The sequence below is a fragment of the Cupressus sempervirens genome, chromosome 6 (assembly GCF_028749045.1).
Source record: "Cupressus sempervirens isolate cs-2001-9-10 chromosome 6, ASM2874904v1, whole genome shotgun sequence".
Lineage (NCBI taxonomy): Eukaryota > Viridiplantae > Streptophyta > Pinopsida > Cupressales > Cupressaceae > Cupressus > Cupressus sempervirens.
Window position 1 is genome coordinate 455,456,353 of NC_143123.1, and position 72,089 is coordinate 455,528,441.

A 72,089-nucleotide genomic window follows, 5' to 3' on the forward strand; every position below is an offset into this window, starting at 1 on the left:
GGCCAAGAAGATCCACCTTTGTACTCTGACCTGTCTGATAGTTTCCACAGAAGATAAGACACCTATTGATACCTTCTGAGAAAGTGGGCCCATGATGTCAACTATGCCACATGTCACTGAAGCGTTATGTTGCTATGGGTATATATCGTGCAACTTCCCATAGTGTGATAACACCTACCATAGATGTTCCTTATCTAGCAACAAGCAAGATGAGTCTATTTTTTCATTGTATCAACCAATAAGAATTGGCCACGCACCAATAGTCTGACAAATCTTTGTTTGTGGTCCGTTGAGGGAAGTAGGACCCACACCTGCCTGATGTCGTTATAGTATCATTTTCGACTGGGTGCTATGTCGCTAACAATGACAAGCATGGATTTTTTGATAGCGCCCATCGTGGATGGAACAAAACTCAGCATCGGATAAACAACAGGGAGGGGAGGACCCACCTGACATGCGGCAGAAGGGCACTATGTTGCTAATCCAAAATGATGTGCAACTTTCAATAGTGACATAGTGCCAATCGTTGGTCTATCTCGATCCAACGACGAGGAACTTGCAGGCCTGCGGAGACAAATCATAACGTTTGATCATCTAATTTTTTCAATATTCTGGGATGTTTAAAAATAATATTAAACTGGAGAGGTGACCGTTGGGTGGGGTTTTGATTTGAATTCAAGTTTTGGTAGGGGCGCAAAAATAAACAACAGTAACATAAAGGAAGGCAGGAATAGTAGACAAAGAAAAGAAGACAGGGATAGAAAAAGATAGGAAGCCATATGGTCTTTCCCCCCTAAGGACTAGCATAAAGCCAACTTTGACGAGGCAGCTAAGGGGAAACTTGACCTGGCTAGTAGCGAAGGCATCATCAGAAATAGTGTAGGTGGGGGAATTGTGGTTGTTTCTTTCCCTCTTGGTCACCAGACAAATCACTTTGTAGAAGCCAGCGTAGCCAGACTCATTGTCAAGCTAGCTCTAGCCTTTAGGATCAAGCACCTCTGGCTAGAGGGGGACTCTTTAAACATCATCAACTACATCAAAGGCCATACCACGCCTTCTTGGATGATTGCTATCATCATCGAGGACCTCAAATCCAACTTGGGCAAGTTCAAAAAGACTTTTGTCAGCCATGTTTACCACGAGGCCAACTTGGTTGGTAACTAGATCACTAATGATGCGGTCACCAAAAATTCAAAGATGACATGGACAAATGGCGATGACATCCCGCCAGCGGCGATTGAGTTAATTTGGTAGGATCGAATCCAAGGTACTAATATAATCCCCTTTTAATTATGAAAGGATACATCATATTGTGCATCAAGAGGGGATTAATTAAAATTCATGTGGAGCTCTTTACAATTCATAAAAGAAACTATGGATGGATGCTTCGAGGGCTGGCTTGAACAAAACCATTAAAATTGTAAAAAAGTTTTCATTTTTAGCATCTCAAAGAAGACTGTGCTCTACAAAACTAATATTAGAATAGGGTTTGTTGAGCCAAAGGAATCCATGGTTAGGGAAAGGAATAGAAGAGAGCCTTTGAGGGAATCAAAAAATTGCAAGGAGAAGGAGAAGGTTTGGCACAAGCTCGAAAAAGGTGGTATTACCAAGTTTCTTGAGAAGCTCCACAGTTTTGATGCAGGGGTTACCAAGGTTATGGTGGACACATGGAAAAATGGGACAGTCAAAATTGATGGTGTCACTCACCAAATCACTAAGGATGTGATCGCATAGGTGACAAAAATCTCTCAGGAGGGAATAAAATTCTATAAAGACAAAAAGATGTTAGCCAATGTAGTCAACAAATTTTTCAAGGATGACGCTGAAAGAAAAAAACTTTTCAAGGCCAAAACTTATTAAAAGATGGAATCCATAAAAAAATTGTGGAGGTATATTCTCAAGGTCATTATTGAATATATTACCCTTGATTCCAAGTTTGATAGGATTAGAACGCACAATTTTGTTTGTTAAATCACTTTAGGCATGGAGTCAAAATTTTGGTTCCTTTCTATCTTTTTACTTCCATGTCTAAGGGAATAGAGGGTTTCAAGAGAAAACCCGCTGCTAATCCTACCCTCCATGAAGGCCTTCTCCTCCTAGTTTATGAGTTTTAAAAACTCAAACTAGGGGAAAACCCATTGGTGACCAAGGCTATGCTTTTGAGGATACCATCAGTTCAGATTCTTGGGACATTCAATGTGTTAAATCTAAGGATGAGAAAAACTCCACCAAAGCCATCCCAACTGCTCACATTTCGCGTATTGCCAATAGAAAGAGCCCCAAAAGTCTTCCTCTCATTCCTCCAAAGCTAGAGCCTCATGTGGAGAAGGAGGACAGTGAGGAAGAAGAGGAGAATGACACTGACTCTAAGGATGAAGACAAGGAGAAGGGGCAAGATAATGTGAAGGAAGTGGAGAAGGGGAGGGAAGGTGATAAGGAGGAGCTGGCCCTTAATGTTTCCCCAGGAAATCCTAGGAAAAGAAAAGTTGACCAGGCCCTACTTCAAGAAGACACTAATGCCAAGATTTTTTGAGTCTCCTAGCCCTGTCCTACCCATTTCCTTGCCTGAGGAGATGATTGAAATTATGGTGGAAAAAGGCAAGGAGGTGATAAAGAAGAATAGAAGAAGGGCATGGAGGAATTTCAACATGGTAACTGCTAGGCTGGGAATTATTCGTGAGCTAATGAACACACAGGTGATGGAGGACATTGACAACATAACTCACTATGACGAGCTTATCAACCCTGCTCTGGTTGTCTTATCTGATAGTGCTCAAGAAACTGGCTTCAACATCCTGAACAATGTGAAGAATAGCATGATAGATAATTTTCAATGTATCAAATAGTTGTTTAGAGAAATTGAGGAAATTAAGGAAAGGAAAAATCAAGAAAGCAACCAAAATATTCGCAGCAACTAGGTGAACACTAGAAAAAGGACTGGTCAGGATGGTAGCCAGAAGAATCGTAGCATCCAAGGTATCAATTCCAACCAAGAGGATAGATTATACCTAGTTGAACAAAAAGTCTAAAGGATTGAATCCATCCACCAAATTTTGACAAAACAAATGATGGACACTTTGCATACCCTAAATGAGAACATTGTCAATCTCGAGGATTCTTTGATGAGAGCTGGCCTTGGTGGCGACACGACGGAGAAGACCAATCTGGACATTGGCCAGGTTGAGGATGTTCTAAAGGACTCCAAGGACCAAGTGGAGACCCAAAACAAGGAAAAAAAAGCTACATAAACTCTATAGGACCTGGACAAGGAGAATCATTAGTTTGCTTTCTCTTTTTGTTTTTGTTCTAGGGTAGGTTGCTAGCTTTTGCCTCTTGGCCTTGGGCCTGATGTTTGATTTTTGGCTTTCCATAGTAGTTTCTTGTTAGATGGACTTTGTTAAATATTTATATTTTAGATATGTTGTAAAACTTTTAGGTTTCAGGATCCTTGTAAAACTTGTTTTACTTAATCAAAAACAAAAATAATAATAAAGTAATCAAAGCTTTGACTAATTACCTATAAAAAAAATGTGATCTACATCAAGTAGAATATGTTTAGAAATAATTAGAATCTTTTGGAATATATTTAGTGTTGAGAAAATATAGTTTGACTAGTTGACAAGTGTTATTTGACCAAGTTTTGCTAATATTAACCAAGAATTTGATGAGTTGACTTGATTCATTTTATGAGAAACAAAATTTTCCAACTTCTATTGAATATTTCTATCTTGTTTGATTATCTTTGACTAGATTTGACCATAGTTTGACCAAGGTTTTCCCAATCATTCTACCTTGGTTTAATTTTTTGACTTCCTATTTTACTTTTGAAACATTCTTGTATCATTTTACATCTATTTTGTACCTTTAGGGGCTCATTATGCCCTTAGTCAACACTTGTTTAACTAGAGTTGATTTTTCTTATTCAGGATTGACATTTTCCAAAATTTCACTTTGTTGAGTGTTTAGTGCCATGTGATTTTGATTTTGATCCTAACATAGCCTTTTGCAATTGATTCTGCATTTCTAACCCACTTATATTAATAGGTCATCAAACCCTAAAGCTATAGAAAAGGGTCTTGGAAAAAATAAAAGATCATTTCCTTTTTCTTTCTTACTTATCCATTTTAGAGCTCCTTTCTTAGTTAACATAGTCATGCTATGGAGAACCGTAAATTTTTACTTGGAAGCTGACACTTTATCCTCCTTTGGTGAGTACTTGATAATGATTCCTTTCATGTTTTTTGTTCATGTTTTCATGTCTTTTTTCATCAAAGGGTATGAGTAGGATCATGGTCCACAAAACTATGGCCTTAAGTGGCAATAAAAAAATAGCAAATCAGGGTCATGTTAACTTGAAAGGTAATTTTAAATTAGTTATGGGTTTCATATCAAAATTTTGTAAGAAAAGAATATATAGGAAATTGAATGTAATTTCTAAACTACTAGGCCTTATCTACAGAAAAAAAAAATTTGATTTGTCAAAATTTTGGATTTTAATGTAGCACTACGTAACTTTCAAGGCTAAAATAAAAAGTAGGTGTATGTTTGACCACCTTAATCAAAATCAAATGATAATATTTTTTAGTATAATTCTAGATTTTTTTTTAAAATTAGACTCGTGGACAGATGTGAGGCATATTTTTGGGTACTTTTATTCCAAATAAATAATTAAATTTGATTTTTCTACTATAACTTTTCAAGAATTAAAAAACTCCCATGTTTGACCACCTTAACTAATTGAAAACTTTACCAAATTTTTATTTTATTTTATTTTCCTAAGTACCAACACTAATCAGGTACCCAATTTCTAATCAAGTACCTGATACTAGATTAGGTACTCGATATGAAATCTGGTACCAAAAAAATGATGGCCAAAATTCTTTCAAGCATTCATAGCCTAGCACAAATTTTGGAAATTTTGGAGGGAACCCAAAATTTGGGAAGTGTGGGTATTATTATTATTAACTATTATTATTATATATGATAATAATTATTATTATATATAGTAATATTATATTATTATTATATATAGTAATATATGATTATTATTATATAGTAATATATATTATTATTAAATATAATATAGTAATATATAGGGTTATTATTGTTATATAATCTAGTAATATATTACTATATTAAAATATATAGTATTATATTATTATTAAATATAATATTGTCATAAAATACGTCAAAAGGGGTCATAGGCTACCTATGATCCCTTTCGATGAATTCAAACCAACCAAATAGGTCCCTAGGGGTCTTAGGGCCCCTAGAGACATATGTTGTCATGAAATGCATCAAAAGGGGTCATAGGTTATCCTATGATCCCTTTTGATGCATTTGAACCAACCAAATAGGTCCTTAGGCATCCTAGGGCCTCTAGTGACATATGTTGTCATGAAATGCATCGAAAGGCATCATAGGTTATCCTATGACCACTTTCAACACATTCAAACCAACCAAACAGGTCCCTAGGGGTCCTAGGGACATATGTTGTCATGAAATGCATCGAAAGAGGTTATTGGTTATCCTATGACCCCTTTCAATGCATTTGAACCAATCAAATGAGTCCCTAGGGGTCCTAGGGCCCCTAGGGACATATGTTTTCATGAAATACATTGAAAGGGGTCATAGGATAACCTATGACCCCTTTCAATGCATTCAACCCAACCAAATAGGTCCCTAGGGGTCCCTAGGGACATATGTAGTCATGAAATGCATTAAAAGGGGTCATAGGTTATCATATGATCCCTTTTGATGCATTCAAACCAACCAAATAGGTCCCTAGGGGTCCTAGGGCCCCTAGAGACATATGTGGTCATAAAATGCATCAAAAGGGGTCATAGGTTATCCTATGACCCATTTTGACACATTCAAACCAACCAAATGGGTCCCTGGGGGTCGTATAGCCTCTAGGGACATATGTTGTCATGAAATGCATCAAAAGGGGTCATAGGTTATCCTGTGACCCCTTTTGACGCATTTGAACCAACCAAATGGGTCTCTAGGGGTCATAGGTTATCTTATGACCCCTTTCGACAAATTCAAACCAACTAAATGGGTCCCTAGGGGTCCTAAGGCCCCTAGGGACATATGTTGTCATGAAATGCATCAAAAGGGGTCATAGGTGATCGTATGACCCTTTTCTACACATTCAAAAAAACCAAATGAGTCCCTAGGGGTCCTAGGGCCCCCAGGGACATATGTTGTCATGAAATGCATCAAAAATGGTCATAGGTTATCCTATGAGCCCTTTCAATGCATTCAAACCAACCAAATGGGTCCTTAGGGTTCCTAGGGCCCCTAGCTAGAGACATATGTTGTCATGAAATGCGTTGAAAGGGGTCAAAAGTTATTCTATGACCCCTTTCGACATATTCAAACCAACCAAATAGGTCCCTAGGGCTCCTAGGGCCCTTAGGGACATATGTTCTCATCAAATGTATCAAAAGGGGTCATAGTTTATCCTATGACCCCTTCTAACACATTTGAACCAACCAAATAGGTCCCTAGGAGTTCTAAGGCCCCTAGGGACGTATGTTGTCATAAAATGCATTGAAAGGGATCATAGGTTTTCCTATGACCCCTTTCGATGCACTCAAACCAAACAAATGGATCCCTAGGGGTCCTAGGGGCCCTAGGGGCATATGTTGTCATAAAATGCATCGAAAGGGGTCATAGGTTATCCTATGACCACTTTCCATGCATTTGAATTGACTAAATCAATCCCTAGGGATCCTAAGGCCACTAGGGAAATATGTTGTCAGGAAATGCATTGATAGGACCTATGACCCCTTTCGATGCATTCAAACCAACCAAATAGGTCCCTAAGACCCCTAGGGACATATGTTATCATGAAATATGTTGAAAGGGATCATAGGTTATCCTATGACCCCTCTCGATGCATTTGAACCAAACAAATGGATCCCTAGGGGTGTTAGGGCCCCTAGGGACATATATTGTTATGAAATGAGTCAAAAGGGGTCATAAGTTATCATATGACCCCATTTTCATGCATTTGAACCAACCAAATGGGTCCCTAGGCATGTTGTTAATGTAGTTTTTTGTTTTTCCTATTTTGCTAGGTTTTTCCTACACTTTTAATAATCTCACTTAGGTTAATAAAGCATGTCTTATTAGGTGAATGGTTGTGAGGTGTCACCTTCCTACATGTGAGCATCCATTAGCTATCTTGGGAAGATACTTTGCTATCTTTAGTCTGATAGATGGTTGCTCCTCATTGGTTGGTGTTGCCACCTCCTCCCTCTTCCTAGCCTATATAAGCATGCTACCTGGCTTGTATTTGTATCTCTTGTTTTTGCATCCTCTTAATGCTATTTTGCTTTCAACATTTGCATTAATCTCTTGGAGACTAACTCTATGATGCTATTTTGATTTTGTATCATTTGCATTCATATTTTAGATATTTATTCTTTGCACTAGTTTTTTGGGTTATTAATCTTATCAAATTCTAACATGGTATCAGAGCTTTTCTATGTGCAAGAGTAGATTTTAGTTTCCTTATTTGAGAGATTTGGGGGGGCTAATAAACTTTATTTTAGTTTTTTGAAAAATGAAGTATGCTCTTCTCTTGCATCTTTGGATGATCTTGAGAATCAGAAAAGTTTTGACAAAAACGGTTTTTCTCTGGGGTTTCAATCTCAAATCTGACAACCAACTTGCATATTTGGAGTTTTCAATTAGTATTGCAGGTTCTAGCATGCCATTGATGGACTTAGGAAGCTAATCCAGCATTTGCATGTCATATTTTGGTTGCTAGGGTCAATTTTTTATTTTTGGAGCCATTTTTTACTGTTAAAGGCATCTAATTTACACTACAGCAGCATCTTTTGTACATCAACAAGAAAAATGCTTTCTGGGTTTTGTTCGTAGCCCCAAAAAACCATCTAGGTATCTTTTAGATTTTGCATTCAAGCTGTATATTTTGCAAAATCGAGCATGAAAGGCTACAGCCATACCCCTCTCTATTGGCAGTCGTAGATTTGAATGCATTTTTTAAATGTCTCGTTCTTGCTCATACGGACTCCGATTTTGATGATTCTTGTTATGAACTTGGCTATTGTTTTTTGCTCTATCCACTAGTGTAGTTTTTTTTTAATTTTCATACATGAATTCTTTAGAAATTATAGATTCTCAGCCATGACTATGCACAGTTCTCGTTTTGGAAACTTCTGAGGATCATAACTTTCTCATATGACCTTGTATCAAGGTGATTCTTTTTTTGAAAGTGCATGATTTTTCGAGTAGATCACAGTGGTGCTATATTTTTCCTTGATTATTGTGCCCAAGTTTCACTTCTAGCATATGTTCTTCATGAGGGTTTGTAATCCATTGAAATCAAGACCACTAAGTATTTCTTTCTAGTGGTAGTTGTAAACGCACTAAAATAAAGTGCCAAATCATATTTCTTTGGGGGGGGTTCTTTGATTGAGTAAAAAGGGGGGGGGGGGGGGGGGGGGGGGGGGGGGGGGGGGCATTGTCGTGGTTGGGTTCTCTTCTTTTTAACATTTCTTCTATGCATTTCTTCATTATGGATCAAACAAATATGCCCATCCTAACTCCATACAATTACTTTGAGTGGAAATCACGCATGAAAATTCACTTAAAGAAAGCTGGATTAAATAGGATAACTATGGGACTTGAAACTGAACCTGCTCAAAATGAAGACAAGCCTAAGTGGTTTAACAAATGTGATGAGGCATATGGAACATTGTGTTTGTCTGTTTCTCCTGACTTGCTATTTCACATTGAGTCTTTGGATACACCAAATGAAGTATGGACAAAGCTAGAAACACTATTTGGCACACAAGATTCAATGAGGGGTCATATGTTGGAAAATGAATTAATTAGTTTGAGTCCAGGCAATTTCAACACAATCCAAGATTTCTTCACCAAATTGAAATCACTAAGGCTGTAGTTAAAAAAATGTGGAATTGAAAAGAAAGATGAACAACTGATTCTTCGTATTCTCTCTAAGCTAAGTTCAGAATATTCTGTATTTGTCTCTACCTTCTATGCTACTAAGGGTGCACTTGGTACTCAATTCACCATGCCATCTTTAGATGATTTTGCTGTCAATCTCACTCGAGAACAGGACAAGCTAATCCAGAGGGGCACTCTTATGTCCTCTAAGTCACATGCCTTGGCTGCCAACCAAGGCACAAAAGAACAAGGAAAAAGTAGTAACAACAATAGTAAGGACAAGAAACAAAAGAATAGTGAGGAGAAGAAGGATAAGATACTAGTTTCTTCAAAAGAAACTATTGATACACCATCTTCCAAGGGTGATAAGCCTAAGAAAGAAAAGGTCAAATGTGCCTATTGTAAAAGACCTGCTCATGATGAACATAAATGTTTGCAGAAACAACTTGATCACTTGACACACATTCTTGAGAAGAATAATATCAGTGTTCCTAAGTCTATCAAACAAAGTTCTACTGAAGGGTCTAACAAAGAAAAAGGAAAGGGCAAGGCTCTTTTTGTAGTTGCTTCCTCACCATCCACTTGGGTTCTTGATTTGGGTACTTCACACTACATGGCTTCATCTAAGAAAGAAATTGCATCCTTAGAGCCATGTACTATGCCTTCTATGTTGATGGGTGATAACACTCCTATTGAGGTGTGTGGGAGAGGGTCTGTTGATGTGGGGGATGGGACATTCCATGATGTTCCTTGTGTACCCTCAATGTCAACTAATCCCCTATCGATATACCAGATCACTCACACAAGTTTAGGCAAGAAGGTTGAGTTCACTCCTAGTTCAGTGGAGATATGTGAGGTTCACAATGATTCTACAGTTGCATTTGGGAGAGCAAATCATCATTCATGACTCTATATGTTTTCTCACTTTGTTCCTGATCCTCCTTTGACTGTTTCACTCACTCACTCTAATGATGTGAGCATATTATGGCATGAGCAGTTTGGCCATCTTAACTTCCACTACTTGCATCAGCTTAACCAGCAGAGCATGGTCATAGGGTTTCCTTCTACTTTGACATTGGAGTCATTTGGAATACATGATAGATCTTCTAATGGGTTAGATTCACTTGAGCAGTCTTCTACCTCCACTTTTGATGCAGAGAGTGATTCAGAGGACTCACCTCCTTCCTCTCCTAGTCATCATTCACAGGTTGATGATTCTCCTCTAGATTCTCCATCTTTTGGTCCACTTTGGGCTAGACAGACCTTGCAGTTTGTAGGTGATTGGGTTGGGGATCCATCAAACACCAAGCAGATTCATTCACAATTTCAAGATGCTCTACATATCTTCATTGCTACTGCCTCAAATCCATAGTCCTTTCATGAGGCTTCTAGTATTTTTGAGTGGGATACATCGATGCAGGAGGAGTATAGTTCCTTGATGAGGAACCACACTTAGGATCTTGTCCCTATTCCTAAGGGAAGAAAACTTGTTCAATGTAAGTGGATCTACCAGACAAAATTTGCAAGCTTTGCTGGGGGTGTGGGATGCTTCATCTTTTGGGACAGCCTCTTCCTCTCACTTGGAGTCCTAATTTTCTTTGGGGAGTCTCTTTTATTTCTCTTTTGGGGGAATTTTATGTACATGGGTACCTCATCAGGCTTGACTTGTCAGGACCCATTTCTACATCCACCTAAGCTTTGCTTATGGGGGGGTGTTAGTGTAGTTTTTTATTTTTCCTATTTTGCTAGGTTTTTTCTACACTTTTAATAATCTCGCTTAGGTTAATAAAGCATGTCTTATTAGGTGAATGGTTGTGAGGTGTCACCTTCCTACATGTGAGCATCCATTAGCTATCTTGGGAAGATACTTTGCTATCTTTAGTTCAATAGATGGTTTCTCCTCATTGGTTGGTGTTGCCACCTCCTCCCTCTTCCTAGCCTATACAAGCATGCTACCTAGCTTGTATTTGTATCTCTTGTTTTTGCATCCTCTTAATGCTATTTTGCTTCCAGCATTTGCATTACTCTCTTGGAGACTAACTCTATGATGTTATTTTGATTTTGTATCATTTGCATCCATAGTTTAGATATTTATTCTTTGCACTAGTTTTTTGGGTTATTAATCTTATAAAATTCTAACACATTCTAGGTGTCATAAAATAGGTTGAAAGGGGTCATATGTTATCCTATGACCCTTTTTGACACATTCAAACCAACCAAATGGGTCGCTAAGAGTCCTAGGACCCCTAGGGACATATGTTGTCATGAAATGCATTGAAAGGGGTCATAGGTTATCCTATGACACCTTCCTACCCATTTGAACTAGCCAAATGGGTCCCTAGGGGTCCTAGGGCCCCTAGGGGTCCTAGGGCCTCTAGGGGTCCTAGGGCCTCTAGGGACATATGTTGTCATGAAATGTGTCAAAATGGGTGATAGGATAACCTATAACCCCTTTCGACACATCCAAACCAACTAAATATGCCCCTAGGGGTCCTAGGTGCCCTAGGGACATATATTGTCATGAAATACATCGAAAGGGGTTATAGGTTATCCTATGACCCCTTTCGACGCATTCAAACCAACAAAATATGGCCCTAGGGGTCCTAGGGCCCCTAGGGACATATATTGTCATGGAATGAGTCGAAAGGGGTCATAGGTTATCCTATGACCCCTTTTGATGCATTCAAACCAACCAAATGCGTACCTAGGGGTCATAGGGCCCCTAAGGACAAATGTTGTCATGAAATGCATTAAAAGGGGTCATATGTTATCCTATGACCTCTTTTGACGCATTTGATCCAACCAAATGGGTCGCTAGGGGTCCTAGGACCCTTAAGGACATATTTTTTCATGAAATGCATTGAAAGGGGTCATAGGTTATCCTATGATCCCCCCTTTCAATGCATTCGAACCAACCAAATGGGTCCTTATGGGTCCCTGGCACCTAGGGACATATGTTGTCATGAAATGCATTAAAAGGGGTCATAGGATAACCTATAACCCCTTTCGACACATTTGAACAAACCAAATATGCCCCTAGGGGTCCTACGTCCCCTAAGGACATATGTTTTCATGAAATGCATTGAAAGGGGTCATAGGTTATCTTATGACCCCTTTCAACACATTTGAACTAGCAAAATATGCCGCTAGGGGTCCTAGGGCCCCTAAGGACATATGTTGTCATCAAATGCATCGAAAGGGGTCATAGGTTATCCTATGACCCCTTTCGACAAATTCAAACCAACTAAATGGATCCCTGGGGTTCCTAGTGCCCCTAAGGACATATGTTATCATGAAATGTGTCGAAATGGGTCATAGGTTATCCTATGACCCTTTTTGATGCATTCAAACCAACCAAATAGGCCCCTAGTGACATATGTTGTCATCAAATGTGTCAAACCGTGTCATAGGTTATCCTCTGATTCCTTTCAACACATTCGAACCAACCAAATGGGTCCCTAGGGGTCCTAGGGCCCCTAGATACATATGTTTTCATGAAATGCATTGAAATGACCTATGACCCCTTTCGACACATTGAACCAACCATATATGGGTCCTTAGGGGTGCTAGGGCCCCTACTGACATATGTTGTCATGAAATGCATCGAAAGGGGTCATAGGATAACCTATGACCCCTTTTGATGCATTGGAACCAACCAAATGGTTCCCTAGGGGTCCTAGGGCCCCTAGGGATGTATGTCATCATGAAATGTTTGGAAAGGGGTCATAGGTTATCGTATGATCCCTTTTGACATATTCAAACCAACCAAATGGGTCTATAGGGGTCCTAGGGCCCCTAGGGACATATGTTGTCATCAAATGCATTGCTTTTGACACATTTGAACCAACCAAATAGGTCCATAGGGGTCTTAGAGCCCCTAGGGACATATGTTGTCATCAAATGTGTCGAAAGGGGTCATAGGATAACCTATGATCCCTTTCGATGCATTCAATCGAATCATATCATTTGGTCAAATAATTGCACGGGTCAATTCAAGAATGATCACATGTTTTATTGGTTATTTAAGATGCATGTAGAGAGGAGGGTGTCTCATATTTGGAGTCTTTTTGAGTCTGGCCATGGGAAAGGGGAACATTGTGGAGCAGGGGCATGTGGGAAGAGAGCTCTACTTAAGGAGCAATTGAATATTTAAAGAGCAGAGCTTCTTGATGGTCATAGCATTGTTGATTGGTGTAGTTGAACATTATCACAGGGGGGGACTCTTGATTCAGTAGTATGCAAGTTATTTTGGTTAGTTAAGGAAGGGTCCATAGGTGATAGATTAGATTGTGCTACAGTGAGAGACTCATCAAAAATGTATTCATTCTGGAGCTCTGATTCTAGTACATGGACCATTTGGATACAACAACTAGTTTGCTTTTGTCCTAGTTATTTTTAGTGTGATTGGGATCACTATGTGTCAAGTGAATGGGTGGACCCATTGGCTCCACATTATCTTACTCAATTTTCTATCATACCCCCTATCAAAAATGATGACATAGAAAGTTCACTTGAGCATAACCATCTATCATATCTTCTTTAGCTAGGACATGTCTTTGCATTGGTTGCACCATAGGGGAATGATGAGAAATTAGATTATTGGTTAGCATGGTGTGTAAGAGGTAAACAAAAGCTTGCACAACTAATCACAAATGATGATGGATTCACATATCCTACTAGTTTAGTGGTTATTTTTGGAACATGGTTGTGGACATACATGCTTAGAAGGAATGGAATTCCTACATTCGAAGACTATCAGAAGCACAAAACAATTATCATATATTCACATCTTATTATAGCAACAAATGTGAAGTTGTTGAAGCATCAAGGAAGACCAAAACTAAAAGAACATTTTACTAATACTAATGCTGATCATGAAGCCCTATTGGAGACCCTAAAATGGAGAGAGGACCCTACTGGAACACTAGACTAGGTATATTTACTTCTTATGTTATTTTGTTCATAATGATTTGGTGAACTGATGTTAATCTTGTTTGATTAAAAGACTTACTAATATTTTTTATGATATTGGAATGTAGGTACATCATGAAGAGTAGCCATGTATGAAGATAAAAAACTAAATAAGGAGAAGAATGAAGAAAATTCTATTCTATTTTTGACACTACTTTTTTTGACACTGCAATTTTTGACACTACTATTTTTGACACTATCATTTTTTATAATAATAATGAAACAATTAAGATATTGTAAATGTAAAATTTTTTATTTAATGTAAGAAAAAAAGATGATTTTACTTAATGAAATTTATGTGGAGGGACCTAAAAAATGATGATTTTAATACATACTAACACCAAACTTGCACTGTGCCCAATTCCAAAAAACTTGAGAGAAGTAAAAAAAATGTTGTTACTTAATAATTACCCTAGTGACTCCCTTTTTTCGGCCATAGAGAGTTTCCATTGTTCGAGGCCACCCCATAACAAAGAGTCTCCAATGTGCTCTAAGTGCATTTTGAGGCCGATCTTCCAAGGTTTGTAAGTCATGCCAAGGCCTAAAATAACCTATATCATTTTCAAGAGATCACATTCTGTTTGGATTCAGCACAATGATCTTGCTCGATGCCAAAAATTAGTGTGCCTCAATTCATAGGTGCATCACAGTGTAACTTTGAAACCACTAATCTTGGCATTGAATCATCAGTACCATTAGCTTTGGATTGGCAAGTGGACTCAAGTGACACCCTTTTTCTAACCACGAAGAGCCTCCATCATTTGTGGCCACCCGTATTGAAGAGTCTCCAAGGTGCTATAAGTGCATTTTGAGGTCGATCTTTTGAGGGTCAAAACTTAGAGCTTGTGGGGGCTATCAATAAAATGTTGAACGGTATAGGATGGTCATGTTGAGGCCTAAAATAACCTATTTCATTTTAAAGAGATCACGTTCCATTTGGATTTGGCACAACAATCTCTCTCAATGTGAAAACTAGCAATGTGCCTTAGTTCATAGGTGCATCACAGCGTAACTTTGAAATCATTGATCTTGGCATCGAATCATCAGTGCCATTAGTTCTGAATGGGTAGGTGAACCCTATTGACACTCTTTTTCTAGCCATGGGGAGCCTCCATCATTCATGGCCACCCTATACCAAAGAGTCTCCAAGGTGCTCTAAGTACATTTCTAGGTTGATCTTTCGAGGGTTGTAACTTGGCGCTCGTGAGGGATATCGATGAAACATTGAATACCATAGGATATTCATGCTGAGGCCTAAAATATCCTATCTCATTTTCAAGAGATCACATTCTATTTGGATTCGACACAATGATCTTGCTCGATGCAAAACTTGTAGTGTGCCTCATTTCATAGGTGCATCATAGCGTAACTTTGAAACTATTGATCTTGGCATTGAATCATTAGTGCCATTAGCTCTGAATGTGCAGGTGAACCCTTGTGATACCCTTTTTTTTGTCATGGAGAGCCTCCATCATTTGTAGCCACCCCGTACTGAAGAGTCTCCAAGGTTCTCTAAGTGTGTTTTGAGGTTGATCTTCCAAGGGTCGTAACTCGAACCTTGTGGGGGATATCGATGAAATTTAGAATACTATATGATGGTCATGCCAAGGCCTACAATAACCTATCTCATTTCCAAGGTTCTCTAAGTGCATTTGGGTGGGTAAACCATAGTGACATTTTAAGGGATTGTGAAGATTATTTCAAATTAAACATATATGATAGAATTTCAAATTAAACATTGCATCAAAATTTTATAATAAAGGTTGTTAAAATTTTATTCACAAATTATTGCATTTGAATCAAATTTAACAAATGTGATCAAAATGAACGATATTCCATAAACATGAACAATATGCATGATCCACAATAAATGAACAATACTATACTAAATTAATATGTATATCATTGTGTACATAAATGAAAAAAATATATATCAAAATACATGTATCCATAGATAAATTACACAAATATATATCAAATTTCATGTATCCATAGACAAATTATTCAAATATATATCAAAATACATAGATCCATCTACAAAATGTGGTTGATCATGCCACCAAAATGTGTATAATATCAATGTTTTTGTATACAATGTGGCATATGCCATCTAAAAATGTCTCATGACACATCCTATGACAACTATACTATCCTATGTTGTTGGTGGATGATCAAAATGCAGCCTCTTCATTGCACTAGGTGGATCGGATGCCTCCTACATAAACAAAAAAGGAAAACCCAAAGTTAGACTACTACATTTATATGATTCTATGTATCTAACATGGAATTACTCAAATTCATAATGATCCTTTTTAATGAAGATTTATAGTATTAAAATTTCATCATAAATACCTCTCATTGACCTCCTATGCTGGTTAGGAGTCCTCTCATATGTCCTTCACAATGCTTGAACCTCGTTGATTGTGGCCTATGTATGTTCAAGTATGTTTGTCAAATGAATCTACAAATTAAACTATAAAATTATAATTTATAGCATGCTAAATTTATAACATATAATCAAGAATACAAACTACAACTTACCTTTGTCGACTCCTCCTCTAGATATAATGGCTGCATCAACAAAGATACAAAACTTTGGCATCCAACCTCCTATGCACTAGGTGTTTTGGACTATGAGATAAAAAATAGTAGTTGTTAATATCACAAAAATTAGTTTTGAATTTATTTATGAAAATAAGGAAAATAAAAAATTAATGATACTCATACATACGATGGGACTCTCACTACAAATGGAAATGCTAGAGGGTCTGCTTTGTGGAATCTGCCTAGACTCATCACTAGTAGCCACACCCTATACAATAAAGAATGTAATTAAATTTCTCTACCACAAACATTTTACAAGAATGCATCAATATTTAATCACTTTAAAAGCACCTAATTACCTTTCCCTTGTCAATGGGTTGTGCCTCATCCCCCGCACTCTGCCCCTCACTAATAGGTGATACCTGCAAGAGAAAAGAAAGATTAGAAACCATATATGCTCCAATATCAAATAGGAAAAACAATGAGAACACAACATAATGTATCGTAGATGTCTAAAGGCCAAATGAAATAGCCGAGAGCATGATATTATCAACCTATTTAAGCTCCTCCTCAATCATCAACTAAACATGAATGAAGATCGCATACATGTATAAGTCAGTATGGATTAAAAATTAAAATTACTCTATTATAAAGATTAAATTTAAATCACATATGTCATAACAAAAAAATGTATACACATACCAACATAGAAAGATTCCATGCCTCTACATGCCCCTCCTCTGTCACATCAAGGTGTGTAGCCTCTATACATGCATCTGGTGTATCCTCATCAAATACAAACTGATACTCAGAAAGATCACCTATGGGACCCAGAAAAATATTCTTGCATGTTATGCAAGTATGGGGCACATAAACATGTGATGAGCTCACTGATGATGAATTCACACCAGCATCATCAACATAGGGAGGTAACACTAACCTAGCCTAAAATATCAATAGGTTACTCAATCTATGGATTGCTCTAATAGTCTGAGAGCTAGCCTCTACAATGATATCATGATGTTGCATTGGAGGAGGGGGAGACATCAATAGGGGGGACAAAAATGCCATCTTTCTTCTGCTAGGAAAAGGGTCTATCTTGAGGAGCTCCTCCTCCTAGACCCATGTTAGGCCTCATGCTCCAATAGTTCACCTTGAGATGCAACACAAATTTGACATACAATTTTATAGTGAAATAAAATGGCACCTCTAAATTACCATGTGGAGGGATGTCAAAAACCATCCACCAAAAATCCTAAAAGTTCACACACATAGCCTCATTTGTGCACCATTCAATTGATAGTTTGGGCTTTGAGCATTCTACTTGTTTACCAATTTTTGGGTCCACAAAAAGGCTAACTATATCATCTTTAGTTATATTTAGGGTCGTAACCTCATCATAGTCCAACCCATCATCAAACATGGCATGCATTTGGTCACGCCAACAAAAATAAACATTTTGTTCATTGGTAAGTTTTTCAATATTATCCACTATGATGTTTAACGTGGATAACATGGGAGCCAATGTGGGTATAGTGTTATATGTGGTTTGCAAAACCCTCAATTTGACGAGATTTTCAACTATCAAATCTTCAATTTGAGGAGGGTTTTGAGGGGGTAGGGGATCATTTGGTGGAGGGTTATGAGGAACATTGTTTACTATCTCAGTATCAACATTTGGGTCAGCCATACCTATTAATTTGTAAAACATAATTTGTATTAAAAACAACCTAAATTTCAATTATTTTTATTTTAAAAAACCTAATTTTTAAAAAATTAAATTTAAAATAACTAATTTATAATAATATTCATTCAAAACATTAAAAAAAAACAAAAAAAAAACTTACCCTTATTCTGATACCCGATCCAAAATCCAATACCTGAATGGAGGTTAACAATCAAACCAAAAAAAATGCAATGTAAAAAGATATCTTGAGTTTTTCTAAAAAAAATATATGTTACAAGTTTCGGGTATTCGATTTCATATCGAATACCCCATTACCAATCGAATACCCAAAAATGCTTGGTCCTAACCTTTTAGCCTTGGTATCCGGATGGGTGGAAAAAAGTTAGAGCATATTTTGAAATGCTTTTAGATGTTTTCAAACTCTACTTTTTTCACATCATCACTTTTTGGCACACCATGATCCTACACATACCCCAAATTAACGCACACAACCATTTTAGGTCATTTCTAGTTGGACTAGTCATTTCCAATAATTATTTAGTCATTTTTGGGACCTCGAGGTGATATTTCCAAAAAAATGGTCACTTTTCATAAATCTTGGTTCATTTCTTGTTAAGAGGACATATTTCAAGGTTTCTTGAGTTATTTTAAGGGGATTAGACATCCTTAGGTCATCTTTAGCCATTTTCAAGGAAAAAATTGTTGGACTAACCACCAACATTCCCCTTCAAGATTCATGACATGGCTTAACTGCCTCTTGTGCTCTACGAGTCTAATGGTTGCATCGACCATTAACAGATTGATCTTTTGGTGCAAAGATAACTCTAGCTTATAACAAGTGGTATAAAAGCTTGGTCACAGGTTCAAATCTCCTTGGATAATGCTGAGGGGGAGATTTTTGGACTAAATGCCAATGTTCCCCTTTGAGATTTGTGACATGGCTTAACCACCTTCTATGTTTTATAAGTCTAGTGGTTGTATCAGGCATTAGCAAAGTGATCTTTTGGTGCAACAACAACTCTAGCTTGTAAGAAAAATAACTTAGGATTTCATGCCTCAAAACTTTCAATAAATAGCCAAAAAATTATTATATAATTTTTTAATTTAAATCAGATGGTTATAGTTTTGTACATTGAGTATTAAATATGGAATGGCTAGTGTTATGACATTCTAAAACATAGAAATGACCATGTCACTAGAGCATCATTTTTCTATTAAGCATACTTCAAATATACATGTTTAGGCTTCAATAATGTATACTTGTTTAGGGGTGAATAGAAGTAATGAATTTTTTAGTGTAAACTAAATTGGATGAGTTTATTAGTTAAACATCTTCACTCTAAGTTAATTTATACAAGAGAAAGAGTGGATTCCAAATAGAACTCTCAATTAAATTCAAGTTGTATTGGCACAACCCAAATAAGGTGAAGGGATGCCAATACTAAACCCAAATTATATCAAAGAAGTATACAAGCAAGTCCTTTTTCAAGCAATGTTTATTAACCTTAAAATTTCAATGTGGCTAGATTGAATTTATTGATTAAGTAATAGATTGACTAACTTGCCCAGGTTTAGTTGATATAGATGCAAGAAACAAATGTACAACCCTACTAAACAAGAAGATAAGATATGTGATATGAGGAGAAGAGAAAGTAATTTATACTAACCTTTATAATGTGAAGTGGAAGACACATTTTTCTCTTAGAAAATAGAAGATAACAAATTGTAAGATAGAAACTAAGATTGGATCTAGAATTGGAATAGCAAACCTAGAAACCTCAAAAAAGTCTAGATCTCTAGGTATAAGTCAACCTAGTAAATCTATACTAGTATATGTCCCACTAGGTCAACATATTTTTAGAAGGTAGAAACACAGTCAACCTTAGAGATTTTGAAAGCTTTTGATGGTCACTTTCTAGTTTTGAATATGTCATTTTGACAACCTATTCCTGGACATAATAAAAATATAATTTTGTCAAGGGGGAGGGCTTACCTTTCTCAAACCCCCCTTTAAGAATTATCCTTAAAAGATACAAATATGTAAATGAATTTAGAAAAGTAAGAAAATTCCAATAATTCACCTTACTTGATGAAACTCTTTTAAGGAAGAGTTTTGTGATGTTAGATGTGGTTGATTTTGAGTCTTCAATGAGAAATGTAAGAAATCTCCACAAATACCATTGATATAATCAAAATCAAATCACATAGCCATGGATGTATATGTGCACAAAGGAAGAAGAATAATAATTCTACAATGTAGATATCCTCCCTTGATGGCTAATAAAATGCTAGATATTGAAGAGGTAATGCTCACAATGAATACTTGAATATTCAGAAATGCCTGAGATTGTCTTGAGTGTTCTTGTTTGATGTTCTTCATAGGTGTATGGTTATTCTTTTTTTGTGAAAATAAAGCTTCTAAGATTTCTTATATACAAGTTTCTAGGACAAAAATAAAGCATGTTAACTGAGATATTATGTTAAATAATTTGAACACTCAAGGAAAAATTAGCCCTGATACTAAAATGGGCTAGGGTATAGTTTGACCTAGTTGACCTATACCAAGATTATCCCAAGGAGAGATAACCCTGGGGTCTTGGGAATGGTGTAGAAAGACTCAAGAAAAGGGAAAAATAAAGAGAAAAAGAGTTATTTAAGTACAAATGCATCTATGGGCCATAAAATACTAAAGGGTAGGAGCTAAAAGGTCTTAAATTATGCATGCTTCCATTTTAATATGGTACATTTATCCCCCATTTTAGTGTGCATATGATCATGCCTCGTACTCCTAGTAAAGTACATCAAAAGAAAGAGTTCATCTCATCATGAGTAAGGAGAGAAAGAAACTACCAAGCTCCCAAAAAACTTGAGTCTTTTCCATATCCAAAGTCATGGTAGGAGAGATGTCACTAAAAAGAGAGATAAATTATGGCAAACTCTTCCAATAAGGTTTATGTTCCTTATTATGAACCGTACCAAGATGTGCATTGCAACAAAAAGATGAAATTGAATAGTCTAGCAAGTATATGGGGCATGCTAATCAACCCATTATAGATTAATCAAATGATCTATCAAGTGTATGGCATGTGATTCAATCCATCAAAAATTCATCCCAAAGGAACCTTGTGTCCTAAAAGGGTAATTTGAAAAAAAGACCCAGGCATAAGGATTTTTGCATTGTTAAGGGATCATTAAAAAGTGCAAGAGCCAAGATTAGACTCTCCTAATTCTTTGACAATTCAAGGAATGTTCAAAAAAATATATCAGACCTCCTAGATTATTTGTAAATGCAAAGAGGGATAAAAATATATAATGGGATCAAGCTTCCTAAGCTATTTGGTGACCTAAGGAAGGACCTAGAAGAAGAAAAAGAAAACAAAATCGAAGTGTTTGTGTGTACAAGTGAGAAGATTATATGTCCCCCATGTTAAATCAATTAAAATTTCCTCAATGAGAGTAATGGCTTTAATGGAGGTGTATATGAACCATTAGAGATTTTTCCACTATAAAATGCCCCAATGAGAGAAAACTTGAAGGGAAATAAACACATGACAAAAGAGAGAGCATAAGAGGGATCTACCAACTATGGGGTCATTGTGATAATCAATCAAATATTATATTACATATAAAATTTCATTATCCCCCAAAGGAAGTAGAACTACTTACAACATAATGAAGGAAAGCTATGTAAGAGGTATAAAGAATAGTCCTTTTAGGCTAGCATAATAGAGACAAAATAAAGTCAGTGCTACCAAGTCCAAAGCATCCTAGAGAACTACACTAGGGCACATGCATGAATAATGGAATATATAGAACATAAAATGAAATGACCTATAGAAGAAGAGAGATATAAATAGAGAATTGTGTACAACATATTTGATTACTTTATCACCTTGTGCTAACTAAGTAACAAGGATTGTTTAAAGAAATCTAGATAAAACATATGATAAGAAACACATGACATGAGAAACATAGTATAGAAAGAAAACACACAAAGACTACCATGCTAGAGAAGTCACTCACTCATGTTGTATGTGCCTCCCCGCTCCATATTTTTTTGTATCATCGAGTAAAGGTGAAAAATTAGAAAGAGTGACGTAGAGCAAGGCAGGAGAATCCCTAAAGGAGATGTCCAAACCCCTAACAAATAACCACACAATGAAAACACAACAACAAGCAAAAACAGTGCAAGACAAATCCAAGATTTGATACCAATTCACAATTATTTATTCATAGATATAACTGACTACATGCAATATGCTCAGCTATAAAGCCATCCAGGTTAGGGCCAAATACAAACAACAATTACAATACCAGTTCTACAAGATCCTACAAGATCTAGTTACAAACCCAATCCCAACTAGTCCAAATACTCAATTGGATAAGAACACCAAGAAGAATCCACGCTTGCACCCTTAGGTCCACCAAGAAATCCTCTGTTTCTCAAGTCATAGCCCTAGCTCTTCAAAATTTGCATCTACACTTCACCCCCTTCTCAAAGCTAGAATGATCAACCTCTACCCTGTCCTCCTCCTACCTAAACACACTACAAGACCCCTTACTTATACCTAACTAAGCCATAAGTCAACCTAGCTCATTAAAAACTAAATTAAATCCCTTACATTAAATATAGGTTGAGCCACAAGTCAACTACAACATTAAATTAAATACCCATACATAAATTAAATGCCAAAAATTGGCTTACAAAAAACTCGACACCAAAAAAAATCAAGACCAAGCTGAGCACCAGTAAATTCCTAAGAAAAGTCAAGCTCCATAGATCATGTCAAGTTCTAGAACATGCTGAACAACCACAACCCATGCCAAGTTCTGAGACCCTGCTGAGTTCACAAACCCTGCCAAGATCCCAAACCATGTCAAGCTCCCAGAACATGTTGAGCTACCAATGTATGTTGAACACTATTATCTACCAAGCTCCACAACACTTAACCAAAATCCCTCCAAACATGTAGGATTTCAAGCAAACCCAAGATGCTCTTACATCAAACACCCCAGGTTCAAAGAGATGTTCTCAATAGCTGGAAGAACATCTTTTGGGATTCAACACATAAATCCCAAACTAGTTCTTCACATACATATCCTCCAAGTCTTCAACTTGTACACTCTTTCCTTTGTTCTTCTTTTTCTTCTTCACATCCATCTTAGGTGTGCTACAGGTCTTCTTTCCATACTAATCTCCAACCTTCTCAAAATCTGTCAACTCAACTCGGCTACAAATACTTAGTTTCCTCCTACTAAGTTCTTCATTCTACAAAGGAATCAAAGAAAACTTCCTACCACCTTTCTCAATAGTAAATACATTCTTGACACAATCATGCATAACCTTGCAATCATATTGCCAAGGTCTACCAAGTAACACATGACAACTATTCATGTCCACAATATCACACAACACTTGATCCTTATACTACCCAATTTGGAAATCAACAAGGCATTGCTCTCTCACTTCCAAAGCATGTTCACCTTGCAACCAACCAATCCTATAAGGATAAGGATGTTTCACTCTCTTCAAACCAAGTTTCTGAACCATCTCCTTAGCAAAAAGGTTATCAATAAGTTACAACCATCCACAATCACCTTGCAGAATTTACAACCAGACTTACAACAAGTCCTGAATAAACTAGTCCTCTAACAAGAATCCAATGTCCTCTCACCAACCAATACTCACTGAGTTAGCCAAATTTCTCCCTTCTCGAGTTGACTATCTTGAACTAAAACATCATTCACAATACCAATTGTTCTACCAATCAAACATTCAAAAGATCTATGCCCTTCTTTACCACATTTGAAACAATTACCTATGAACTCACCTCTACATGTCCTCCTTTTTTTATTAGCATCACCTTCAACACTTGGTTTAGCTTGTGTGAAGCTATCCTGCTTCTCCTTTCCTCTAGCATTACTTTGAATTTTCCTTTTCAACTTATCCTCTACCTTTAGGGCATACTGATAAGCATCCTCAACTGAAGAAATATTTAGCATACCAACCTCATCCTTAATATTGAATCTCAAACCATTAATGTATCAAACTACCTTTTCCTTTGACAATTCCATATGACCAGATTGAATAGTCAACTTGTAGAACTCCTCAATATAATCTTTCACAGACATATCTTTCTATTTTAGATTCTACAATCTCTTAAACAACTCAAGTTCATAATCATCAGGAATGAACTTAGCCTTTAACTTAGTCACCATCAATCTCTATCTAGAGATCTTCATTTCACCTTCTTCTTCTCTATCTTTTTGCAATTCTTTCCACCAAAGAACAACATGTCCTTTCAATTTAGTTTGTGCCAACCTCACTCTAAGTGGATCCTCAATATCCTCAAGCTCAAAATAGTATTCCAATTCATGAATCCAATCAATCAAGTCTTTAGGAGTCAAAGTACTTGAAAAATTAGAAACCTCCATCTTATGCTTCAGCTTCAACTAAGATCTAGGTCTAGCAAACTGACCAGACCTAGTTCCAATAGGTATCTCCACATGATCAATATTGTCCTTACCACTGATCCAAAAACTTCAAAGTCTTCTACAACTTCCTCATAACTTCCTTCAGTACCCACAAGCCTAGGTATGCCACCTAAAGCACTTAAAATTTCAGCAATCATGTCACTCTTCATCAATGCATTCTTAGATCTAAACTCTGCTCTTATCTTCTCTGAGATCCTTTCTTCAACAACATCACTAAGATTATCAATTTCCCTAGGGTCCAATCTTCTTGGAGACATCTTCCAAAATTTTCATAAATCCAAAGCAATAGATCCACAAAGCTAGAAGATCAATCTGCCACTAGATCGGCCTTCTCTACAAATCTTGGTGCAAATTGCCTCAACTTCGGCGATCTATCCACACACTTAGGAACAACTAGCCTCTGATACCATCTAACATAGTCAAGGCAGGAGAATCCCTAAAGGAGATGTCCAAACCCCTAGAAAATAACCACACAATAGAAACACAACAACAAGAAACAACAATGCAAGACAAATGCAAGATTTGATACCAATTCACAACTCTTTATTCATAGAAATATTGATTAAATGCAATATGCTCAGTTGTAAGGCCTTTCAAGTTAGGGCCAAATATAAACAACAATTACAGTACTTATTCTACAAGATCTAGTTACAAACCTAATCCCAACTAGTCTAGATACTCAACTAGATAAGAACACCAAGAAGAATCCACACTTGTACCCTCAGGTCCACCAAGCAATCCTTTGTTTATCAAGTCATAGTCCTAGCTCTTCAAAATTTGCATCTACACTTCATCCCCTTCTCAAAGTTGGAACGATCAATCTCTACCCCATCCTCCTCCTACCTAAACACACTACAAGACCCCTTACTTATACCTAACTAAGCCATAAGTTGACCCAACTCATTACAAACAAATTAAATCCCTTATATTAAATATAGGTTGAGCCACAAGTCAGCTACAACACTAAACTAAATACCCATATATAAATTAAATGCCAAAAGTTGACTCACAAACAACTTGACACCTATAGAAACCAAGACCAAGTTGAGCACCAGTAAATTCCTAAGAAAAGCTGAGCTCCATAAACCATGCTGAGTTCCAGACCATGTCGAGCAGTCACAGACCATGTCAAGTCCCAAACCCTGCCGAGTTCCTAGACCATGCCGAGCTCCTAGTTTATGTCAAACACTAGTATCTACCAAGCTCCACAACACTTAATCAAAATCCATCCAAACATGCAGGATTGCAAGAAAACCCAAGATGCTCCTACATCAAAGAGGAACCACATCCAATATAGTAGGAACACATATTGTTTCAAAGAAAGGGTTGTGGCAAGATTCACTATGCTTGATACTAGGAGTAACCATCAACTATTTACAAGGTGTGTTAGGAAAGTCATGGTCATCATCAATAGTCTCATATTCATCACCACAAACATGGGTATTGTCATTACCATCACTAATTTCATCATCAAGAGTATCTCCCTGATCAAGATCAATCATAATAGAATCTAATATACAAATAGGATTATTGTGTTTATCCATCTTCATTCTATTAGTATGATTTACTTCCTCAAAGGGCTCAAGAATGGGTTTATTGAGGAAAGGAAATGATGGAAAAGAAGACATAGTTTGAGAAGCATGAGCATGTTCTTTATCTTTAGCTTGATAATTCTTACAATGCTTATAATCTTGTTGAGTGTGAAAAACTTTATTAGATAAAGCAGAAGGGGTGGGATCAACTGGTATAGGTTCCAAGGGAGGAATAATGATGAGTAGAGAAATGTTTTGAGAAATAGGATAATGTGATAGAGGAATAGGTAGAGTACGTAAAATGGCTTTAGAAGGATTAACCTTAGGTTCACTAAGCTCAAGCATCTTCTAAGTTTTGAACTTTTGATAGGATCTAAAGATAATCAAGGTAGGTTGGTGACTTTTGTGGTAAAAAATGCCAAAATAAGTCCATGTCATCACAATATTAAGGGTGAGATGGTTGATATATATAATAATAAATAGTGATGATTGCTTCATTGTTGGGAAATTTAAGGAATCTATGAATGAGAGAAGTGACATCTTGCATAGAGAAAAGCCATGGGATACCAATATTGACTTGAAATTGATCAGAAGCATGGATGAAACCAAAGGTAGTATCCACAACTTTACCAAAAAGGGGTCATAGGAAGAGATATAGAACCCCGGGGACAATAAAGGAAACTATTTAAAGTTTAAATCCAAACTTTAGATGTTCATAGGAATCTTTATGTAATTATTTGTTGAAAATATGTTCTTTAGTGATAATATTTAGCATGGAAGAAGTATTAACTAAAACACCATGGGAAGGGATATGGGAAACCCTATAACTAATTTAAAGAGGACTGTCAAGTGCTTTAATCATCTTAGAATGTTCAAAGGTGATAGAAAGTTAAGACTTAGGTTTAGGTGGAGAAAAATTTTGATGTTGAGGTTAAGATTCAACATGATTAACAATATGATTAGATTATTCTTCCATGTCAGCATAATTGATATTAGCAAGATGAGAAGAAGGTCAATAATCAACATTTTTTGAATGAGAAGGTAAAATATTAGTGTAAATTTGCAAGTTTTGATTAGGAAATGCAATATATTTATTCACATTGTTAACCTCAACATCAATTAATATAACATTTGAATTTATGATATCCTGAATAGTATTTTTTAGTAGGGTATGTGCAGGATCATGGTGTGCCAAAAAGTGGCGATCTAAAAAATCTGTAGTTCTAAAATATCTCAAATCATTTCAAAATCTATTCCAACCTTTTTCCCACCCACCCTAATACTAAATGAAAAAAATTAATATTTTTATAAGGTCTAGTATACTTTTTGATACCAAAGCTATATGGTCAACTTTAAAAACATCCTAAAGATGTGCTTTTGGCCTGTTTTTATGTGATTTTTACTTCAAACATGTAGCTAACAACTTTTTTTTCACCAAAATTTGATGAAATAAAAAGAGTTTCTTAAGAATGTTCTTATCTTTCCATAAATGTAAGGTTTGTCAAATAGTAAGTTTAGTAAGTAATTATTACTTATTTTCTAATGGAGTTATGTATAAAGTGTTGAATGACGCACTACTTGAAAAATAACTATAACTTTCAAATGGTACAATTATTTTTAAATTCAAAAGATGCATCACATTCTATGTTTCTTCTACTCTAAGGAAAAAAATGAAAAATTTAATTTTACAGAGTTTTGAATTAGTTAAGGTGGTCAGACACAAGATTTTTTTAATTTCAAAAATGCTGAAGTCAAAAATTATTTATTTAGAATAAAAATACCCAAAAATATGTGTCACATCTAGGCACGAGTCTACTACATATATCTAGAATATTATTAAAAAATATTATCATTTGATTTTGATTAATGTGGTTAGACATATGTCTACTTCTTACTTTTGTTTTGAAATTTTTGTAATATTGCATTAAAATTCAAAAATTTGACCAATCAATTCTTATTTTTTTTAGATAAGTCCTAGCAGTTTAGAAACTAGATTCAATTTCCTAGAGATTCTTTTCTCTCAAATTTTTGATATAAAGTTAATAACAAGTAGAAAATTGCACATCAAGTTGACATAACCTTGATTTTTTTATTTTTTATTGCCACTAAAGGGCATAGTTTGGTTGACCATGATCCTACACATACCCAATATCTTGGTTAGGCTGATGATGATATTGACGAAAATAATTTGGATCAAATGATTTGGGCTTTGGTTATCTTATATCCATAGGTCATACAAGAGGAAGTTTAATAATATTAGCATTAATTAAGTTTGACCTCACAACATGTAAATGTTTAGAGAAAGAAGTGTACTTGCAATTAGGATGATACATAGAGGAAAATTTAGAAGTACCATTAGATGTGGAAGTAACTTGATCATCTATTATGTTTGTTCTCGTGTTGATTTTGACATAGTTTTTGGGTTTGGAGAACTTTTTTCAATGGACAACGGTACCACTCTTATCAACAGTAACATTAAGCATTAGAATGGTGCTCTCAAATTGGATTACTTCTAATTGATAATGGTGAAGCATCGCAAAAAGTTTTGAAAAGGAAGTATACTCAACAGGGAGACTCTTATCTCTAATGTCATTTTAAAACTTAGAAATAAAAATGCGTTGAATATCATGATCAGAGACTAGATAAGATATAAATGAGCATACAAATTTTTGAATATACCTATAAAATTGCTAACTTTTTCATTAATTTTTTTTTTATAATGCATTAAATAGGTAAAAACATTGAGGACCAATATTATTTTGAAATTGTTCAATGAAAGCATTGGTGATAATTTGAAAGGAATCAATAGAGTAAGTTAGTAAACAACAATACTATTACACATATTTGTTATTAAAGGTTCATGTGGACAACTTAGCCATGAGCCTATAGTCATGATAAAAATAAATACATATAGTAAGGAAGTTCTAATATGAATCACAAGATTGCCCTTACCATTTTAAGTCTCAAGATGAGGTATCTAAACATTTGATGGAATAACAATACAAAGGATGTCTAAAGAGAGAGGATTATCAATGTTACATGTAGGAATGTTGTATTTGGATTGATTGAATTGAGAAATGTGTTGTTGTAAATCCAAGATAGTTTGGCCTAGACTAATAATGATATGATTGGAAGATGCAATCAAATTAGATGTGTTAGAAAAAATATTGTAACAAGAAGAGATAGCATCAAAAGTGGTGGATGGAAGAGTTGAAGAAGTGGGAAGAGGATTGGAATATATCAAAGACATAATATGACATGAAGGCAATTTAAGAAGGTATCAAAGAAAGATGAATACTTGTGGGAAGTTTGGGATTAACAAGAGGATTAGATACTTTTGTATAAGTTTTCATAAGAGGTGACATATAAGTACGAACAATAGGAATGAATATTGAAATAGGAATAGCAATTTCAATAGTTGTGGAAAGAGGGATTAAACCCTAACTTTTAAGAACATTCTATAAAGGCTTGCATGAGTATCAATAAGATGAGAAATGCCATGCAAAATGGAATTTTTATTTGCCATCATTGTTAAGAATTTTATTTATAGATTTAATAGCAACAACACTCTAAAGATTTTGATTTTCATACACAAGCCAATTTTCCCTTTTATCAAATTCATGAACTTGAGTTTGTAAACTTGGGAAGGAGAACCTCTTAAAGGATTTACCTTCATCATGAGAAATTTGAGAAGAATTATTATCCATGACAGGATTATGATCATGAGGAAGAATGTTGGTATCATTATGGGTCCTAAGAAAGAAAGAGGCATCATGATAAAATGAGCCCATGAGTTTATGGCTTCTTTTAATGGGAATACTATATGTTAGACTTAATATGATAAAGCTCATAAAAGGGAAGATCACACAAAGAAAATCTAATGGGATCTAGCCATAAGAATAAAAAATAATATCGAAATGTCACTAACGCAAAAAAGAGCATATAGAGTGGATCTACATGCACAAAAGAAGTGACAAAATATAGGTGGAAAAATCTAATACCATAATCAAATAAAGGAGGAAATGTTCAGGTTCATAAATATATTTAGGGGGAAAATGAAAATAATGAATTTGTTAATGTAAACTAGATGAAATGAGTTCATTAGTTAAACATATTCACTAGTAACCATTCAGTATAAGAGAAAGAGGGGCTTCCAAACATAACTCTCAATATATCCCTAGTTAGATTAGCATGACCCAAGTAAGGTGAACGGATGCCAATACTAAAGCCAAAATATACATGAGAAGTAAAAAATCAAGTTATCTTTCATTCAATGTTCAATAACCTTGAATTTTCAATATGACTAGATTGAATTGATTGATTATGTGCTAAATTGATTAACATGCCTAGGGTTTATTATTTAAGATGCAAGAAACACATGTAGAACACTACTAAATAAAGAAATTATATCTAAGAAACAAAGGGAAGAGAGAGAAAGTGACTAACCATGAAAATATAAAATGGAAAACACCTTTCTTCTTAGAAAATAGAAGACCAAAAATTGTAGAGTAGAAATTGAAACCAGGTTTGGAATTGGGATAGAAAACACATAAACCTTACAAAAATGTAAATCTCTAGGTATAGGTTGATTTGGTCAACCTATACTGATATATATTCCACCAAGTTTATATGTTCCTTAATACTATTGACCTCAAATCTCCTGAAAGCTTTTGACAATGGGTTTTTTATTGCAAATTTGCAATTCTAACATGTTCTTGCACACTATAAATATGGAATTTTTTTGGGTGGGGGGGTCTTTTCTTGGTCAAGCCCTCATTTAGGAATTAACCTCAAAAGATAAAAATATGTAAAATCATGTAAGAAAGTAAGACAAGTATGATAATGCACCTTACTTGATGTGGGTGATGTTGATCTTCAATGAGAAATGTAGGGAATCTCCACAAATTCCATGGATCCGCTAATAAAATACTAAATCATGGAGTCATGGATGTATATGTGGACAAATGAAGAAGTAGAATGCCACAATGTAGATCTCCTCTCTTGATGGCTAACAAAATGTTAGATCTTGAAGAGGAAATGCTCAGAATGAATCCTTGAATCTTGAGAAATGCTTGAGAATGCTTTACAAACTTGATGAATTCCTTGAGTATACTTTCTTGATGTCCTTCGTGCATGTATGGTTATCCTTTTTTTTTTTGTGAAAATGAAGTGCCCAAACTCTCTTATATACTAATTTTTGGGATCGAAATAAAGTAAGCCAACTAGGACATTATATCAAACAATTTAAACACTCGAGATAACACTGGCCCCGAGACTTAAAAAGGCTAATGTATAGGTCAACCAGGTAGATTGATACTAGGATTATCCCAAGGAAAGATAATCTTGGGGTCTCGAGGATGGTGTAGAAAGAATCAGGAAAAAGGGAAAATAACAAGATAAAGAGTCATTTGGGAACAAATGCATCCATGGACCATAAAACCACTAAAGGGCAGGAGCTAAAAGGTATTAAATGATGGGTTTTGAACTATTTTAAGATGGTACAATACTATGAGAAGTTGGACTTCATGTGTACATATTTTACTAAATAGGGTAGGTCATACATCGTCTTCACTTGAGGTGCAAGTTTGAGCACGTTCATTCCCCACCATTAAATAGGAGATAGTTTCACTAGTGATCCATGAGTTATACAATATCATCATTGTATGGACAATACATTCATAATTGATAAACTATACCTTGAGTACTATGTGAATAAATTTGGACTTTATTTGCATAATTGTACTAGACTATTATTTTTTTGTACATATGTAATTTCTCGAGTTATCATAGTTGAGATATTTATTAAAAGTTAATTTTAATGATTTTTTAAATTATTTTAAATTATTGAAAATTTTGTCTTAATTGAATTCAATTTTATTTGGAATTGATGAATTTATATAATGGGATTTTTGAGAAGTATGTAGATTCCTTTTGGGGTTTTCACCAAAAGTGACTTTAAATGATGGAAAATTTGGAAAACAATGAACACAACAGTTTAACTTACATGAAATGAATCATTTTAGGTGCTGCAAAGGCCATGGTTGGAAATATCACGTATCTTATTATGAACACTCACGCTTGTCTCTTTACTATAAACCATCCATACGGATGCTGCCCACTTTTCTTAAAAAGTCACCACCAGATTGACGGGAAGATGTGCCTGTCAAATTCAAATCCCTACATATATCAGTGCTATAAATATCAATAATCCATCGTATACTTTTGCAGCGCTCGCATTGCAGAAAGATTTGGCATTTCTCTTGCGTGTAGCAGCTATTAGGGGCGTTATTAATGGCCAAAATGAAGAGACCTTCTCAGACGGCCTCGAAGCTTCGTTTTCAACAGCTAAATCGGTTGCGACTGAAGGTCCACCCACACAAGGCCGTGAAATCTGCCGGTAAAATCTTCATTTCCAAGCCCGACAGATCTTTCTGCTCCAGAAAATTCAGTGTTTTTTCTCGAAAGACAAGCCCGGTGAAATCTGCACACAATATTTCTTTTCGCAGATCTTTCTGCTTCAGAAGATTGAGTGCTTTTTCTCGTAAGAAAAGCGCTGCGGAATCTGCACGGAAATTTTATTTTCACAGATCTTTCCGCTTTAGAAAATCTGCTGCCAGCCTTTGCAAATTGAAATCCTTTTCTTGCAAGATCGGCCCGGTGAGGCGCAGAAGCAGTCCCCGGTCATATGGAGGGGAAGAGCAAAGCGTGGAGCGGCGGTTCGAAACCCTGAGAGGCCTTGTCCCGGGAAGCTTTGGCCTGGATGCACCGATTCTTCTCGAGAAAGTCGCAGATTACATAACGGCGCTCAAAATAAAGGCGGAGGCCATGCAAACCCTCGCCAACCTTCTCGAAAATGCAGGTCAAGGTGCTGCTTCTCAGCCGAGCCAGGTCGCAGGTTCGAATCCTGAGTAAGATAAAATTGTTCTTATTATTATTATATTAGCTGCGTATGAGTTTTTAGGGTGCTTCTTTATCAGCTGACGAATTGCATCGGTAAATCTTCACGGCGGACTGTTTCGAATAATATCGTTTGCTGCAGGTCTGTAAGGTCTCCATATTGTTGTTCGTCTTCGTCATTTTAAGCCGAAAATGTGTAATTTTCGCCGTTTTTACGACAAACTGGCGTAGAAATCGCCGAGCTTTGGTTCATTTGTATCGAAGCATAAGTTTGTTTCTCTGCTCATTTGCTGGCACTGTGCAATATTTTAAGATTCTGGAACTTAAAATTATGGATTTTTCTTCTCTGGATTGATTCCAGTATTGGCAGGAGATTTTTGTATTGTATGAAGCATTTTATTGTAGTTTTTAGATTTGATTGGGTATATTTGGGATCACATTCTTTAAATGATTGTAGAAAGTATATGAAGATTGAAATTGTTATTATTCCACATCTAAATAGAATTAAAAAATGAGAATGGAGAAAGGAGAGAATAAGGTGTAAGTGGTACTAGGTGTCAACTATGTATAGATATCAAAAATCTAAATATTATTAAGGGGTGTTAAAAAAAAATTGAAGCACCTTTTTGCTAAGATTAGATTTTTAATGGCTGGATAGACAACTTCGTTCCAGGTTAAGACAAGTGACAAGTGGAAAGATATGCTCACACAATCAAATCTATAAGGGCCCATTTGGTTGCGGGAATATAAAAATGGGAATAGGAATACTTATTTTGGAATATTTATTCTTGAATAGAGAATGGGGTTATGTATTCCTATTCTTGTTTGGTTTATCCAGAATTTGATGCGGAATACATGGACTCAAAAATTTATGTTTTCTAAAATTAAAAAAATTGGAATAGGAATACGTATTCCTATTCCATCTATTTAGGTGGATTACCAAATCCTCATTTTTGGGCCAAAATTGGAATACGTATTCCAATTTTTTTCCTATTCCTATTCTGATTTGGTGCATCCAAACAGAAAATTAAATAATTTCGGAATATACATAATGCCTATTCTAGTTGTATTCCCACTGCCAAACGGGCCCTAAGTATAACAGACAACATGTCTATTTCAGCTATTAATGTTGTATAGATTTGAAAGTGTGTTTTATGGTGAGCTTTTCCAATTTCTTTTCTTTTTCTAAAATTCATGTTGGATGGATCTCAATTGTATTTTTTATATTTTTTATGTTATCTGGATCTGAATTATATTTTAGGTTTCTTTGATGACACTAAAAATATAAAAGTAATTCAGAAGGATGCTTACTAACTTTCCAGTTCTTAATTTTATAGGATGCTTTACTTCTTGAAGCTAAATGTAACTCAAAAGTAATGTAAATCATATATTAGAATCCAAAGCTAAAGTGAAGAGTTGGAAAAGATTTTTAATGAAATATTTTTGTAAATATTTCAAATGTATTGTGGTATCACTTATAATCTTAGATTTAGGATAAAAAAATACAAAATAGTTATATCTTTATTTGAATATCATTCTATATATTCTTTATTGAAATAATATGTTAAAATATCATAGAATTATAATGTGTTGCTTGTTCATAGATCACAATAACAATAATGAATAGAGAAAGAACAAATTAGTTTTATGGTTATTTTGAGGTGGCTTCTTGTGGACTTCTATGAAAGAATTTGAACAATGTGTTAAAAAATATTGCATGTGCTTTTTAGTTCAACTTCTAAAATATTGTACAATTGTAGGTAGAGTAGCACATTCATGGACCACAATTACAATGGTAGTAGAAAAAAGAGAAGATTAGTTTTATTATTATTTTAATGTCATGTCATATGTACTTTTGTGAATTAACTTGAACATTAAGACAAAACAAAGACATGAAAGGAGACATTATTATATTGTGCTAAAAAGTATATCTTTGAGCATGAACAATTTGTCTAAACTGTTATTTTTAGAGTATACTTCATTTTTTGTGTAACTATTTGTTATTAGATGCACAAGTCATTTTTATATGTGAACACTATTCCAAGTTTTCAACTTCACTATTTTCATTATATATGTGATATGTATTAATTATTGTACATAGGTCAATATTATCTATATCATGCTAGTTGTAGATGATTTACAATTGGATAAGACAAGTTGTTTTAATATCGTGTCACATGTATGTAGATTTGAGTCTAAAAGTAGATTTAAATGGTAAAAATCAATTGTGTCAACTCATTAAAGAAACAAACACTCAATATTGGATGTCAAAAAGAGACTAATGGACATAATGAGAGAATTTTTTCTTTGTCCTTCAATTATATTCCTAATTTATTTGTGCTCAACTTGTTCATGAGGGTACTCAATATTGTTCTATGATTATGAAAATGGATAGTGAGATCGATGAAAAAAGATGAAGCTAATGAGAATACAAAATGCTCGATATCACTAAATGCAATAATTATGGATGCTAGAACAAAATGACATTATAACTTATCTATAATGATTATGTATTCATTGTGAAGCTATTACGAGGTAATTGGTAAATACTTGCTTGTTAATAATAGAGACCGAAAGGTCAATTTATACAAAAGAATGAGACAATGTTTCCTTAGGAAACGATTGTAAAGAATAGAAACATTCTATTCCAGAGAAAGCAAAAAAATGAAAGAAAACTAAAGCTAAAGATATTTACAAGATAACCATTAACTAATAATAGATGTCTTATCTATTATTGTAATACCCTCCCTTAATGGTTAATCTATCTAACACACCAAGCTCTCCTCAGAATTTGACAAACTTATCAGGACCAAGAGGCTTGGTGAGAATGTCTACAGTCTGATCTGTGGTAGGAACATACTGCAGATCTATAGTCCCGTCTTCAACCAGCTGTCATATGTAATGACAATGAACATCCACATGCTTGGTCCGTTCATGGAAGACTGGAAGACTGGATGCCCATATCGCTAATGCCAAAGTGTGCTGATGGAAGATCGCCGAGCAACCATAGCTAAGTCTTGAGAATCACCAGAATCAATAAGTCAGAAAAGACCATGATCCTCAAGACCAACTGCAATAGTAGACTTAGTTGCCCGATCAGTAATGGTGCACTGATGTGAACTGAAGGTGACTGCCAAGTGTGGAGAATGTCGCAGCAACTGACTGACCGAGAGTAGATTTAGTTCCATCCCTGGAACGTAGTACACATCAAGGAATATGAGCTTCCTCCCAAAAGACTGAATTTGAATGTTGCCTTTACCAACAACCATGTACTCTTTTCCACCACCAAAGATAACAGAATCTGAATAAGGCTGGTAGTTAGTAAACCAGTCTCTGCGGTGAGTGAAATGTCGAGAGGCACCTGAATCAATGTACTAGGCAGATGACTGCACATGATCTGCAAGTCTTTTAGCCATGAAGGCGTAAAAGGCAGATTTTGCCTGCTCAGTGTGCTCTACACTGTTCGCTTTGGGTTGCGAACATGATTGCTTAAACTGGGCAGCTAAGCGTTTCTGACACGCAACCTTCATGTGACCATACTTGTGGCAGTAGTTGCATTGAATGCTCTTCTTTTTGGTACCATCAGATGCTGGAGCAAAATACTTTTGCTGAGATGGTTGCTGAAACTTGCCCTTATCCTTCTGAAAGGATATCGCAACAAAGGCTTGCTCAGTGGAGGTGGAACTGGAGCTGCTACCGAACTGTTGTTTCCACCGATCTTGCTGAAACAATAGGGTGCAGAGATTAGTGAACTTTAGATCAACACCAGTAGATGTGATGTTGAGAGTCTTGATAAAATGCTCATAGGAATTTGGTAAACTCTGAAGAGTGATTACCACAATATCCTCTTCCTCCATCTTGCGACCAATGGCAAGTAACTGATCACGGATTTCCTGAATCCGATTCAGGTGTTCCTGGAGCGAGGTGCGCTCATCCATGACAATAGAAAACAGAGTGTTTTTCAGAAAGAAGGCTCTGCTCTTGTCGGAAGTCTCACGAAGACCTTTGAGATGTGTCCAGATTTCGGCCGCTGTCTTCCCGGATGGAATCTGAGAAAGCTGGTCATCAGCTACAGATATTTTGAGAAGCATTACTACCTCTCGATTGTTCAGATCCCATGTATCTTGATCAAGACCCAGAGAAGTCAAATGCTGCTTAACACCCAGAACAAGTTGATTGGTGTTTCGATATTCGAAGATTGCGATGATGCGATGCTTCCAGGTTCCATAATTGCGACCATTGAATTTGGAATTATGCTCAAGAAAAATATTTTTCAGAGATGCCATGGCACGTTTTTAAATGAAAAACTGTGAAAATCTGTGTGAAGGCATGTTCTTCGAGGCAAAAATACGGAAGACCCAGAAGAATCAGAGAATGACCTAGAAGAGAGCTCAAAAAACCCAAAAGGAATCTGCTGTCATTTTTTGAATCCGCTGGCTCAAAAATTGAGGCACAAAAATTGAGGCACCTAGAAAAAACGGACGAAACCCCAGTTGAGCTCTCGAAAAACCCACCAAGAATCTGCAAACAAAAAAAATTTTCAACCCCAAAAATTAGGGAAAATCTCATGGGTTGCAGAGTTAAATGTCAACCAGTCGCAAGTACAGGCCATAGATTTTTAGATGTTTTGTAGCAGACGGGTCTCTTTGAAAAAAAATGGGAGTTGCAGATGAAATTCTTCCCGCGATTTGCAAACTTTGCAAGGAAAAAACTCCAAAAAAGAAACCTAGCTGCACAGATGAATTTCTCAAAAATTAGAAACCCTAGACGGGCTTGTTTGAGAAAAACCTTAGGAATTATTTCAAAAAAATTTAGCAAATAATTTCGAATGAAATTATAATTTTTTCAAAAAAATTCAAGTATTGGCTCTGATACCATATTAGGAGGTAATTGGTAAATACTTTCTTGTTAATAACGAAGACCGAAAGGTCAATTTATACAAAAGAATGAGACGATGTTTCCTTAGGAAATGATCGTAAAGAATAGAAACATTCTATTCCAGAGAAAGCAAAAAAATGAAAGCAAACTAAAGCTAAAGATATTTACAAGATAACCATTAACTAATAATAGACGTCTTATCTATTATTGTAATAGAAGCAAAATCTTGGCATTAAATTTAAATGAAGGGAAGACGGAGGCTTGTGAGAAATATGTGTCACTTGTCCAATTTGAGGTAAGTGAGATAACAAGTATTGGGAAGGAGAGATGTGTGGCAATGAAAATGGTTACATGTGGAATGGAGGTTGAAAAGGATGAATATCCATCTCAGAAAGATGCCACTCGAAGTTAGAGATTCTCTTGCATGCTTAATTAAATTGGGAAAGTGCAAAATATTATAGAATTTAAGATAGGATTGGATGGAAAGAGGATGAGTGGATAAGATTGGTCAAATGGGAGATTCAGTGGATGAGGTGAGATGGTAGAAGGATTACTTAGATGGGGGTTTAGTTAAGATGTGATCATTATATAAATTTTGATTTACGAAAGTTGGCTAGAAAAGAAATTGCACTTAGCATTTGTCCACTTGAAAGGAAGTTATTCAACTCATTTTAGGTACTATTCAATTCTTGTGTAGATCCTATAGTACAAAGGTCTCAAGGTTTGGCTTGAAGAACTCAAGGTTAAACCAATGGTTGAAGGAGAACATATCACTATCCAAGAGTGGGCATACTTATGGAATATGCATGAAAAGAGTCTAATTATGTCATAATTAGAACTATTTTGATAGGCATTCTTGATCAACAATGTGTATTATGATTATCAAGCATCAAACCTTTATATTATAATGATAATATGAAAGTTATGATACAAATTACAAGACCAAATCTACATTAGTAATTTGAGAATATGATAAGAAATGGTGTAGTTTCCTAAGGTATTTTTTATGGTATTATTATTTGTCATTTGATTTTATGCATAGATATTAGATCCCATTTCATGTTTTTTATGGATTTTGAGTTTGGATATTGTATTTCATTGTTTCCATTATTTTGATTCACTTCTTCAATCATGTACAACATTTGTGCCAATCAAACCCATAGATATATCCACCTAGCCCCTATATTGAAGGATCTCAAACTAATGGGTCATGTTTGGTTATGTTTCATCTAATCATAACCATAAACCTTGAAATTGAAGCAATATGATTACCTTGGACTTACAAAATGATATTTATGGTGTGCAATCTCATTGAGTGTTTCACTATAGGCATTGATTTTAAAATCAAGCAAGGGCTAGTATAGTATGAAGATCTAAAAGAGGAATATGCCACCCCCCTCCCCCCCCAAACAAAAAAAATACTACTAATTTGGAAGCTTCTAAAGGTAAGAAATGACAAAAGAAGGAAAGTAATGAAATTAATTTTTCGAAGTACATAGTAAAATTTATAGAAAATAGATGCCAATTTAGGACTATCTTTCCAATTTCTACTTGTTTATGAAAAATAAAGTGTGGATGTAGAAGACATGACCTTGGATGTGTGTAAAATAAGATGTAACTTAAAGGGCCTAGTGAAAAAAAAATCAAAATCTACATAAAAGAATAACACTATTAGACTAGGGTTGGAACTAGCTATTTGATGATATTTGATTTCAGGGATAACTTTAAGAAACCCCTCTTTGGAAGAAAAAAAAAGTATAAAATCATGGCGAATCCAATATTATTTTAGGGGGAAAAAAATATTTTCTATTGAAGTTTTTTCTCAAACTATGAAAAAAATTAATTTTATTGCCGATTATATTTTTGTCATGTGAAACCTTGGCAAATTTTTAATTATTGAAGAAATTCATGACTAGAAGTTCAGATAACTATAAACCAAAATTTTATATCATCTAAACATAGTAACCCTATTTAATAGTCATCAGATGAATGTTAAAGGAGAAAATGTTTTAAAGAAAGTCTCCTAAATAATGACACCTATCCACAATCAAACCTATTTTGGGCCAAAGATTAAAAGGATAAAAACCTACTTGGAATGTCTCTGAAATAGTGACATGTGTCAAGTACATCTACTTCACATATACCCAAACTTAAATATTTACCGCATATTAGTGAATGTGTCTATTGAATAAGACAAGCCTCAGAAATTGTAGGCAAAAATATTTGATTTGTTGTATGGAATGATTAAATTCCATTGGCAAAATCATCAATGCCATAATAAAAATAATTATGTATCATTATTGGCAATTAGTCTTAGCATAAGACCCAATTTTCATAAAGTGCGGGTGACATGACCACCTCAAAAGTGCAATTTTTTTGCCAAATTTAGGGTCTCCGATGAGTGAAATTGGTCATTTGGCAAATATTTTCAACTAAAGTTATCCATGTCTTATTTGTATAATTTTGATCACATGTGCAAGTTAAAGAAAAATAAGGAAAATAAGGCTAAATTAGCCAACCAATTAGAGATAAATTTTAAGAAACCCCTCTCCAAAACAATATAAGCAAAATAATTGGCAATTTTTTCATTTCCTTGAAAAATATTAATTTATATTAGTAAATCTCTTAGAAAAATAAATCTTATTAGCGATTATTTTTCAATCACAATTTTTTTTGTAGAAAATATTGGAAAATCTCAAACAAGCACAAATTATTTGGCTAAATGTGAAGAGTTTTGATGGGTTTAAGGGATGGACTCTATAATGTTTATCTACTGTACCATTTATTTTAAATATAATCTAAGGGTAAGTACATAAAGACAGGGGACCAAAAAGATGTCAAACATTTTTGTGGTCCCCTAGAAAGAAAAGGGTATGTATTGTAGAAGGTGCACAACATGTGGCTTAGTGTGTCAAGCCTAAGGCTCGATAATTCCCAACCTTAAGCTCAACACACTAGGTCATATAGCAATACCATATGGGTAAGAACACCAAGATGATGAACAAAAAGGGGATATAAGTGGATGTTCATTTTTGTGAGATCAAGTAAACCTAAACTTAGATAAGACATTTGAGGGTCATTCACTCAAAAAATGACAAGATGTGTAAAAAATGAAAATTGTAGTGCTCTAATATACTTTCTAAACTACTAAGGTTTTTTTTTAAATAGATAAGATTCAGTTAGTCAAACTCCATGCTCACCAAAAATTATCCCTGATGTTTTCAAAAATATATAACATAGGTATCTCTTGTGCACTAAACAATAGACATAGTTATATATAGTATTTTGAAAATCCATTTGGTAGGATAATAGCAAAGAGTGATATCTAAACGTTCTATATTTTTATAATTTTCTGATGAGTAGCATTTTTAATGATTTTTTGAAGTGACACTATCCTAAAATTCAGGTACTTGTTCATGCGCTAGGCATAACTTGCATCAAAATACTTGAAAATAAAAATATTTTCTAAAAGTGTATAGAATCGATTGTAGAACAATAATATGTAATTTATTTTGAATTTGGTTAATTATATCAAAAGTTATTTTAAAAAGGTAGACATATGTTTGTGAGGATTGTCAAAACACTGGTAAAAATGATTAAAGTTTATAATGTTAATGTTGTCTAAAACTAGAAAAATTTATATGTTTAGAAATCTTTAAAAATGTGTGAGATTATGGTGGTGATTTTAGAGATATCCACTTCATAATTTGCAAACTGAATGAAGGAAAATACAAGAAATGATCGTAGAGGCTGAAAAATTGTCTAAAAGAACAAAAATGGAGGGAAAATGAGCTCCCAAGTCTTTGGGTCGTTTCCTTTGGCTATTACCAAGTCATAATCCAATCGAGTTTCTAAGATTCAAATAACCAAATTGGGTTATGAAAAGGGAAAAATATGTTTTCCAAAGAAAAAATATAATTTTTACTTCTCCAAAACCTAACCAGGTTATGAAGAAATAAAATAGGCTCTACTCTAGACGTCATACCTTTCACATCCATTGTCCCATTGACTTTATTCAAAATGTGTTGGAAAGTTATTGATGAGCTCTACAACATGATGGACCTAAAACCATGTTAAGAGTCCATTTTTTTTCCCATACATTTGAATCATGCATGGTCTAAAAGAAGTAGTCATTTCCCAAACATGTAATGAATAGGTAAATTAGAATGCTAATGTGCTTTGAGCTCTCTCTCTCTCTCTCTCTCTCTCTCCCCCTGCCCCTCAAAAATTAACCACAACCCATCCGGGTTTTGGAGAAGAAAATACATTATTTTGACTTCTTCAAAACTTGATTAGATTGGGAAGAAATATAAAGGGCTTTTCTCTGGAAATCATAAATTTGACATTCAGAATTTGATTGAAACCATTATAAAGCACCTAAAAGATCTTGACAAGATCTACAATATGTTAAACCTTAAAACAATTGCACACCTAAAAATTCTAATTTTTTTATTTATTTTAATGAACCAAGGTCTCAAATAAGTCCTCATCATTGTACAAACATGCAACATATAATTAAGTCAAAAGGCTCTGTCTCTCCTCCCCTTCCCTCTCCATAACATGATTGGATTATGGAGAAGAAAATACATTATTTTTACACTTTGATGTGGTGATGCCTTAGGGCATCTCCTCTTGAACCCTTATCACATTTTGTAGTATAAAACATTACAACATCATAAATCTTTCAAAAAATCTAAGTTTTATCTATTTTAATCAACCAAGGTCTTACATAGGTCCTCATTGTTGTCCAAACATATAGAAATAAGTCAGAAGGCTCTCTAACATGATTGAATTATGGAGAAGAAAAGACATTATTTCTAGATTTTGATGTAGTGATGCCTTTGAGCATCTCCTCTTAGAGTCCTTAGTATAAAGCATCACATCATAAATCTCTTGATTATTTGAATTTATAGATAAAAGCAGAGACACAGCAAATTCATCTTGCTTATTTAAAAGCTCTAATAGGTGAAAATAATTGAAGCAGCTACAGTTAAACATAGTTGAACCCGACGTGAATCGAACACGCAACCTTCTGATCTGGAGTCAGACGCGCTACCATTGCGCCACGGATCCTGTATGAAACAATAATTTCAGCGGTAACTAAGAAGAACTATTCAATAATGCTAGGTAGTAAGAAAGTATTATTTCAGCAGCCACAGAGAATATTTAACAACGCTAGAAGGAGGGCTTGAACCTCCGACCTTGTGGTTAACAGCCACACGCTCTAAGCAACTGAGCTATTCCAGCAGTTCGTGTTTTCTGTTAATGACAGAACTACAAATAATTACTATCATTTCGTTGCGGGGATTTGAACCCGGGTCGTCCGGGTGAAAGCCAGATATCCTATTATAATATAAGTTGATATGCCTCTCCCCAAACTATTATCGCCGCAAATTAGTACAACTCTATCACATTTGGCTCTAAACATTTGCTTAAATATTTTGGCCAGGCATTATATGTTTACATTTTATCTGTTATGTATAATGAATTGGAGTCTTAAATATTTCATGATATTTGCAAATTGTCTTTGAGTATATATTATTTTGAAGATGTTTTAGTTTATTAAAATTGATTAATATATTGAATTTTTTTTATCATATTATTTTGTGATCTCTTATTTGTACTATCAATTGAGTTTCTAGATCTTGGGAGTTTTCATTCTTTTTTCTTAGGCATTTTTTACAAATTCAAACTACAAACATAAACATGTGAAACTTTAGAAGGTAATACATGATTATTGAACTCTACAATCATACACAACTCTAGCAACCATATATCTTTATGATACATTATTTATTCTTTCTATTTCTATGTGCTTGATTAACTAAGCCAATTTTCACACACAAATTACATGTTGTCATTACACATTCACTGAAACATAATAGAATTACTCTTATCTAAATGAAGAACATCAAAGATCATTTCATCATGGAGAACAAACATATACAAACACATTAGATACCACTAGCATGACAAGTGACTTTTGCACTTTGTTATTATAGAGCGTGACTATAATATTTGTGGCATTAAAACACATAGAATTATTAATTATTACATGTACACTTTAACAATTAAAGAAAACATTATGAAGCCATAAGAATTTTTTTGTCATCGTTGTTATAATCACATTCCTTATATTTGTTAACATCTCTCTAAAGTTGACTTGTGATGAAAAACTATCCCCATTATCACAAGTATATTACATGCAATCCATACTATTTTATGATAATTTCCCATTTCATGAATGTAAATATATCATATATATTTGATATCTTCTTATTTTACAACTAGTGAGTTACCACTAACACAATCTACATTCTTAATAGAAAATTTTAAGAATGTGAAAATTGTAAGGTATGGAAGTTGAAAGTTAAACTCGTGTTGGTGCATGTAGCCACAACCTGTGATTTTTACATTAACTAATATACTATCAAGTGAACCACAATGATGAGTTGCTCTTGTCGAAAATAATTAAAAAAACTGGATGGGTGGGGATGAGAACAAGAGACATATTGTGCCAAATTCATACCTGTAGGTCTGTCAAATTATACTTATTGTTAGGTAGAGTAGTTGTTACTGATTGTAGTTATATTAGAGTAGTTGTTCATGCACATCATTAGTCTTCTAGAGTTAATGCATATCTTTGTGATTCTGTATATTAATCATATTCTTTATTGGTAGCTAGCTAATGATATAGCAAATGGAATTCATTAGTAGCTTCCTTTTATGGTGATCTATAGGAACATGCTAATGTTTGTAACAAGGAACTTGAATGTACAACTCCCACCCATCTTATTTTTTAAATCAATTTGTTGTACTTGAATTCTTTTTTTCTTTTGCAAGTGTATTTGTTTTAGGTTTCACATCATGACCCTTTGTCTCCTACGTTTTAGGTTAATGAGTATTCTTTTAGACTCGAGTCATCATGTTCTTTAGTCAAAAACCTTACTTGATTGTGTTTATATGTTTTTATGACTAAATGATGATGTGTTCTTCTCTCAACTAACACTTTGTGAAATGGTGTTTATTATGTCACAATTATTTCTTCATATTTTATGATGAATCATTTTACAAATCAAGTCTTTATATTAATTCAACACATGTTTAATGTTTTTTGGATGAATATTTAATGGAATGATGTTAAATATGTATGTAAAGATGTTTTTGAAATATAAAGTGACCAAAACAAAGGGGTCGAACCTTACAAAAAAAGTTGGTAATCAACATACTACCAGAAAACACCTACAATTAACAAGGGGCAACCTAGCCACATAAACTAAATCATCCAAAAAGCACCAGCTAGAAGGAAGTAAATCAAGCAAAAGTCTAAACCAAACTAACCAAATAATGTTCAAGATCACATAACCAATAACAGTAACCAAAAACTACAATACTAAACAAACTATAAAGTTTTGAATAAAAAATTGTTGGCACAAACAGGCCAACCCAAGTCTTAGTAACAGCTGTGAACCATCAACTTGGTAGCAACAGAAAAAAAAAAAACCAGGATCATTAAATCCCTTATAAACAGTCAGATTATTTCTCATCTTTTTCTTTTCCTTTCTCGGCCAGAAGAACCTGGGCCTGGTCATCAACAAGAAACTTGTAGAGGAGCTTATTATCTTCCATGTCCATCCCCAAATCATCCTTCTCCTATGCTAGCAACTGGAGGGTGGTAGCCACTGCATGAGTGACCTTTAGTGCAAATTTAGAGAAAGTATGGAATCCCTCCTCCAAGGTTTTGACTCTTGTTTCCAGCAGTGTAGTCTTTTCATTTCATTCCTCCTCTTTTTCGTTTCCATCTTTATCAACCTTTCCAGATCCCTCATTAGTCTTTGTCAATTGATTTTCATCTTGCAAAACTTGAGGGTTAGTAAAAACATTACCTTTTTCTTTAAAGGGTGAGGAAATTGTGATGGGGGAAGTGTCCACTTTGTTATTGTCTTCACAAAAAGTAATGGGCTGGAGGGCGAAAAGTTGGCTGACACATGAGTCTTGGTGGCAATGTCTTTACTAGCTAACGCTAGGGTATTACCAATAGACATTTGGGTATTATCCATCGAGTTTTCACTTTTTCCTTTTTTCCCTTCCTCATTATCTCTCTTGGGGTCATAAATTTTTTCCTCCTCTAGCTCCCTTTCCTTGCTCTCAAAACTCTCCTCTTCCTCCTCTTCCACCCTATATCTTTTGGACTTCTGCTTATACCTAGCCTAGGACTTAGCAAGCCTTCTTGACCTTCTCCTACCCTTACCCCCTCCCTCCTCTTTTGACTCCTCAATTTTCACCTCCATAGGTTTTTCAACCTTAATTTTTTTTACAACCCTTTTTTCCATAGTCGACTTTGTTTTTTTCTTTTTCTTATCCTCTCCGCTGGAGGAGGGGTGTGACCTATAGATTTTGGTATCTGTGCTAGTACTTGGGGGGGAATTCCAATGTTAGCATTGGTTATCAACCACTATAACCCTAGGGGGACAAAGGGCAAGGTGGAATTGATAGAGCCTAAAGATCAGACCTTATTGAATAATGGTAAAATTTAAACCCTTACTCTTTTTTTCCCTAACATCATTAACCATATCCTCCAGAGAGTGTAATAGAAAAAATAGAATAGAAATGTAAAGATGTTAATGATGTTAAATGAAATAGAAATTATGATGCATGCTTGAATTTTTATTATGGTTTCTAGTACTAACCTACTAATGTGAAATTGAATGATTGACTCGATTCACAGGTTGATAGCGAGGGTGTGGACTAGGTAAAGGGGGTTAGCTCCTCAATAGTGTATAGTATGATGGATATGACATGCACCTTATAGATGTAATCATAGTTATATGCATTTTCATGATAAATTTTATTTGTTAGATAAAACAAAATTATTTCTAACACTATCTCAATAGGAAAAAATGTGTGTATGATGTAACGATTTCTTCATTTTGTAATGAAAATAAATTTAGTATTCCATAGTTAGACACTCGTAAGTGATTAAAGAACTAATGAATAATCATTATTATTATAAAATTTGAATAAAAAGAGAATATTATAAAATATATTATTTGTTAGAAATTAAAAACTAAATAAATATATAGATTGAATTTGGTTAGTAAAAAACATTGGCGAATTACATAATTTGAAATAGTGGAAAAGGGGGAAAGGTATCAAATGAAAATTTCAAATATTTATAAAATAAAAATATTTTCTACATAACTACTTGTTGGGGAAATATAATTGAAAGAAAAAATTCTTAAACAAAAAAAATGGGGAAAGGAACAACAAAAGAAAAAATAAATTCTTGGACAATCAGGAAAAATAGTTCCTTGGAGAGAATTACAAAGGAAGAAAATAAGAAATAAAAGGGAGAACACATAGAGGGTTTGGATAAGAATGGCAGCCTAACAGAGAAATCCAATATGAATTACTAGGTTCTACAGTCTAATTTTGTGAAATTGGATTTCCTTGCTAAAAGAAATTGAAATCTCTACTGATTTTAGCATAGATGCATTTTTGGTTTACATTCTTCCTGAAAATGAATGCTTAAAACTTATTTTCTATATTTTTTAACCCAACCTTTCCAACTTCATAGAATTTTAGAGTGAATCTTTGATGAATGTTCTCTTTACTAGTTGATGTACATCATGCAAATGCTATGTAAAAATTATTCTAGTTTGGAAATAATGGATAAAGACTCTAGAGAATCTCTAGTTTTCCTAGGAACTTGGCTAAAGGCTTTATTGAGACCTACCTAAACAAATGTCTTGTTTGATACTTTCTTATAATTTGAGTAAATAGAATTATATATGCATATTTGTGAGCTAAGGTTTAGTCGTCTCAATATATATTATGATCAGATTCATTCCCATTTGATGAGCATAAATAATCCAAATATCTTAATCTTGAGTCAACTTGTCCTTAACCAATTTCATTTCTTAGTCCTACATGAAATACTTTTTTCATTAATGAAATTTTGAACATTGGCTATTTGAAATAGAACTCTCTATTTTGACATTTAGTGTATTCCGTTTAAAAATTGAACATGAATTCTTTTTTCCTTCTTCCCCTAATCTATAACATAAATGTATCTCAAACTCATAAATTTTATGGTTGCATCCTTAAATTGTCATAATTGTTTATAATAGATTAATATATAGATTGTTTCTTCCATTCACTCCACTAGATATATATTTACCATAGATAGTGTGTTAAAGGAATTAAATATAAAAGTGAAAAAATGTCTTGTAATATAGTATAAAGCTTGATAAAATATCTCTATTAAATTTTTTAAAATTATTATACAACATTGGTTAATCCTTGCCATTGACTTGGTTTGGAAGGATAAATATGTGTGTTTGGAATAATTCACAGATGCCTATAAATGTTAGCTTTGCTACATACATTACCGAGGTTTTGGTCATAGTTCTAGAGCTATGGAGAAAACCACAATGAGTCTTTACATGAGAAAAATGATAAGCTAGATATTTCTTTTGTATATGAACCTCATACCTTGTACCATTCCTACATTGAAGAATTTGGAGTTTATTTTGTGGTTGCAATCTACTTTTTATTTGACTGATAGTATGTTCTCAAAAATGTCATTAAATACTTTATATTTTAGAAAATGAATCCACTGTAAATGGCACAAGGCTAAAAATGTTAGCTCCAAGTTACATACATTACCAAGGCTTTGGTCATAGTTCTAGAGGTATGGAAAAACAATACCATCAGTGTTTGCATGAGAAAAATGATAAGCTGGATATTTATTTTGTGCCTGAATCTCATACCTTGTACCATTCCTTTAGTGAAGAAGTTGGAGTTTATTTCATGGATCTAATATATTTTTGATTTGATCTATAACATGATCTCAAACATGTGATTAAATACTTTATTATTGTGGAAAATGAATCCATTGTAAATGAGACAAGGGTGGTTGGTCCCAAGACCACTCCCAAACTACCCTTGCTAGAGTTACACATGAAAGATAACAATATAGGAGAAACCAAAAGAAATTATATATATTTCAATGTAGATGATGAGATAATCTTCTTTCAACATGCCAGGCATAAGGCCTCCCTAGTTATATCCATATACATTCAAATTACTATCTACGAGTTTAGACGCTCGGGGTTATAGAATCATATTCATATTATTTTCCTTCTAACTTTGTTAAACCTTTTCAAATCATAGATCTCTAATTATATAACCAACAATACCACAAGATAGTTTATTAGAAAATTTATTACAAAATATATGTCCTTTCCTATAGGACAAATCAACATGGTCAAGAAAAACCTTCATGCCATTATAGAAAACCTCACCAAAGCCAAACTTGCATGTTACTCAAGCTATTAGGAAACAAGCACACCTCAAACAAAGAGAAGGATAAATCCCACATATGAAGGAATTAGCTTCTGCAAGCCTAGGAAAAGCATCCACGATAGTTCCACAATAAGGAGCCAACCACATGGAAAGAGAAAACATGAACAACAAAGCCCATTCATCAAACATCAGATAAGAACAATATGTTGAAAATAATTGAACAATTGTATATTGTCTTTTATGTTACACAAAATTTCATATCTTTACTAGTCAGTATATGCCAAGCTTACTCGAGTGATGAAGATACTTTCCCATGTCTGCCGAGCATTTCAATTTTTGCCACATTTAGAAAATGGTGTCTACTGAGTTCATTCGGGCATCAAAGAGAAGTTCACAAAAGTTGAGTGTTAACTGAGCTCACTCGGGTAACAAAGGAAAGTTGGATGGAACCTGTACTAACCAAGATCACTCAATTACCAAAGGAAGTTTGCAAAGATGCAATATTAACTGAGTTCACTTGGTTAACACATGAAAATAATTTCAGTATTGGTGTCTACCAAATAGGGTTAGCTAACAAAGGATTTTCATGTTTTGGCATATTGAGTTTAATTGATTTGTTTGTTGGTTATAACTGATTGGGGAGATGAATATTAATTATTCTAAGTTGTATTCAAGCCAACTTGACAATATTAATGATATAAGGTCAAGTTGAGGATTGAAAGTGTGTGTGTGAGAGAGAGAGAGTGTGTGTGGAAGAAGATGCTTAGAGGAAGTGAATTGGAAGGATAAGCATAATATCCTTGAGGATCTGTAAAGATACATTCAATCAGGAAGGATCAAGTATTCAAGCTAGAATTGAGATCTGAAATCAGCAATATAGTTGCATCAAAAATTAGGACATATCATTGTTACTCTTTAAACATTGTAGTAGTGTATCAAATCTCTTTACTGAGTTGGCTTAACAACTATTTGCCAAATCCTCTAACAAGGTGGCATTTCTAAATTGAAGTATCTAAAGACCTCTAACAAGGCCACTCCTAACATGACGATTAAATCCTCTAATAGGATCACACCTAATAGTGTATTTTGTAACCTTTAATAGGGTTGGCTCCTAATAGGGCTCAATTCAAAAAAGTGAACAATAGTAACTAGTTGCAATTGGTGGTTTTTATCGAATTGGGTTTCCATGTTAAATCTTGGTGTCACTTGAGTTCATGCTATTTATTTCATGTGTATGCAACTAAGTTAATTAAGGTTAATCATAGTTAATATTTTATGATCTATACATTTAGTATTTTCTGAGTAATGGTTGATATTATAGTGGCTGAGTTACAATATATTGTTAGTGTTAATCGAGTGCCTGTGTGTTAATTAAGTAACACTAGTTTTAATAGAGTTTGTGTTTTGTATTGACATCCAAGGGATCTAGATTATTTTAGTGGTAACTAATTCACCCTTCCCCTCTCAATTACTCATCTTATATTTCCAACAATTGCTATTAGAGATTTTGGTGGTTGTAGAGAAGGTTTCAAGGACCTAAGCTAACGATCAAGATGTCTTATAGGAGAAAGATTCCCAAGTTGAACACATATAACTTCAAGTCATGGAAAGAACTAATGAAGCTACATCTAGAAACCATAAGTGATTTAGGTCTAAAATATTTGAATACTAAGTATAAGGCTCCTACCAAAACAATGACTATGGAGGAGATTGTTGAAAAGAAGAATCATAATATCATGATGACTGACATTGCATCTACTCTTAACTATGCTAAATTTGATGAGGTCAAAGGATGTGCTACTACTCATGAGATGTGGACAAAGCTAAAGGATATCTATGGAGGTGATGATAATGTGAAAAGAGCCAAGGAAGAAATATTGAGAGGCCAATTTGATCAGATGAAAATGAGAGATGATGAAAACATTGCAAAATATGTTGATAGAATCAAAGCTAGTATCAATGCAATCAAAGCCTTTGGAGGGACAATTGAAGATGTGGTAGTGGTAAGAAAGGTACTTAGAACCCTTCTTCCTATCTATGCAATTAGAGTGTTAGCTATTCAAGTGCTGAGATGTGATCCAAATAATAAGATAAACTTGGATTCTCTAGTGGGAAGATTGACAACATTTGAGTTAGATAAATATGATAATTATGTTCTTAGTTGTAGAAATCTTGAGTCTACATTTGAAGCCAAGTTATCAATCAAGAAGAAAGTTGCAAAATATAAAGGAAAAAAATCTAAAAGTGAAGAGAAAGATAGTTCTGACATTGATCTTGAAGCCATTGAAGCATTGCTTGCAAGGAGGTATCCAAAACGCAAAGGAAAATACAAAGGTAAAATTCCTCTAATCTATTTTTCTTGTGAAGAAGTTGGTCACATTACTATAAGGTGTCCAAACAAAGTAGAAAAGGATGAAAAGAAGAACAAAAAGTATAAAGGAAAGAAGGATTTCAAAAGCTACAAGCACTACAAGGACAAAGGTAAGAAGTCTTTTTTTATGGCCAAAGATTTAGATAGTAGTTATGATGATGAAATGGTCTATATTGTTGTAAAAGATGAATTTGATAATGAAGAGGATAAAATGGTACTTATCTCTCATGTTAGCAAAAATGATACATGGATTATTGATAGTGGTTGTTCTCATCATATGATTAGTGATAAGACAAAGTTTGAACATATGGAACACTATGATGGTAGAAGAGTAAGATTTGGAAACAATGAACCATGTTGCATAAAAGGAAAAGGTTGTATTTCTCTATTGAGTATGATTTAGTTGAATAATATTGGATTCAAGGTAGAATTCATGAATGGGAAGGTCAATCTACTAGATGGAAAAGGAAATCCAGTTGGGTCTAGTAACCAAACAAAAGATAACTTATTCTACCCAGATCTTATTAAAAGTTCATGTTTCATTGCTCAAGTAGAATAAAGCTGGTTATGGCATAAATGGTTATGTCATGTGAGCTTTGATAATCTCATCAAGATAAGAGGGGAAAAAAAAAGAGTGAGAGGTATTCCTAGTTTGAGGAAACCTAATATGGGCCTATGTGAAAATTGTCAAATTGGTAAGATGGGCAAGACAAATTTCAAGGGCAAGAACTATCATTCTGAAGAAGTCTTGGAGATGGTTCACACAAAACTTTATGGACCTATTAGCATTGAGAACTATAGTAGAGATGAGTACTTTATTTTATTTGTTGATGATTACTCTAGAATGATGACAATAATGTATCTAAAAGATGAGTCTAAAGCTTTTCAAAAGTTTAAATGATGTCTAGCAAGCGTAGAGAAGGAAACAAGAAATGAGTTGAAATGTTTGAGATCACATAGAGGAAGTGAATTCATTTATAATGAATTTTGAAATGAAAGAGGAATCAAAAGACAAATATCAGCCCCTGGTACACCCCTGCAGAGTGGTATAGCAGAAAGAAGGAACAGATCAATCATGAATTGTGCAAGAACCTTGATTATAGAAAATATTGTTGCAATCAAATATTGGAAGGAAAAAATTAGTACCATAGTTCATACCTTAAACAAAGTATAGTTGAAGGAAGACTCAAATTAGACTCCTTATGAACTATGGTGTGGCTACAAACCTAATGTAAGTTACTTGAAAATATTTGGTAGCAAATATTATATTTTGAAGGAGACTAGGAAAGGTAAATTTGATGTCAAAAGTGATGAAGGCATATTCCTAGGATACTCCAATAGAAGTAAAGAATACAAATGTTTAAATAGAACCACTCATAAGATCATAGAATGTGCACATGTGGAGATTGATGGGTTTGTAGAAAAGAGTGAAGAAGAGAGTAGTAAAGAACTTGAAGATTATAGAAAGGTCATTTACTTTGAACCTGATACATTGCCTAATCCAATTGGAAGTTAACAAACTTCACCTCCCGAGTCCTCAAAATATCCAAAAGCACTTAAGTTGCAGCCAATGCAACCCAAGTCACAGTCTAAAGGAGTCGAGTCATAGTCAAAGGCTATTGAGTTGTAGCCACTGCAATCCAAGTATGAATCTGAAGGACCTGAATCATAGATAGTGTCACCTAAGAATGATGTAGAAGATAATGGTGAGGCAAGTGGAATAAGTTAAAAATCCAAAGTACCTATAATAGCAAGATATTATTGGAAATATAGGATGGGCTAGGTTACTAAGAGGGGAGGGGTGAATCAGGATCTAATAAAACTTAATCTTATTTCACCAATTCATCCTTTATATATATTTTGATCTAATTGTATGCATGAATAACTAAAAGCATCAAAACATTCATAACACTTTTACACAAGATATGGTGACCCAAAAACCTTCCAAATAGAAAGTAAAACTAGGGTGAGGATGATACCCACAAGCTTTAGTACTATAGCATAAAGTTGGTTGGTTAAAGCTTACACTTGATCACTTCTAATGATCTACCCTATTAGGAGTAATAAGAAATGCTAGGTCCACCTTGCTAAAGGATTTACAAAACATACAATGAAGTATGCACTTGATAAAGAGATTTGTAAAAGACTGTTAAGTCTACCTTGTGAAAGGATTTAACTATTCCACATGTCAGGCTGATCTCTGATTTGCAACTCTAATTTTCTTGTTGAGATTCTTTTGGAGTGTAAAGATCACCTTGCTATGATAGATAAATCTTTGTTGTTCCTTATACTACTTTTAGCCTTTTTAATTTTCACTTCTTCTCTTTATATTCACTTCATTACTTTTTTAAATATATTTTTGGATATGATACAATACAATACATATATACCAATCCAAAACACAATTAATCAAAGTCGGCTACAATACAAGTTTTAAAAAAATACACAAAGTTGACTCAACTTCTGGTACTCAAGTTCTGAAGACAAACTTGGTGAGGTTCTAATACTCAGCAACCATTTTCAACACTTGAAATCGTCATGTTGTTGATAGATGTAGAGGCTCGGTTCATACTAATCACTTCCAAGTAGTCTAAATTTGGTCAACACTGGTGACTTGGTGAATATTGTGAAACTTGCCATATAAATTGAATCACTTGGTTGATGCTTCCTAGCTCAGTCAACACTTGATTCACATCATTAATGCTGTGAACTCAGTAAACACTAGAGACCATGGTTTACACTGTGCAGCTCAGTAAACACTATGAAGCTTGGTTTGCACTGATATTCAACAACTTGGTTGATGCTGCTTGGTGCAAACTAAATACTAATTTTGGAACTAGGTATCAACTGTAGAACTTGGTAGAACCTGAAGTACTTAGTTAACATTATAATCCAAAAGATAAGCTCGGTAGCTACTAACCATTTTGACTAAGTATGAGTTACTAATAAAAAAACTTGACCATAATGTCAACAATCTCCCCTTTTGGCATTAGTGACAAAAACACTTATCATTCAAAGACTAAATTCTCAAAATTTCAAGTTCAAAACAATCTTTAGTCTCCATCCTGTGTCTTTAACTCAGTAACATACTCTATTTTTGAGATTTTTCAAAATTTCTTTTGTAAGATATGTTTTCTAATTAATTGTACATGAATATTATGTTGCTCCCCCATACATATATACATATTATACTTTAATTATTATATATCTCATAACTTTATATCATATCTTCTCTCCCTTTTTATCTTATCTCATCTTCTCCCCCTTTTTGACATAAATGCCAAAGGTGTATTCTATATGGTAATGCCAAAATATGACAGGAAGTAAGAATGTACCTTTAGAATCAATGCCTTTGTCTTGTCCCTATTTTTCTATAACACTTTGCTTGTATATAATGCAATCTATACTTATGCTGATAACTCCATCATGTTATCAACTATGGAGTAGTTATTATCATGGATGAGAGTTTTGGCATGTACAATGTGTTTTTGCAATGCATCCATGTTCAGGAGAATTATGCCTTGGATGTCTACAAGTGTGACCTTGATCTTGACTTCTTCTCTTAGTAATTTTTCTTGCATATTAGTCAGAAATCCAATCTTTGAGTAGTGAGCAGAACTATAGCTTGGGTTAAGTGACAATTGATGTGTACTTTCCTTCAAGTCATCATCTATCTTAGCTAGTTTATCTTTGATTTCCTAAGTAAAGATAGATGTATCACATAACTTACTGAATAATGAAGTAACATTATTTGCAGAGGTTTCTAATGAGTTGATAATAGTAGGCAAGTCTACTTGATATATTGCAATTTTTTGGGCAACATGTTCCAATACTTTGTTTTCAATTTTCTTCTCTTCTCTTTGTAACAACTTTTATTTCCCATTTAGATCTTTATTGAATTTATGAACAATTGAACTAAAATAGGTTGAGTACTATCAACCTTAGTACATAGTGCATCTAGAAGTATGTTTTTTACATCTTCAAGCACTTTATTTTTTCTCTACTTTTCTCTTCTTCAAGCTTCTATTGCTCACTTTTGCAATAGTTCACCTACGATGTTCATTTGATTAGGATTTAGAGTAGAGATATCCCAATTCAGGATAACCATATCCTCATCAAGATCAATTTCTTCTTCTTTACCTTTATCTTTTATTGAAACTTGAGTACTCGGTTGAGGCTTTCTCTCAACTATCTTTGTACTTACAATTTGCATACTTGGAATTGTAAAAATAGTAGAAATAGAAGGACTAGCAACAAAAGTAGATATTGTACCAACAATAGAAATACCTAGTTTTTGTGTAGCCAAATCTGATGATGAAGGAAGCACTAGCTACTTGGTAGATGAAGTGTTGATCACTTCAGTCAATATAGTACTCACCTGAATAGGTGCAAAGATTGGTTGGGTGCATGTCGTTGCAGTGGTTGCCACAACCAACTTGGTAGAATTTTTCTCTAAGCTTGATGGCATTAAAGCTTTTCTTATAGAGTAAGGAAATAAAGCCAAAATTGCTACTATAATTTTCTCTGGGTCAATTTCCTCAATACTTTGAATCTCAGGGAGATTCTCCTCGATAGCTTCCTATTCTTATTCCTTATCAACTAGATTTATATCATCTTCTTTATCATTATTGTCATCTTCATCATCTATATCACTAACATGAACAACAAAATCACTTTGTTAATGAAGTTTGTAGATATTCTTCCATGTAGTTGTAGCCATCTTCACAACATGCTCAATGTCATTAACCAATATCGTGCAAGTGTTTAATTTTAGAGTGAGTTTCTCTTCATTTTTCTTCAAGGATTTTTTCACCTCTTTATCACTAAGATTAGGCATGAGCTACCTTAGAGTCTATTCAAATATATCTTTTGCAGTTTTCATAGAATTTTCCCATCTAGGCTTGATTCTTTCCATAAGTTCATTGGGAATTTTTTGTACAAGTTGATCAGGTGAGTATTTCCATTTACTTAGTTTTGATATTATCAAGTCTTGAACTTGCTTCTTCTCATCTACATTCCTGGTCTCACATCTAAGAGATTTTAAGTTTTCCATGCCAACTCCTGCATCAATCTCTTTTAATTTTTCCTAAAATTTAGGTGGAGGTCTTCTAAAAATAATATCCTTTGCATCTTCTTCATCTAATTTCAATTTCTTTCTAGATCTAAATGTTCTTCTTGTGAATACTGTAGTAGATGACTTGGTAGGTTTGGTTATGATAACCTTACCTTTATTCCTGATTGGCTCTTCTTCTTCATATTTTGTCTCTTTTATCTCATCTTTTGCATCATCTTTTTCCACATCATCTCCTTTTCCTTCTATCAATAGGAGAGTAGAACTTGCTTACCTCAGTTTTGCTATTATCTTCTTTCCTTTGCTGACTACTTGAGGAAGCTTAATTTTAAGTTCTATTCTAGATTTGGCTTCATCAAAAACACCAAAATATGTGGCCATGGGATCCATAGGTTCATTCAATAGTGCTTCAATGATATCCTTAGTTTCATCAATGTTAACCTCATACCTTAGAGGCTTAACCTACACCACTCTAGGTTTGACTACTTGAATGTACACTTTGTCACAGTTTACCATGAAACAAACATCATTTTTGTAATCTTCTACAAGTTTCATAGGAAATTTGAACTTGCTATTCATCTTTTCCTTGAATGAATCAAAGTAAATCTCCATGATACCAACAAATTTCTCACCCATCTTTGCTATATATTCAATAATGTGATATATTACTAGTACATCTTTTCTCCATATGAATCAACCTTTTGAAGGGAAACAATTTTGCACAAAGAAGAATAAACAAGTCAAGAGTGAACCAAAATTACACGGGTTATTCTTTGAAGTCCTAATACTCTCCATGTTCTTGTTGAATTGATTTAGCATTAGCTCGGCAAGGTTAAAGGACATGTTTTTCTTCACTACCTTGAGAGCTAGATCAATTGCCTCACATGACACATTGTTGAGACAATTGGAGCTATAGATTTTATGAGCTATTATATGAATTCCAAATTTCAGCTTCATGTCAGTCACACTACTAATCTTCATTCCTCTTCCATCCAACTCAACAAGAGCTTTTCTTTCTAGTTCTACTTGACTTAGGATTTTTGCAGTCTTTGCCTTGTTCAATATTGGCAACCCTATGATTTGATGAATAATTTTCTTTATTATTTGAATAAGATGCTCCAACCATTGATGCCCATTCTGTACACAACTAAGGATGAACCTTCTCCATTTTATCTGAAAGTCTTGGGGCATATGCAGGCTGTGTGTTAAACCCTTGGTCTCTAAATGTTGATGCTCAAGTTTCAATGCACCATTCAAACATAACTTTTCTAGAGTCTCATCCATCTCTAGGGTTCTAATATATTTAATCAAATAGTGAAAATGTGAATGAATATTGTTGATGTGTAATACCTTTAGTGGAATCTACAACTAAGCTTCAGTTGGATCAAGTGCTTTTGCAATTGCCAAAGTCAATTTGAAGTCCGGTGCCTTCCAATCAACTCCTTAAACCAACACCTCAAATCCTTTCTTTATTTTGCTACTAGAGGATGCCATGCTCACTAGGTTTTATGAAAACATGAAAATATTTCAACAACAAATGCATAGATCACTTGGAAGCATAAAAACCGCTCTTTCAAAAATTCATGGTGATAAATGAATTTGATTCCCTTTCTTTTAACAAATTTTCACTTTCTAGTTGCCATAAATGCTTGGTATGATCGCTTGTTCAATGATAGAATATCTTCTACTTAGTTTAACCTTAGTGTTCTGCAGAATCATTCATAACTCAGTGTCCATAGAATGTTTTAGTGTATCCTAACTTTTCTCGGTAGGGTCTTGCAAGCTGACCTAGCTCGGTAAGGTCTAGAATTTCCTTAGACACTTGGTGATCCCTTTGCATCTTGAATGCTGATATGGATCTTTCCTTTTAGTAGGTTAGAATTGATGTAGAATGTCTTCTTTAAAGACTTAGTTCCAGTCATCCTTGTGGGAGATCAAGTAGAAATACTTGAGTCACCCATTCTTGAGTTACATGTGCTTCATGGATTTGACTTGCATTCTCAGAGGATTTCAGAATCCATTGTTGCCTCATCTACTTTCTAATGATGTTAGCTTTGGCTTTCTTTTCTTCTTGAATCCTTCTAGTGTTCATACAGTTCTTGGAAAGATGTTCAAGTTCTTTACAAATAAAACATCTTCTAGTTGTGTCTCTTGTCCTCATGTGATGTTTTACACAATTTGCTCCAATGTGCCCAAATTCTCCACAATAGTGGCATCTACAATATGTGTTGTATTTCCAACCAAATATAGCTTTCACAATCTATTATGTTGGATTCAATATCTTGGTTTTGCATTCAGAAGATGTGTGCCCATGCTTCTTACATTTGTGACATTTGCCTTCAAATTTAGGTTTCTCTTTGCATTCATTATATCTATGACCATGCTTATTTCAATTGTAACACTTTCCATTGAATTTTTCTTTATTGTTACAAAAAAATTTGTTTGATGTATGACTTAACTTACCACATTGATTGCAAGTAGGCCTTTGATTCTTTTGAGCTCCTCTCTTGGATGATTCACCTTCTTCTATGTCCTATTCCTACTTTTCCCTTTTGTCTATATTGATTCATGTCTATTTGAGATTTCATCATCCTCTTATTGGTTTTCTTTTCAATGTTTGGATAATTTTACAATCTTTCATTTTTTGATCTAAGATTTATGATTACTTTATTTGCATTAGTAAGCTAATCAATGAAATCTACCTGTTGAAGGGATAAATGCTAAACTTCATTGTTCTTTGCTTGTATCTCTTCTTTGGCTTTGTCTTTTTCTTCCATTACTTCACACAATCTTACTAACTGAATTTCTTGTTCTCTTTTTAGTTTTCTAATTTATTCTTGAAGATTACAATTCTTTTCTAACAAGTCTCTGATTGCCTCATTTGCTTCATGTAAATTTCTTTATGGATAGATATCTTCAATTCTTTCTTTAGTTTAGAGTTTGTCATTTATTTGTACTACAAGATCTTTTCTTCTTTTCAAGGATTGAGAGTGTTTCTCTTTTGCTTTCTTAAGTTTCCCAATAGCCAATTCCAAATCTAACTTTTCATTGTTAATAGCCTTATCTAGCCTAAATACCTCCATTTCTTTTGATCTTGGCTATTAAACTTCTTCTTTGAGAACTACACAACTCTGATACCAATTGTTGAAAATGTAGGATAGGCTAGGTTACTAAGAGAGGAGGGGTGAATAAGGAACCAATAAAACTTAATCTTATTTCACCAATCAATCCTTTATATGTTTTTTCATCTAATTGCATACATGAATAACTAAAAGCATTAAACATTCATAATGCTTTTAAACAAGATATGGTGACCCAGAAACCTTCTAAATAGAAAGTAAAACTAGGGTGGGCATGACACCCACAAGCTTTAGTACTATAGTATAAAGTTGGCTGATTAAGGCTTACAATTGATCACTTTTGATGATCTGTCCTATTAGGAGCAATAAGAATTTCTAGGTCCACCTTGCTAAAGGATTTATAAAACATACAATGAAGTATGTACTTGGTAAAGATATTTGTAAAAGATTGTTAAGTCTACTTTGTGAAAGGATTTAACGGTTCCACCTGTTAGGATGAACTAGTGGCTGATCTCTAAACTACAACTTTGATTAGCTGGTTGAGATTCTTTTGGAGTGTAATGATCACCTTTTTGTGATAGATAAATCTTTTCTGCTCTTTATACTACTTGTAGCCTTCTTAATTCACACTTCTGCTCTTTATGTTCACTTCATTACTTCTTTTATACATTTTTTGATATGATACAATACATTGCATATATACCAATGCAAAACACAATTCATCAAAGTTGTTTCACCAAAATACATAAAGTTAGCTCAACTACTAGTACTTGGGTTTTGAAGACAAAATTGATGAGGTTTTTATACTTGAAAACCATTGTCAACACTTAGCATCATCATTCTCTTGGTAGAAATAGAAGCTTGATTCATACCAATCACTTCCAAGTAGTCTGAACTCGGTCAACACTGGTGACTCAATGAATACTATAAACTTGATATATAAACTGAATCACTTGGTTGACACTTCCTAACTTAGGTAACACTTGATTCATATCACTAATGCTATAAACTCAGTAAACACTAGAGACCATGGTTTACACTGTGCAACTCAATAAACACTATGAAGCTTGGTTTGTATTGATATTCAATAAATTAGTCGATACTACTTGATATGAACTAAATACTAAATCTAGAACTCATTTGCAATTGTAGAACTCAATAGAACCTGAATTACTTGATTAACATTGTAATCTACAAGATAAGATTGGTAGCTGCTAACCATTTCGACTAAGTGTGAGTCACTAATAAACAAACTTGACCATAATGTTAACAGATATGTCAAAAGGCACCATCCATCTAAGCAGATTGTTGGAGACAAGTCAGATGATACAATGACAAGGAACAAATTGAAAGGTAGATGTTTTCTTATTGAATTTGAACCTAGAATAGTTAAAGATGCTTTGGATAATGAAAGTGGGATTGAAGTAATGAATGAAGAGATAGAATAGAAAGAAAGGAATAAGATCTATGCTCTTTTTCCTAGACCCAAGTATAGGAATGTGATTGTCACAAAGTCAATTTTCAAAAATAAGCTGAATGAAGATGGAGAAGTTTCAAGAAACAAAGCAAGCTTAGTATGCAAAGGTTACTCTCGAGAAAAATGTATTGACTATGGTAAAAAAAATTGCTCTAGGTGGAAGATTAGAAGGTGTTAGGACTTTACTTTCTTATGTTGCACATAAAGGATTTAAAGTGTATTAGATGGATGTTAAATCTGCATTATTGAATGGAATTCTAGAAGAAGAAGTTTACATAGAACAACCTAAAGGTTTTGTAGATCCTAGCAAAAAGGATATGATTTGTAAACTACACAAAGCATTATATGGTCTCAAGCAAGCTCCCAGAGCTTGGTATGAAAAACTTCATAATTACTTGATAAAGATTAGTTTCCAAAGAATAAATGGTAATGATAGCTTATACATCAAAGAAGGAATAGACAAGAAGATTATGTTGGCACAGATCTTTATGGATGACACATTGTTTATTGGAAATGATGATTTGTACAAAGCTTTTTCAGAGGAAATGAGTGAGGAATTTGAGATGTCAATGTTTGGAGAAATCAAATTCTTTGTTGGCTTACAAATTTAATAGAAGAAAAAGTATATCAAGGAGATAATGAAGAAATTTGGAATGGAGGATTCAAGACTAGTTTGTCTACTAGACACATTTCCAAAAATGATGATTCCAAGGTGGTGGATCAGACCACATACATATCAATGATTGGAAAACTGCAATATGTAGTGCATACAAGGCCCGATTTTTCTCTTGTAGTTGGTATGGTGGCAAGATTCTTAGCTAATCCTAAAGAAAGTCATATGATGGCAATAATGAGAATCATGAGGTATTTGAAGGGTACTAAAGACTATGGATTATGGTACAAGAAAGGAGGCATTTTAGATTTGAAAGCCTTCACTGATGCAAATTGGTCAAGAAGTGTTGATGAAAAAAAGAGCACTAGTACTGGAGTGTTCTTTCTTGGTAAAATACTAGTTTCTTGGACAAGTAAGAAGCAAAATTTTATTTCTTAATCTACAATAGAGGTAGAGTATGTTGTAGTAGTAGTTAATTGTTCCAATGTTGTTTGGTTCAAGCAATTGTTGGCAGGTATGAAGGTAGAAATCAAGGATCTAGTCGGTATCTTCTATGATAACACCAATGCAATTAATATATCAAAGAATCCTATGATGCATGCCAAGCCCAAGCACATTTCTATAAAATATCATTTTTCTGAGAGAATTTGGGTAAGACAAAGAGGTAATATTGGAATATGTGAATATCAAAGAACAAATTGAAGACTTATTCAGAAAGACATTACCTAAGGATGCATTTTTGTATCTAAGAGGTATGTTAGGGGTTATTCCCCTATTTGAATCTCACTAAATGAATTTTAGTGATGCATTAACCAGAGCATGTTGAAGATTAGTCTAGTTGATGCAGTAATGAAAGAACAGATTGTATATGAATTAGTACATGAGGTACATTGATATTCATTGAATATTGTCTTTGGTATAAGATGTCAAAGAGGAATAGTTTATTGTCATAGTAATATCAAAGAAATTTAAGATGTCAAGTGGAAGAACTTGGTTTGATATTAAAGAGGGAGAGTTTTCCATTAGTAGAAGATATTGAACACAAAGTTTACTGATAGAGGGAGAAATTGAAGTCAGAGGGAGTTCACAGTGATAGAGGAAGTTCTCATGAATGAGAATTAGAATGAAACTAAGGATATTTTCATTACTTTATTTTTCTCTAAAATTTCATTGTATTATGACATGTTGTGTTGTCATCAATGCCAAAGAGGGAGATTGTTAAAAACTATTGAACAATTGTCTATTATCTTTGATGTTACACAATTTGTAATATCTTTATTAGTTAGTGTATGCCAAGCTTACTCGGGAAATGAAGATAATTTCTTGTGTTTGTCAAGCATTCTAGTGTTTGCCAAGTTTAGAAGATAGTGTCTACCGATTTCATTTAGGTATTGAAGAGAAGTTTGTGGAAGTTGAGTGTTAATCAAGCTCACTTGGGTAACAAAGGAAAGTTGGATGGAATTAGTGCTAATCAATCTCACTCAATTACCAAAGGAAGTTTGTGAAGACGTAGTGTTAACTGATTTCACTTGGTTAACACAAGAAAATCATTTCAATGTTACTATCTATCGAGAATGGTCGACTAACAAAGGATTTTCATGTTTTGGCATATTGATTTTAATGGATTTGTTTGTTGGTTCTAGCTAACTAAGGAGATGAATATTAGTTATTCTAAGTTTTATTCAAGCTGACTTGACAATGTTAATTATATAAGTATAAGGTCAATTTGAGGATTGAAAGTGTGTGTGTGTGTGTGTGTGTGTGAGTCTGGAAGAAGATGCTTAGAGGAAGCGAATTGGAAGGATAAGAAGAATATCCTTAAGGAGATGCAAAGATACATTCGATTAGGAAGGATAAAGTATTTAAGCTAGAATTGAGATCTAAAATTAGAAATACATTAGCATCAGGAATCAAGTCATATCATTGTTACTCTCTAAATATTGTAGCAGTGCATCAAATCTCTTAATTGAGTTGGCTTAATAGCTATTTGCCAAATCCTCTAACAAGGTGGCATTTCTAGATTGAAGTATCTAAAGACCTCTAACAAGGCCACTCCTAATAGGATGATTAAATCCTCTAACAGGGTCACACCTAACAGTATGTTTTGTAACCTTTAACAGGGTTGGCTCCTAACAGGGCTCACTTTAGAAAAAATGAAAAATAGTAACTAGTTACAATTGGTGGTTTTTCCCAAATTGGGTTTCCATGTTAAATCTTGGTGTCACTTGTGTTCATGCTATTTCTTTCATGTGTATGAAACTAAGTTAATTAAGGTTAATCATAGTTAACATCTTTAGATTTACATGTTTAGTATTTGCCAAGTAATAGTTGATATTATAGTGCTTGCTAAGTTACAATATATTATTAGTGTTAGTTGAGTAACAATAGTTTCAATAGAGTTTATATTTTGTATTGACATCTAAGGACCTAGATTTATTTTAGTGGTAATTGATTCACCCCTCCCCTCTCAGTTACTCCTCTTATACTTCCAACACAATAAACAAGAAACCTTTTTGGTTGATGCAAGATTGCCAAAGTATCCAAGATGATCCTACATTAGTAAAGCTTAAGGAAAGTGACTTAACTCAAGAAATTTGAAAAAGTGATTTGTAATTATTTCCTATTCTATTCATGCATGAATGATACTTTTTTATATGAATCATTGTTTCCTTATGGAAGATGGATATTTGGCTCAAAGAAATCATGATATACATGTGATTACTATTCATTTCAAGTGCACATGGGCATGAAAACTACATGTACAAGGGTGTTAATATTGTGGACTTATAAGGGAATGGTAGGAAATTTAATTTAATTTTATACATTCCTATTGTGGTCAAAATAGTTATGGAAAGCATGTGTTTTTTTTTTTTACTACATGTGAGCATAAAAATTACATCCTAGGGTGTCAAATGTGCACTTGTCAAGGAAGGGTAAGAAATTAGTTTTTTATATATACTTAATTAGCTTTTAGAAGAATTTGGTTAAATTTTTTTAGCCAAAGTTTATTTTATATTTTTACTATGTATATGATGGTTATCATACCATCTCCCTACCACTTCAATTTTTCTACTATAATGCCATGGGTGATTTGTTTTATATTTACATTGTTGTATCAGATCCATCTAACTTATTAGTTTTATTTGATAGGTTCTTTGGTTCGGGTCAGTGTACTCAACATCATAGGTTGGTAACAATGGAAGATAACCATTTTGTGATTAGATGCTTAAGGTTCCTGGACCACACTCCTATCTCAATAACAATAAGTAGAAAACATTTTGATGCCTAAAGGAGATATGTTTTTTTATAAAATAGTTTTTCTTATTCATGTATTAATAAATCAATGTTATGGTCTATGTTTTTTCATATGATGTAATTTTACTTGAGTTAATTTAAACTTAATGAACTATGATGGTTCAACAAGTTGTTCATCACCTTTATTTAGCTATATATCTTATTTGATTTGACAAGTTGGTCAAATTTCATGAGGAAATAAATTCAATACTTTTTTTTTAATACTATCATCTTATTGATTTTTAACTTTCTACGAAACTTTCCATATACTTTGATTATTAGTCCTAAGTGGTATTCTTATTTATATTTGTCCTTACATATTATATCAGATCATATGGTTGAACTCTAGTTGTTGTTTTTTCTTTCACTAAAAGTTGTGTATTTTTTGTGTATGGTTTGATCAACCACTATGTAAGCTATGAAAACCAATAGGGACATGTCAAGAAATGGAACTAAAATTGATCCTAATCAAATATTATAATAGATCCATGATATTTTGGTTTAATAAGGATCCCTATTAGATTAGTAGGGTACTTGCACAGATCATGTGGAACATGATTTGAGGGAAATTTTAGAATGTAGTCCCCATAATGAGGAACAAAGAAAGAAGGAACACGATCAAAGATTAGGTGAAGAGAGAAAGAGAGAATATGTTGAGATAAATGAGGAGATGAAAATAAATTAGGAGAAACTAAAAAGAGAAGTGGATATCATGGATATATGAATAGTGAATAATAGTAGTAAGATTGTAAATGAACATAGTAGAGACTTTAGAGAGGTCACTTGCCCTACATTAATGTTTTTACTATAGGAGATAAGGTAGAGGCCCATATCATATCTATGTAGTAGAAAATATAGATTTAAAACCTTTCTAAAGAGTCTTAGGAAACATTGGGCACTTAGCATCTTACTAGGGAGGAAATCACATGGAGGGATAATGAGTGAGTAGAAAAATAGTTGATTATTATAGATTTTCTATACAATATGGTTGTATCAATTATATTTTAATAGAAAAATGAATGAGTTTTAGAATTTTTTATAGGGTTTTATGATACTAACTAAGTATCATGAATATTTTTCCATTTTTAAAAATATGTTCCTTAGTGTTAGATGGATGAGTGATTTAAGATTCATAAGTTTATCTTGGGTTTCATACTTGAAGTAGGCATTGGTGTACATATATACATAATAGAACCATGATGAACCAATATTATGAAAATGTTATGAAATAAGAACAAAAACTATAGGAGATGCCAATGTCCCATAGAAACCAAAGATCTAGTATTCCATTAGGCACATTAAAAAAGAAATTTGAGGAAAGAAAAAACAACAAAGAAATACACCGCTAGATTAGAAATATTAGGAGAAGAAGAAAAGAGAAATATAGTAATAATTTTAAGGGAACAAAAACTAGAATTAGATTGGGTTTAATAATAACTAGAACAACAATAAAATGAAAAATAGAAGAAGAAATCACCTTAAGGTAGATAGAGATCTGTCAATGAATGCCATTTATGTAGGGCCAATAATTATGCTAAAACATGCCCTCTATGTTCAAGACGAATAAATGGAAAAGGTCAATAGGATGGGACCCAATATCACATCCATGAAGTGGTTGATAGTAGACAGTTTTAATTTTAAGCTACCTCCATATAGATAATTGGTAATCTCTTTTGAAAAAGAAAGTTTCTATTTAAATTTATATAAGGGACACTAAGGACATTATAGATATTATAGTTGCATCTGGATTACATATTAGAGATATTTTTATGCTTGTTCTTTTGATGGTTTAAGATGAAAATAAGACTAAGAAAATAATGGATAAATATCTTTCTTATAACAAGTTGGATCTTATGAGGTTCCAAACATGCATAAATATTTATCTATCCCAAATGGGCTCATATGTTTTCATCCTGGGAATCAATTTGTTGCTAGAACATAAGGAAATTATAAACTTTATAGATAAATTAGTTAATTTCCCTAATTATACAGGGGAAATTGTAGAGATAAGGGGTGGGAAGAAGCCTATTACATTCAGAAAAATATCATCAATACAAATAGAGAATGAACAAAGGAAGGGGTTAAATGATCTATGTAGTACATATTAAGGATTTAGATGAAATTCCTAGATCTATTGGTAACTATCTTATTTTGAAAGAGTTTTAGCATGTCTTTCAAGATGAATTACTTGAATGATATCTTAAAAGAGAATTTGATATATCTATTGAAATACTTTCGCAAATGAGCCACTATATATGGATTTGTATAGAATGAGAATAAGAAAACAATATGAATTGAAGGTGTAGTAATAGGAGTTTTTGGAAAAGGGTTTTATTTTCTATAGTCTAGCATCTTAGGGATCCCTAATAATTTTTGTGAAGAATAAGGATGGTATCATGTGATTCTGCATTAACTATAGAATGATAAACAATGTAACATTCAAAAAAAGGTTCCCCCTCCTATGGATAGATAAAATATTGAATCAAATAAAGGGAGCTTCAATATTCTCAAAAAAAAATTTTGATATTGTAGTACCAAAAGATCCAAATTAATGAGGATCTCATTTTCCTACCTTGTGGTCTACAAGATGCACTTGAATTTTTTATAAATTTGGTCAATAATGTTTATTGAGATTTCTTAAATGATTTCATCAAGATATTCATTTATGATATATTGATTTATTTGAAGACATTGGAGGAAAATAAAGAACATTTGTGGATAGTTATAGTACTTTATCCTTGGGTGTTTGGTATGATTTCAACACTAATTTTTTGATCTAATCTTTGCACCTTCATATGCTTTACATATATTTACATACACATACATATTTACATGCAAGGATTTCACTTATAGAGTAGATTCTTATAATTTTTAGCTCTATTACATTCTAAATCTACAATCTAGGATACACAAACACTATATACGCACACACATCAACTTTCCTAACATCTATTTTTGGATGTAGAAATCACCGAAGAATGAGGTTAACTAAGGAAAACCCCTTTATAGCCACCCACACACACCAAAATTGTAAAAGATTTGTTATATGGAATTCACAGATTTGGATATGAATATTGTTGGAAACTACAATTGAAACTTGATTGTTATGTTATCATTGATGTCAAACATATTGGCAAGATAGTTTTCTATCTAATCTAAGTGTCATATTTATTTTATTAATGAAGATGATTTGAGAAGCTTCTCTTAACAAAATCACTTAGAGGAAAGGCTAGGTTATGAAGAGGAAACTACAAATGAACACTTGATTAATTGGACTTTGAAAAGATTTACTAATTTCTTAAATCATTTTGTAAGAGGATAAGATAGTAATGTACAAGACTTGAACGTGTGAGAAAAGATAGATCAAATATATAGGCTTAATTGAGTAAAATAGTAGAAGACTAAATAAATTTGATGCACATTTCAAGTGATGCTAGTGTTGACTGAGCCATAGTAAGTGCCAAGAAAAGTTAGTGTTGCCCAAGCATCAATATCAAACAAGTGACTATGTATGTGTCAAACAAGAAGTTTTATAGAAATAGAGTAATTTAGTGATAATTGAGGGTTAGAATATAGTGGTGGCCAAGGAGAAACATTTTAACTTTTTGAGAGGAATCATAATTGCCAGTAGACTAAGTTGATTTTTGGTATATAGAAAGTATGTTGAAGATAAGGATCAATGAGTTGGATCATTTAATTCAAGGAGAGGATTAGGAAAATGATGTAAGAGATGGATTCAAAGAGAAGTTTCTAGAAAAGAAGAGATAACCAAAATGATGATCTAATTCATTGTATTTGATGGATTGAATCGTAAATCCTAAAATCTATAGTGTAGTTTAAGCAGAAAAAGATCATAATTACCTATTTAAGGAGGTACAAAGGAAAACTTTATGTATGTGTATGTGTGTATATGTAAAGAGGCTATACACATGAAATTCTAGAGAGTTGGAATTGTTACTGATGTATATGACTGACAAATCTAAAAAGAAGGCTTAATTGAGTTGAGAAGAAGTGAAGGGTGAGTGCTTGAAGGGTTGCCAAGTGAATTGGAGATTGAGATGAAAATGGTGTTGATCTCAGATTGGTTTTGACAAATGAGTGTCAACACACTTAAGTTATTTACTTAGTTCATGCCAAACTAATAGTACATGCCGAGCACAACATATATGTATATAAACCATGCCAAGTCATAGTGAGTGCTGAGCCACTCTTATGTCGAGTCACTCAAGTGCTGAGTAGATAGACTATGTTGAGTAACATAGGAGCCAAGTGAATAGTGGATGCCAAGCAATACAAGTGCTGAGTTCGAACAAAAATATTAGTGTATATTGAGCATCAGATACTTCATATGTCAAATGACACAATTTTGACATATTTGTTTGTAAAGGCACAAAAAACTATGTAAACTATTTTTGAGCCAACCTAAGATTGAATTTTGATATTTTGGAGATAAGGACAAATCTCAAGTTGAAATCCCTATGCAATTACATGCATCTAAGGGTATATGTAGGATCATGGTGTGCCAAAAAGTGGCGATGTGAAAAAAATAGAGCTATCTGATTTCATATCGGATACTCGATATTATATTGGATATTCGATAATATCAGGTATCTAATATTATATTAGATAAATGATAACTATCAGCATTATTTAAAAAAAAATACAACCCACATGTTATGTTTTTACAGTCATATATCACATTTTTTGCATGGATATCTATTTTTCAATCAGATACATAATAGAAGGTTAGTTTTTTCTTGTTTTTAATCAATTTTAGTATAAATTTAATAAAATTTATTATAAATTTGTTAGTTTTAGTTGAATTTGTTAGAATTTAGACTTTTTTTGATAGAAATTGTTAAAATTTAGGTTTTTTTAATATAAATTATGTTTTGCAAATTAATAGGAATGGCTGATCAAAATGATGACACTGAGGCAAGGAATATTGTTCCTCATAATCCCCCACCAAATAATCTAGTGCCCCCACAAAATCATCCACCAAATGATCCTTAACCCCCTCAAAATCCTCCTCGAATTGAGGATTTGATAATTGAAAATCTCATTTAATTGAGGGCTTTGTGAACAACATATAATAATGTACCTGCATTGGCTCCTACATTATCCAAATTAAACACCATAGTGGATAACATTGAAACCCTTACCAACAAACAAAATGTCGCTCTTCGTTGGCATGATGAAATGCATGAGATGTTTGATGATGGCTTGGACTATGATGAAGTTGTGGCCCTCAATATAACCAAAGATGATTTGGCTAGCCTTTTTGTGAATCCATACCAGTCGACTACAAAAAGCTCAAACTATCGATTAAATGGTGCACAAATGATGCCATGTGTGCAAACTTATGGGATCATTGGTGGATGGTTTTTGATATCCCTCGACATAGAAATTTAGAGGTGCCTTTTTTTCCTTAGAAAATTTTATGCAAAATTTGTGTTGGATCTCAAGGTGAACTATTGGAGCATGAAGCCCAACATGGGTGTAGAAGGAGGAGCTTCTCAAAATAGACCCTCTTCCCAGCAGAAGAAAGCTGGCACTTTTTTCCCCCTACTAATGTCTCCCCCCCTCCTCGAGTGCAACATCTTGATATTATCACAGATGCTAGATCTCAAACCATTAGAGCCATTCATAGACTAAGTAGCCTGTTGATATCTCAGACTAGGTCAGTCCTGCCTCCCCATGTTGATGATGCTGGCACCAGTTCATCATCAGCTAGCTCATCAAATGTTTGTGTGCCTTAAACTTGCATTACATGAAAGAATATTTTCTTGGGTCCCATAGGTGATGTTCCTAAGTATCATTTTGTATTAGATGAGGATACACTAGACACATGTGCAAAGGTTCCAGGTCCTAATGCGAGAGAGGAGGGGAATGTAGAGGCATGGACTCCTACTGTGTTGGTACATGTATACATTTTTTTGTTATGACATATGCAATTTAAAGTTAATTTTTATAATAGAGTAATTTTAATTTTTAAGCCATACTGGCTTATACATGTATGTGATCTTCATTCATGTTTAGTTGATGACTGAGGAAGAGCTGAGATAGGTTGATGATGCCATGCTCTCGGCTATTTCATTTGGCCTTGAGATATCTATGGTACATTATGTTGTGTTCTTATTGTTTTTTCTATTTGATATTGTAGCATATATGGTTTCTAATCTTTCTTTTATCTTGCAGGTACCACCTATCCCTGGGGGATAAAGTGCGAGGGATGAGCCAACACCCATTGACAAAGGAAAGGTAATTAGGTGCTTTCTATTTGATTAAATATCGATGCATTCTTGTAAAATGTTTGTGGTAATGAAATTTAATTACATTATTTATTGTATATAGGGCATGGCTATTGATGATGAGCCCATATAGATTCTACGTCATAGACACTCAAGCATCTCCATTTGCACCGAGAGCCCCATTGTATGTATAAGTATCATTTATTTTTTTATTTTCTTTATCTTCATAAATAAATTCAAAACTGATTTTCATGATATTAAAAACTACTATTTTGTATCTCATAGGAAACTCCTAGTGCACACGAGGTTCGACGAGAGAGTTTTGCATCTTTGATGATGTAGCCACTATATCCTAAGGAGAAGCCTACACTAGTAAGTTGTAGTTTGAATTCTTGATTAAATATGTTATAAATTTAGCATGCTATGAATTATAATGTTATAGTTTAAGTTGTAGATTCATCTGACAAACATATTTGAACATACACAAGCCACAATCAACAAGGTACAAGCATTGGCAAGGGCATACGAGAGGACTCCTGACCGAAACAAGAGGTCAACAAGAGAGGTATTTATTATGAAAGTTTAATAGTATAGATATTTATTAAAAAAAAGATCATTATGTATTTGAGTAATTCAATGTTAGATACAAAGAATCATATAAATTTAGTAGTCTAAGTT

At 34.0% G+C, this 72,089-nt stretch overlaps 2 non-coding genes across 2 annotated transcripts; both read right to left on the reverse strand.

The window, feature by feature from the left end:
* Window positions 1-42,948: 42,948 nt before the first annotated feature.
* On the reverse strand, window positions 42,949-43,020 carry TRNAW-CCA (transfer RNA tryptophan (anticodon CCA)). The gene has a single exon. It is a non-coding gene; the product is annotated as a tRNA-Trp (tRNA).
* A 100-nt stretch (window positions 43,021-43,120) lies between these two features.
* On the reverse strand, window positions 43,121-43,194 carry TRNAN-GUU (transfer RNA asparagine (anticodon GUU)). The gene has a single exon. It is a non-coding gene; the product is annotated as a tRNA-Asn (tRNA).
* Between the last annotated feature and the right edge of the window lie 28,895 nt (window positions 43,195-72,089).